The sequence below is a fragment of the Microcaecilia unicolor genome, unplaced genomic scaffold (genome assembly GCF_901765095.1).
Source record: "Microcaecilia unicolor unplaced genomic scaffold, aMicUni1.1, whole genome shotgun sequence".
In the NCBI taxonomy this organism is placed as follows: Eukaryota; Metazoa; Chordata; class Amphibia; order Gymnophiona; family Siphonopidae; genus Microcaecilia; species Microcaecilia unicolor.
The window spans coordinates 18,992-85,252 of NW_021963521.1; the positions used below are offsets into that span (position 1 = coordinate 18,992).

The 66,261-nt window shown below is 45.8% G+C and overlaps 2 protein-coding genes across 2 annotated transcripts; both read left to right on the top strand.

Moving 5' to 3' along the window:
* Positions 1-2,930: 2,930 nt before the first annotated feature.
* LOC115459391 (zinc finger protein 585B-like) lies at positions 2,931-4,244 on the top strand (the record flags this gene model as incomplete). Its single annotated transcript, XM_030189225.1, has 1 exon — positions 2,931-4,244. A coding segment is annotated over one exon (1,314 nt), but the record flags the coding sequence as incomplete, so codon positions are not given.
* Positions 4,245-19,492: 15,248 nt separating this feature from the next.
* On the top strand, positions 19,493-60,105 carry LOC115459392 (zinc finger protein 154-like; the record flags this gene model as incomplete). Its single annotated transcript, XM_030189226.1, has 4 exons — positions 19,493-19,548; positions 38,932-39,058; positions 56,660-57,988; positions 59,122-60,105. Coding segments are annotated over exons 1-4 (2,467 nt in total), but the record flags the coding sequence as incomplete, so codon positions are not given.
* Positions 60,106-66,261: the final 6,156 nt, after the last annotated feature.

The window sequence follows — 66,261 nt, forward strand, 5'->3', positions numbered from 1 at the left end:
GCGAGCGTAGGTTAGTGTTCAGTCCTGCAATTTAGTGGTGATTGGTTAGAATTTGCAGTCAGCAGGGCCGTGCCAACACGGTAAGCGGGGTAAGCACAGCAGGGGGGGCGCCGTCCTCTGGGGTGCGGCGCCGCCGCACCATGCTTACCTCGCTCGCCCTCCCGCTCCCATTGCTCAATTGCCCGCCCTCTTCTCCCCCCCAACATCCCTTTTCTTTTCTTTTCCTTTTAAATTTACCTCCGTCTGGCAGCACAGCGTCAGTGAAGGAGGCGGCGCTCCTGACATGTCTAGCGTTCCCTTCGCTCAGTGTTCCGCCTTCTTCTGACGTCAAGGAAATGACATCAGAAGAAGGCGGGGCACTAAGCGAAGAGAAGGCTAGACACGTCGGGAGCGCCGCCTCCTTCACTGACGCTGCGCCTGCGCTGCCGGACAGAGGTAAATTTAAAAGGAATAAAAAAGAAAAGGGATGTTGAGGGGGGAGAAGAGGGCGGGCAGTTGGGACATGGGAGCGGGAGGTCAGGGGAGAGAGGAGCATGGATGCGAGGGGGGGGAAGAGGGCGGGCAGTTGGGACATGGGAGCGGGAGGTATGATTGGCTAATGGTGAATCTTTTCCTGTGAACTTCAGGATCAGCTAACGCCCAACTTAGTTTATCTGGGGAACAAGCACCCTGAAGGTTTAGTCTTGCATCTTGCAGCCTGTCTGATAAAGAGCAGTTATAGGGCTAAACGATATCTATGTACAAAGACCAAAATGTGCTTTTAAATATCAACTTGAATATAATCATATATTCTGTATTCATCCCTGGTAGTGATTAGCTTGGAAATGTATTCCCAACAGGAGGGGGTGGAAAATTTACAATTAATTATACAGATTTTTTATTGAACTCGTTAAACTGCTGTTCTCCTACAGTACTATACAATGCTCTTTTTTTATTTATTTAGAAAAAGATGACCCTAAGAACAGTAATGCAGAGACACATAAATGGAAGCTCAGTGAGAAGCCTGAAGAGGAAAAGATGTTCTCAGAAAGAGAGAAAGAAGAGACTTCGTCCTGTTCTGACTGGGGAGAAAAGGGAAAAAATCAAAATAAACAAAAACCTTCAACAGGAAGCTCAGCTCTGTGTGAACATTGTACCAGTAATATCACACAAACAGTGGAAGAACAGACAAACCCAATGAGAGTTCAGAAATGTTTGTGTGATGGATGTGAGATATTCCTTAATGATCATTTAACTCTGAAATCACATCAGAGATCCGATACTGAAGAGAGACCATATACAGGTACGGACTGTGGGAAAACCTTCAGTCAAAAGAGAGAACTACAGCAGAAAACATGCATAAGAGAGACACACTGTATAGGTTCTGAGTGTGGGAAAGATTTCAGTAGGAAGAAAGAGAAACATGAGAACAATAATAAAGAAACTAGAGTGTGTACAACGACAGTAGATGAGAAAACCTTTATCAATAAAGGAAGCGTTACAAAATACCAGAAAAATGACACTGATGAGGGATTATCTGCATGTTCTAGTCATGACAAAAGCTTCAGACAGGAAGAAAATGTCATAAGAAATGCAAAATTCCAGCCAGAAGAGATACTAGTTTCAAGTGCTGAATGTAAGAAAAAATTCAGCCATAGAGAAGAATTAACAGATCATAAAACACCTCAGACTGGTGAAGAATCAATGACTACTACTAAACCTGAAAAAGTCTTTTGCAGAAAGACAGACCTCTCAAACTACCAGAAAATTCAGAAAAATGAAAACTTGTGTACTTCTGCTGACAGTGGTACAAGTGCTTGCTGGAAAAGAAACCTCCCAATGCACAAGAGAAACCACAAAGGAATGACACCATTCATCTGCAGTGAGTGTAATAAAAGCTTCAGTCGGAAGGGAAACCTCACCAGACACCAGAGAATTCACACAGGAATGAAACCATTCATCTGCAGTGAGTGTAATAAAAGCTTCAGTCAGAAGGAATACCTCACCAACCACCAGAGAATCCACACAGGAGTGAAACTGTTTATCTGCACTGAGTGTAATAAAAGCTTCACTCATAAAACAAGCCTCACAAAACACCGGAGATTCCACACAAGAGTGAAACCATTCATCTGCACTGAGTGTAATAAAAGCTTCATTCGGAAGGCAAACCTCACAGAACACCAGAGAATCCACACAGGAATGAAACAATTCATCTGCACTGAGTGTAATAAAAGCTTCACTCATAAAATAAGCCTCACACAACACCAGAGAATCCACACAGGAGTGAAACCATTCATCTGCAGTGAGTGCAACAGACGCTTCAGTCAGAAGGTACACCTCACAAAACACCAGAGAATCCACACAGGAATGAAACCATTCATCTGCACTGAGTGTAATAAAAGCTTCAGGGAGAAGGGAAACCTCACACAACACCAGAGAATCCACATAGGAGTGAAACCATTCATCTGCAGTGAGTGTAATAAAAGCTTCAGTCATAAAACAAACCTCACAGAACACCAGAGAATCCACACCGGAATGAAACCATTCATCTGCACTGAGTGTAATAAAAGCTTCAGTCGGAAAACAAGCCTCACAATACACCAGATAATCCATACAGGAGTGAAACCATTCATCTGTACTGAGTGTAATAAAAGCTTCAGTCGGAAAATAAGCCTCACAATACACCAGAGAATCCACACAGGAATGAACCATTCATCTGCACTGAGTGTAATAAAAGCTTCAGTCGGAAAACAAGTCTCACAATACATCAGATAATCCATACAGGAGTGAAACCATTCATCTGCACTGAGTGTAATAAAAGCTTCAGGGAGAAGGGAAAACTCACAATACACCAGAGAATCCACACAGGAATGAAACCATTCATCTGCACTGAGTGTAATAAAAGCTTCACTCACAAAATAAGCCTCACAATACACCAGAGAATCCACACAGGAATGAAACCATTCATCTGCACTGAGTGTAATAAAAGCTTCACTCACAAATCAAGCCTCACAATACACCAGAGAATCCACACAGGAATGAAACCATTCATCTGCACTGAGTGTAATAAAAGCTTCACTCACAAAATAAGCCTCACAATACACCAGAGAATCCACACAGGAATGAAACCATTCATCTGCACTGAGTGTAATAAAAGCTTCACTCACAAAATAAGCCTCACAATACACCAGAGAATCCACACAGGAATGAAACCATTCATCTGCACTGAGTGTAATAAAAGCTTCACTCACAAATCAAGCCTCACAATACACCAGAGAATCCACACAGGAATGAAACCATTCATCTGCACTGAGTGTAATAAAAGCTTCACTCACAAAATAAGCCTCACAATACACCAGAGAATCCACACAGGAATGAAACCATTCATCTGCACTGAGTGTAATAAAAGCTTCAGTCAGAAGGGAAACCTCACCACACACCAGAGAATCCACACAGGAATGAAACCATTCATCTGCACTGAGTGTAATAAAAGCTTCAGGGAGAAGGGAAACCTCACAATACACCAGAGAATCCACACAGGAGTGAAACCATTCATCTGCAGTGAGTGTAATAAAAGCTTCTGTCAGAAAACAAGCCTCACAATGCACCAGAGAATCCACACAGGAGTGAAACCATTCATCTGCAGTGAGTGTAATAAAAGCTTCACTCACAAAACAAGCCTCACAATACACCAGAGAATCCACACAGGAATGAAACCATTCATCTGCACTGAGTGTAATAAAAGCTTCAGTCGGAAGGGACACCTCACCACACACCAGAGAATCCACACAGGAATGAAACCATTCATCTGCACTGAGTGTAATAAAAGCTTCAGTCAGAAGGAATACCTCACCAACCACCAGAGAATCCACACAGGAGTGAAACTGTTTATCTGCACTGAGTGTAATAAAAGCTTCAGTCAGAAAATAAGCCTCACACGACACCAGAGAAGCCACACAGGAGTGAAACCATTCATCTGCACTGAGTGTAATAAAAGCTTCAATCGGAAGGGAAACCTCACAAAACACCAGAGAATCCACACAGGAGTGAAACCATTCATCTGCACTGAGTGCAACAGACGCTTCAGCCAGAAGGTACACTTCACAGAACACCAGAGAATCCACACAGGAGTGAAACCATTCATCTGCACTGAGTGTAATAAAAGCTTCAATCGGAAGGGAAACCTCACAAAACACCAGAGAATCCACACAGGAATGAAACCATTCATCTGCACTGAGTGTAATAAAAGCTTCAGGGAGAAGGGAAACCTCACAATACACCAGAGAAGCCACACAGGAATGAAACCATTCATCTGCACTGAGTGTAATAAAAGCTTCATTCAGAGGGTACACTTCACAGAACACCAGAGAATCCACACAGGAATGAACCATTCATCTCCACTGAGTGTAATAAAAGCTTCAGGCAGAAGGGAAACCTCACCAGACACCAGAGAATTCACACAGGAATGAAAATATTCATCTGCACTGAGTGTAATAAAAGCTTCATTCAGAGGGTACACTTCACAGAACACCAGAGAATCCACACACAGGAGTGAAACCATTCATCTGCATTGAGTGTAATAAAAGCTTCAGTCAGAAGCAATACCTCACAGAACACCAGAGAATCCACACAGGAATGAAACCATTCATCTGCAGTGAGTGTAATAAAAGCTTCAGTCAGAAGGAAAACCTCACAAAACACCAGAGAATCCATGCAGGAGTGAAGCCAGAAGCAATACCTCACAGAACACCAGTGGAGGAGTGGCCTAGTGGTTAGGGTGGTGGACTTTGGTCCTGGGGAACTGAGGAACTGAGTTCGATTCCCGGCACAGGCAGCTCCTTGTGACTCTGGGCAAGTCACTTAACCCTCCATTGCCTGCCGCATAGAGCCTGCCATGAGTGGGAAAGCGCGGGGTACAAATGTAATAAAAATAAATAAATAAATACATTTTAAAAAGCCATTTAGATGCTCTGAGTGTGGTAAAACATTCATTGACAAGGAAACACTTACTATGAACCAGAATAGCCATTGAGTAGTAAAACTATTTCCATGTACTGAGTGTGGCAAATGCTTCAGGTTGCCTAGTGTACAGCGCTGTGTATGCCTTGTAACACTATAGAAATGATAAATAGTAGTAGTAGTTGAAGAAATACGTGATACAGCACCAAAGAATCCACACAGGAGTGAAGCTATTTAAATGTACTGAGTGTGGTAAAAGCTTCAGTGAGAAGGGAAACCTGACAAGGCACCATAACTTTTACATGAGAGTGAAGTCATTTACATGTAGTGAGTGTGGGAAGAGCTTCATTGAGAGTGGAACACTCGCCATACACCAGAGAATACATTCACAAGGAAAACTATTTCTGGGCACTGAGTGTGGCAAAAGCTTCACAAAGAAATACATGACAATACACCAGAGAATCCACAGAGGAGTGAAGCCTTTTGCATGTACTGAGTGTGGTAAAAGCTTTACTGAAAAGGAACACTGAACAGACACTGGAGAATCCACACAGGAATTAAACCATTTATCTGCACCGAGGTTGAAGAAATACATGATAATGCACCAGAGAATTCACACAGGTGTTAATCCATTTACATGCACTGAGTGTAATAAAAGCTTCTGTTAGAAGGTAAACCTCAAGAACCTATAGAAATGATAAGTAGTAGTAGTAGAAACCACTGAATGATCCACACAGGAAGGTTCCTGCACTCTCATATTGTTTTGGTAATGAGACCTTCCTCTTAAACACCTGCAAAAACTTGGGGGCGCTTTTACTAAGCTGCGTAGACGCCTACGAGCACCCAGTGTGCGTCAATTTGGAGTCATCATGGCCTGGGTGGTCATTTTGATTTTTAAGTGTGTCCACTACGCACGTCAGAAAATTATTTCTATTTTTGGTGCATGGCAGAAACTGGGCGGTAATCGTCATTCTATGCACATAGACCATTACCACCCGGTTAACGCTTGAGACCCTACCACTAAGTCAATGGGTGGCGGTAAGGTGTCAGGCCCAAAATGGACGTGTGCCAATTTTTCTTTTGATGAAGTAAAGGAGCAGCTGGTTCAGGAACCTACATGAGGGGGAACAATTCTAGACCTAGTGCTTAATGGAGCATGATCTGGTTCAGGAGGTAATGGTGCTGGGTTCACTTGATAACAGCGATCATAACATGATCAGATTTGATATAAGCTCTGTAGTAAGTACACGCAGGAAATCCAATATGTTAGCATTTAACTTTCAAAAAGGAGACTATGATAAAATGAGAAGAAGGGCGAAAAAAAAACTTAGAGCAGCTGCAAAGGTCAAAAAATTACATGGGGGGGAGCAGAGCAATATGGCTGAGAGGACACACGAGAATCTGCTCTATCATGTGGTTTGAGAGGAGTCCGCTTCAAGGAGGGCGAAGGCAGAGGCAGAAGGAAGGTGTGCTCTTGAGGAAGATCAAATTTCGTTCACATTCCTTATAAACATGAGGAGTGTGGTAGCCGTGTTAGTCCACTCTTAAGGTTATCAATAGAAATCAAACAAAATAAAACATGGAAAAGAAAATAAGATGATACCTTTTTTATTGGACATAACTTAATACATTTCTTGATTAGCTTTCGAAGGTTGCCCTTCTTCCTCAGATCGGAAATAAGCAAATGTGCTAGCTGACAGTGTATATAAGTGAAAAACATTCAAGCATTGCTATGACAGTCTGATAGGGTGGGAGGATGGGGGTGGGAAGGAAGTATGCATGGGGACATCAAAGTATATCATTGGTATTCTAACAGGGTGGGTGTGGACAGGTGAGGGGAGGGTGAAGTCAGAATGATTGAATATTTTAACACCCAACAGAAAGGACTTAACAAGGATCTGGGGTTCCTAGCCCATTATAAACCATAAAGCTGTATGTCTCTGTTGATCACCCCACCCCTCACCTATCCACACCCACCCTGTTAGAATATCAATGATATGCTTTGATGTCCCCATGCATACCTCCGACCCACCCCCCTCCTCCCACCCTGTCAGACTGTCATAATAATGCTTGAATGTCTTCACTTATATACACGGTCAGCTAGCACATTTGCTTATTTCCGATCTGAGGAAGAAGGGCGACCTTCGAAAGCTAATCAAGAAATGTATTAAGTTATGTCCAATAAAAAAGGTATCATCTTATTTTCTTCTCCATGTTTTATTTTGTTTGATTTCTATTGATAACCTTATAAACATGGAATTCGCCCCCTAGTGGCCAAAAGACCAACCAGCATACTAACTAGCAGTAAGAACTACCATCCCCAGAACCCACCTGGCCTTAGGCAGGACTCTCAGGAGATAGAGGGGGAGGGGCAGGACTGGGAGATGAGGATCAGCTGCGAGAACTAGGTGGGGAGGAGGCAGTAGAGGAGATGGGGCTGGAGAAGCTTCAGGTGTGGAGCTGTCCTGTGATGATGAAGCTGGAACAAGAATAAGAATGTGTGATTTAACCTTTGTAAATAAAAACCTTTTCACTTATAAAAGTATTGGAGCTGCTGCCCGTTTTGTTCAACTACTACCATAAGGACAGCTGGTGCAGCGGTTTACTGAAAGGAGCTGCAGAAATTGAAGGTCTGGAGTAAGACCAAGATTGTAACCCGAGTGTCCTGGAGTGCATAGAATCCTTCAAGCTGAACAGGGTCGACCCTGGCTGTCAGTGGAAGGGAGACCAGGTGACACATGCCTTCTAAGCATAAGGGTAAGGTGAGGTTTTATCCCCCTGAAACCACCTCTACCCCTCTTGGTCAACTTAAGTTAGATTTGTTTGTGCGTCCGCAGTGGGCAGGAAATGAGGGTGAGATCCCAGCTCAGTACTAGACACGGGGAGAGTCCTAGCTTTTGGGAGAGACATCTTTGTCCCCTTCAGACCAGGTTTCTCCACCGCTCTGACAACACCATGGAGGAGGCTGTGAACACTCCGAAGAAAGATGTGACATCTTCAGCAGCCGCTGTGGGGGATTCTCCTGGGTCGTCACTGGTCCTTGTTTCTGACTATCCCTTTTTGCTGGATGGATATTTTGTACCCATTTGTTTTAGGATCGGCCGAGACAAACTGCGCGATATGCTTACCCCTAGAGATCTCGCTCTTTAATTTACGAAACTGTAGTAAGGGCAGTGCTAGAAAATAAACAAAATTCAGCAGGAATAAGTACATAAGTAATGTCATACTGGGAAAAGACCAAAGGTCCATCAAGCCCAGCATCCTGTCCCCGACAGCGGCCAATCCAGGTCAAGGGCACCTGGCAAGCTACCCAAACATACAAACATTTTATACATGTTATTCCCGAAATTGTGGATTTTTCCCAAGTAGTAGCAGTCTATGGACTTGCCCTTTAGGAAACCGTCGAACCCCTTTTTAAACTCTACCAAGCTAACCGCCTTCACTACATTCTCCATCAACGAATTCCAGAGTTTAATTACACGTTGGGTGAAGAAAACGTTTCTCCTATTTGTTTTAAATTTACTACACTGTAGTTTCATCGCATGCCCCCTAGTCCTAGTATTTTTGGAGAGCGTGAACAGACGCTTCACATCCACCTGTTCCACTCCACTCATTATTTTATATACCTCTATCATGTCTCCCCTCAGCCGTCTCTTCTCCAAGTTGAAAAGCCATAGCCTCCTTAGTCTTTCTTCATAGGGAAGTCGTCCCATCCCCGCTATCATTTTTGTCGCCCTTCGCTGCACCTTTTCCAGTTCTACTATATCTTTCTTGAGATGCAGCGACCAGAATTGAACTCAATACTCAAGGTGCGGTCGCACCATGGAGCGATACAACGGCATTATAACATCCTCACACCTGTTCTCCATACCTTTCCTAATAATACCCAACATTCTATTCGCTTTCCTAGCCACAGCAGCACACTGAGCAGAAGGTTTCAGTGTATTATCGACGACGACACCCAGATCCCTTTCTTGGTCTGTAACTCCTAACATCGAACCTTGCATGACGTAGCTAAAATTCGGGTTCTTTGATTCACTTCCATCCACTCCACACCACTCAGGATTTTGTAGACCTCAGTCATATTCCACCTCAGCCATCTCTTTTCCAATGTGAAGAGGCCTAACCTATTTAGCCTTTCTTCATACAGGAGCAGTTCCATCCTGTCTATCATTCTGGTCATTCTTCTTTGAACTATATATTTTTTGAGATACAGTGACCAGAATTGGACAAATACTCAAGGTGAGGTCGCACCATGGAGCGATACAGAGGCATTATAATATTTTTGGTCTTATTTTGCATCTGTCTCTCAATAATTCCTAGCATACTGTTTGTTTTTTTGGCTGCTACCGCACACTGGGCAAAATATTTCAGTGTATTGTCTACAATGACACCTAGATCTTTTTCTTGAGTGCTGACTCCTAAAGTGGACCCCAGCATCAGGTAACTATGATTCGGATTATTCTTCCCAATGTGCATCACTGCATTTGTCCATATTAAATTTCATCTGCCATTTGAATGCCCAGTCTTCCAGTTTCCTAAGGTCTTCCTGCAAATTTTCATAAACCACATGCAGTTTGCCAACTTTGAGTATTTTTGTGTCATCTGCAAATGTAATCACCTCACTCATTCCAATTTCCAGATCATTTATAAATATGTTATATAGCACCGGTCCCAGTACAGATCCCTGTGGCACTCCACTATTCACCCTCCTCCATTGAGAAAAATGTCCATTTAATCCTACCCAGTGTTTTATGTCCAATAACCAATTTTCAGTCCATAGAAGGACATTGCCCTCTATCCCATGACTTCTTAATTTTCTTATGAGTCTTTGAACATGAGCTATAAATCCTGTTTGGTTAGTGGGGCAGGGAAATTCTGTAGAGGAGAATCCTCTGCATCAGAAATAGTATGTGCTTATGCTCAAGGAGTGCATCTTTCCCTCCCAAGTCAGTCCTACCTCATATGTGGGTTCTTAAAATGTGGTATATATCATTCAGTGTAAAAAAATGCAACGAAGGCTGCTACACTGGAGAAACAAGTCAGATGCTAAAGAAGAGATTTAATTTACATAGACATCATATGAAAAATGTCAGTACAAACAAAGATGTCACGCCTGTGGGACAGCACTTTAGAAAACCAGAACACTATACCAGTGATTTCATGGTAAGGATCCTAAAAGGGAACTTTACAACAATACAGGAATGTAAGACCTTTGAAGTCAAAATGATTAAATATTTTGACACCCACCAGACAGGACTTAACAAAGATCTGGATTTTCTAGCGCATTATAAGCCATAAAATTGTACTGCTTTGTCACCCTCCTGTCTCCATGCATATCTCCCTGTCCCTCTTCCTGTCTCTCACGTATCCACCCCCATCCTGTTAGACTGTCACTGGAATGCTTTCATGTTTCACTTATATATACTGTTGTCTACCAACATTTGCTTATTTCCGATCTGACGAAGGGCTACCTTCGAAATCTAATCAAAAAATGTATTGTTATGTCCAATAAAAAAGGTATCATCTTATTTTCTTTTCCATGTTTTATTTCTATAGATTGCCTTTAAAAGTGGACTAACACGGCTACCCCACCTCTCTACTAAAACGACCCCTAAACTCTCCTTTCATTGGGGCACATGGAATCACATCTTCACTTCATCTGTTTTGTAGAAGTTTACATTTTAGATACACAAATGGATTCTGCTTTTGAACATGTTTCAGGAGCAAGTGCTTTTATAAGTCAAATATAAGAATAAATATTTTATTTCATGCAGATCTCTTTTGTTTAAACATAGCTCAATGAGTTTGTGGGGGATGTTACCGCTTACGTTGCACGGGCGGATACATTTGTTTTGAATGGTTGAATTCCCGAGGCGGCTATATACATTCCAGGTGCTACCCCTGTGGCTTCGGCGTAAAGACTTAGGTCAGCTTTATCACTATCTGAGGAGGTTTGTGTGGAGAGATACTAAACCGAAACTTCCATTGAGCTTACTCATGGGCTCATGGAGGGAGGGAGGTATGGGACTTCCTAATATCCGCAGATATAGCCAAGCTTGTCTGCTGCGCCATTTGGGGGACTGGCTAATGGGGAGGCAGGATTATACACCACGGGATATGGAATATGAGTTTTTTAAACCGTTCCATCCACATTACTTATTGCATTGTGAGAGGAGAGCAATTCCGATACACATACATAATAGCGTGCTGTTGGGCCCCTTGCGGGAGGTCTGGAGGGACTTGAATAGGATATGGGACTTGGAGGCAGATGTATCAGACTTACTGCCACTGCAGGACAACCCATAATTTGCCCCAGGGTCTGAAAATAAAATATTTCGCAGATGGGCGGACCTGGGGATCACGAGGGGGAGATCCTAACATTAGGAGCCTTAGGAGTTGGTATTTGTATGAATCACTTATTTGCATATCATCAATTGGCTCATTACGTATGCTCTCTGAACCAAAGTAAGCTGGAAAGTGGACATGGGCGTAGAACTAGGGCCTTTTTTGGGATGATCCCCGGAGATAGGTTGTCGGTATCGGGCCTGCAGAAAGCTTTAGGGGTGCAGGAGGGAAAGAGAGATACAGAGGCTATTCGCCAAAGATGGGGAGTAGATTTGGGACAACCAAATTTGCAGTTAGATTTTCCTAAACTGATATCACGTATTCCCCAGTTGTCGGTAAATGCAGGCCTCCGGGAGTGTCAATACCGTATAACGTACAGGGCGTATATGGCCAAAAGTCAATTGTTCAAATTTGGGGGGGTTGTGGATCCGCTTTGTGTGAAATGTGAGCAGGGTGCGGGTACGCTAATGCATTCCCTTTGGACATGCCATAAGATTCAGGCATTTTGGATGCAGATATTTCTCTATCTAGAGTCTTTGGTGAATCTTCGGATTCCATTCTCACCACCGGGGGTATTATTGGATAAGTATGAAGTATTTCGACTTCATGGTAAGGGGACCCAGCAGCTTATTCGTAAGGCAAGTCTGGTCGGGAAGAAGCTCATAATGGGCGCTTGGACGAGTGAGTCCCCACCAGATTTCTGGCATTGGAGGAACAAATTACATGAACTTCTCTTACTGGAACGCAGGGGAGTTGGGTCTTCCCCCAAAAGGAGGAAAGCATTTTTGGCAGTGTGGGAACCCTATATACAATCCTTGTCACATAAAGCTCGCAGTTTAATATTTAACAAGCTCTGAAAGGGAAGATGTGTGTTTTTTGTTTGTTTGTTTTTTAATTTAATGTTTTGGCCTTTTGATGGTAAGGTGAATAGTCAGGGAGGGTCAAGACACAGGGAATGGGAACATGCGTTACTAGTTAGGGATTGGACAGGGTCGGTTACATAATTAGGGTGGGGTGTCATCAGAGTAATTTCTAAATACTGCAGTGATAGTTGAAGGTTCCACTATTTATGGTTTTTGCAGTATTGCAATATAGTTTTTATTCTAGATGGTCATAAATGGATTTCAATACAATGAGTTGAGCGGTGTAAGAGGGACTTTTGGGAGGGGGGAGGAGAACGTTGGGAGAAATGTTTGATGGTAGATTCTACTATTCTGTTAGAGTTGCACACAAATTTGAGCTGTATATTTTATTTCCATCTGTTACTTGGAAATGTTCTTTCTGAATTACCATCAATAAAACTGTTGAAACCTTAAGGAGGAGGAGGGGGGAGGAAGGGGGGGAATGTAAAATGTTCTCGGAGAGCGAAGTTATTCTTTTTTCCATGTGTTACTTTGCAAAATGGAAGTTGTCTCTTCAATAAAATATATTTAAACATAAACATAGCTCAATGGGCTATAAGTCCATTGGTTTTCTTATATTTTGTTCTTGTGATGACTTATACTGTGCCCAAACTGAAAACTCTTATCTCTATCTGGTGGATAATAAAAGCAGTTAATTGTGAACCCTAACCACCCTAAAAGGTTGTTTTGTGGCTGTACACGAGGAGTTGTGATAGTGAATAAATAAGTGTATGTTTGTGTCTCTAGTCATGCATCCAAAGGTTATATAATCCTTTCAAGAAATCCAGTTAATCATTTAACTTATTAGTGGAACATAACCACAAAGGCATGTTATGGTTGCATTTTCAATATGGTAATACTAGGGCCCAGCTATTTGGAGTTAGTCTTCACTGGACCAAACTTCCTTTCCTGGTGCCGTCACCATCCAGCTGCATAGGCAGTGTCTTAAAAGGTGGAGGATAAAGGATTTTTTTTTTTACATTTAAATCCCACATTATTCCAAGCAAACGTTTCCTTGTCTGTGCTCACCTCGCCCTCTGGTGGCCAGACTTGGTGGCTGAAATGGACTGTCTGTTTACTGTCACCTGTTCCAGACTTCTGCCCAGTTTAGTCCAGATCTTCCGGGCTGCCAGAATTGCTTTCCCTGTTGAACCTGTTTGTACCTGTACCTGTACCATCTATCCCCCCTTCAATCTGTTCAGAACTCTGCTGCACGTTTTATATTCCGCCTGAACCGATATACTCATATCACCCCTCTTCTCAGGTCACTTCACCGGCTTCCAATCAGATACCGCATACAGTTCAAGCTTCTCCTTCTTACCTACAAATGCACTCAGTCTGCAGCCCCTCATTAACTCTCTACCCTCATTTCCCCTTACGTTCCCGCCCGTAACCTCCGCTCACAGGCCAAATCCCTCCTCTCAGTACCCTTCTCCACCACCGCCAACTCCAGGCTCCGCTCATTCTGCCTCGCCTCACCCTATGCTTGGAATAAACTTCCTGAGCCCTTACGCCAAGCCCCCTCCCTACCCATCTTCAAATCCTTGCTCAAAGCCCACCTCTTCAATGTTGCTTTCGGCACCTAACCTTTATACCTTTCGGGAAATCTAGACTGCCCCTATTTGACTGACTGTACATTTGTCCTTTAGATTGTAAGCTCCTTTGAGCAGGGACTGTCCTTCTATGTTAAATTGTACAGCGCTGCGTAACCCTAGTAGCGCTTTAGAAATGTCAAGTAGTAGTAGTAGTAACAGCACCCGTAGTTGCCTTGTGATTGCTGCAGCTGATGGGCTTTATTAATCACCTAGAAACTTCTATGTTTGCCTTTGCATTGTCTAAGGTCCCTGGTATGTGGGTGTGCTCTGTGCACTTCTGCCTAGTCCAGTTCTAGCCTGAGTTTCTTGCCTGATTCTAGTTTGTTTGTATGTAGTTAGCTTTCGTTTTATTGCTTAGTTCCTATTCTTGTTTCTGGTTTGCATTCCCTTGTCTTGTGCCTGTGTTTCTTTTTCATGGCTGCTTGGCAGCTTTCAGTCCTGACTCTCACCTGTCTGTGTTTCTGTCTTAGTGGCTGCCTGGCAGCTTTTAGTCCTGACTCTGTTGTGTGTTTCCTGCTGGTATCCAGTTCCTGCCCAGTCCGGTAAGTCCTGCCGGCCGCCTGCACCCAGGGGCTCAACTCCTGGAGAAGGGTGGTCAAGTGCAGGTGAAGCCTTGCTCCAGTCCTGTGTTCCAGTCCAAGTGTTCTTGTCCAGTGTGTTCCTGCTTTGCTTATCCCTGTCTGCAGTCCCTGCTTTATGTGTGTGTTAGCCCAGTGCTGGTTGGGGTGGTTTTGCCTGCCACTGCCGCAACTTGGCAGTGGCCCAAGGGCTCACAAACCTAGTTGCTGCTTTGAGACCTAACACAAACTCAGGTTCAATGTGGCTTACATTCGAAAATACAGTATGACAGAATAGAAATCAGGTATATTCTGGGACCAAGTGGATATGTCTGAAACATTTAACAAAGTTGAGATTAGCATATATATCCAACTGGGCATTTAAAAGTCTGTCCTTTAATGATGCCAAATGACGCAAAGAAAAGCGCCAGTGAACTAACCAACTACAGGCCAGTAGCATCCATTCCATTAATAACCAAAATAACGGAAAGGTTGGTGACCAAACAACTCACAAGCTAGCTAAACAAATTCTCAATACTCCATGACTCCCAATCAGGATTTCAGTCAAACCACAGTACTAGTCACCCTCATGACTAAATTAAAACAAACAATCGCAACAGGAAAGAACATACTACTTCTACAATTCGACATGTCAAGCGCTTTTGACATGGTTGATCATGGAATAATACTACATATCCTTGAATACTTCGGAATTGGAGGCAATGTTCTCAATTGGTTCAAGGGATTCCTAACCACACGATCATATCAAGTGACATCCAACTCGACTACTTCAGCCACATGGATACCTGAATGCAGAGTCCCACAGGGATCCCCCCTATTGCCGACCCTATTCAACTTAATGATGATACCTTTAGCCAAACTACTATCAAACCAAAACCTTAACCCATACATATTTGCAGACGACGTAACGATCTACATCCCATTTAAACAAGATTTAAAGGAAATTTCCAACGACATCAACCAAAGTCTCCATATCATGCATTCATGGGCGGATGCTTTTAGATTGAAACTTAATGCAGAAAAAACCCAATGCCTAATACTCACATCTCAACATAACAAGAACAAATTCACAGCCATTAACACACCAAATCTGAACCTTCCTATTTCAGACACCCTAAAAATTCTTGGAGTTACCATCGATAGACATCTAACACTCGAAAGCCATGCGAAAAACACAACCAAGAAGATGTTCCACTCGATGTGGAAATTAAAAAGAGTAAAACCTTTCTTCCCAAGGAATGTTTTCCGTAATCTGGTACAATCAATGGTGCTCAGTCATTTAGATTACTGCAACGCACTCTATGCCGGCTGTAAAGAGCAAATAATCAAGAAACTTCAGACAGCCCAGAGCACTGCAGCTAGACTCATATTCGGAAAAACAAAATATGAAAGTGCCAAGCCCCTACGAGAAAAACTACACTGGCTCCCACTAAAAGAACGCATCATGTTCAAAATTTGCTCCCTAGTTCACAAAATCATTCATGGAGATGCACCAGCCTACATGTCAGACCTGATAGACTTACCACCCAGGAATGCCAAAAAATCATCCCGCACATTCCTTGATCTGCACTTCCCTAACTGCAAAGGTTTAAAATACAAAGTAATGCACGTGTCAAATTTCACCTACTTAAGCACACAGTTATGGAACGCACTGCCGCGCAACTTAAAAATGACTTACAAACTAACGAACTTCCGCAAACTACTGAAGACCCATCTCTTCAGCAAGGCTTACCACAAAAATCAACCAGTGTGAATATACATAAATCCTCCACATGTAGTTAGAAATGTCTTATAATATCTGTTTGTCATACTACTATGTCTTATCATTATCATGTTGCCAAAATTTTTCTATAACACTAAATACCTATTTTTCTATTATATTTCCACTATCCATGATGTATTGTAAGCCACATTGAGCCTGCAAAGAGGTGGGAAAATGTGGGATACAAATGCAATAAAAGAATAAATAAAATAAATGCCAAATGTTCGTAAATCATAGCCATAAGTGTAGACAGTTATTCAAATATTATTACAAGCATACCCTAGAACAAGCATCCATACACACACTGTAAAAGTAAACAACTTGTACAGAGTATATGAAAAACTTAATTTTTATTTTCTCATTTCTATCTTCCCAAATTCCAGGCAGCAGATATACTACAAATCAGCAGAAACCAAAACAGTCCAAAACAAGTAAAGTCAGAAACAACACCTTTGGGTTTAAAAAGCAATACCATGTGCATGTAAGTCTGGATAAACAAATTAAAACAAAATTTAAGCAAATGCCCTTAATATGTAATACTTGGTAGCAATCATAAAACAGTGATGGAAAATTCACATAGGAAGCAGCCTGAGCCAACAGATTTATTTTCCATTGAACATAATTAACTTTGTATGAACTTGGCTGCTAATAGTGTGCTGAACTGGACAATGTTGGCACATTTAGACTGGCTCTGGACTTCTGCATGAAGGTAGCTCCGCCCTCATTATTCAATATCTGTCTTTTAATTAACAGTGCATTTTTATAATATACAACTGCAATCCACAAAACAAAAGAACAAGTTCCCACATGCCATCTTTTTCTTTTGATCTAAGCACAGGGGGAGAAAAAAAGATTTTAAATGCTCCCAAGTTTCAACCTAATTCGTGTTTAGTGTGGGTTATAAATGTAATAAATAAGTAAATAAATTGCTAGATAGAAACACTGAATATTGATTCTCATAACGATGTTTGTTTTAGTGGCTCTTTACCAGGAGAAAATAAATCTCTGTACAGGTATAGACTTATATTTGGAAAAACAAAATATGAAAGTGCAAAACCCCTAAGAAAGAAACGACACTGGCTCCCTCTTAAAGAACGTATCTTGTTCAAAATCTGTACGTTAGTCCATAAAATCATTTACGGAGATGCCCCGTCATACATGCTTGAGCTAGTGGATCTCCCATCCAGAAATGCCAAAAGATCTGCCCGTACCTTTCTTCATCTGCACTTCCCCAGCTGCAAAGGATTAAAATACAAACTGACACACGCGTCCAGCTTTTCCTACATGAGCACGCAGTTGTGGAATGCACGTCCAAAACACCTAAAAGCAATCAATGAAATCGTTGAAAACCTCTCTCTTCACCAAAGCTTACCAGGAAAATCCATAACTAAGTACAACACACCACCACGCGTTCCTGATTATGAATGTCTTGTTTTCTACAACTCTTTGATTACTATTCTTGTCATCTTTCTAACACCAATTGTATTTCTGTACCCTGAAATGGTGTTGCCATTACAGGCATTTGTAATAGAGAGCTGCACGGCTTCCGTCCCCGCGGGAATCCCGCGGAACCCGCGGGATTCCCGCGGGGACGGAGGTAGTTCCTGCGGGGTTCCCGCGGGGATGGAAGCAGTTCTGCGGGGTTCCCGCGGGGACGGAGGCAGTTCCTGCGGGGTTCCCGCGGGGATGGAACCAGTTCTGTGGGCTTCCCGTGGAAGTGTAAGCTGCACCTGCACCAGCCTCTCATCTACCGAATACCAATTTATTTGAGTGCTGTCTCCTCCTCCTCTTCTTCCTTGCTTTAACAGCATAAATGTGGAAAGTCTTCCATTAAGGAGGTGGTAGAGTCACAAATGATGACGGAATTCAAAAAGGCGTGGGATGAACACAGAGGATCTCTAATTAGAAAATGGAAGTTATATAAAAGCTAACCTTAAATGGCTGCATGTGTGTGGATGTGTCAAGTGACACTTAGATGGTGACTCTGGCTGTGATGAACTAGAGCTGATACCTGGCAGACTTGTATGGTCTGTGTCTCATACATGGCAATCTGGTGTAGGATGGGCTGGAAAGGGCTTAGACAGCAACTTCAGTGGCTGGAACATAAGGACAGTGCTGGACAGACTTTTACGGTCTGTGTCCCACAAATGAGAACATGAATAGGCTGGAGTGGGCTTCGATGGCAACTCCAGCAGTTGGAACATAAGGATGGGGCCAGATAGACTCCTGTGGTCTTTGTTCCAGAAACACGAAAGAAAGACCATAATCAAGTATATAATATCACACTCGTTGATTTAATGATGAATTGATCATGAGTGTGACTATTGGGCAGAGTGGATGGACCGTTCAGGTCTATTTGCTGTCACTTACTATGTTACTGTTAATCCTCTTTGCTCCCAGGCTGGTGCACAGACCTCAGCTCTGACACAGGCACGAGAATCAGATGTCACCTGACCTACTGGCGCGTGCATGTGGCGTGAATGGACTCATCCTCAGCACACACTGCCAGTGAATCAGAGACAAATCTTACATGTGCGCACCAGAGTGTTCCAAGTTCCAACTTCCATTCCTTCCTTGCCTACAGTGCTGTGGCTCAAATCCAGAAAGGGAGCTGACTGGAACTTTCTTTTATGTACTATTAAATTCTTACGGGGATGGATGGGGATGGGTTAAATTCTTGCGGGGACGGGTGGGGACGGGTTGGGATGGTTTTAATTTTTGCGGGGATGGGTGGGGACGGGTAAGATTCCAGCGGGGATGGGTGGGGATGGGTAAGATTCCAGCAGGGACGGGCGGGGATGGGTAGGATTTCTGTCCCCGTGCAACTCTCTAATTTGTAAGCCACATTGAGCCTGCAAATAGGTGAGAAAATGTGGGATACAAGTGCAATAAAGAAATAAATAAAAACACATAGTAGAGTGTGTGTAGAAGGAATGGATCCTAAGGAGCTTAGCCTAACCAGCCCCTCCTAATGTTTATCTCTATAAAGGTATTCCGTTATTATATTTCCTCTGTGTCCATCTGTATACTGCACAAGCCGGCAAGTTTGCAAATATGTGAGATGAACCAAATGGAGTGTTGCTTTGTTTTGAGTGTACTAGAGATGACGGATGTGCGGAAAAGGCGAAAGAGAGATTACCCTACGTGGCTTCAACGATATGATGTCACTTCAGTCCTTGTCCTAGACCCCGCTTCTTATTTCCCTGATTGGTCAGAAGACTCCCGAGGGCGGGATTGCTCTAATAGAGGACGTGCTAGAAGGAAAGATGCTCCCTCCCTATTTGTTGTTCATCAAGTGCAGGAAATGACGTTTTTTTAAAATAGCCCCTTCTTGATTAGGGGAGAATTTCCTAATCTGCCTCACAGGAGTCGTGGCCGGTGTGCAGAAGGGCAGGAGAATGGCTGCAGGGCTTTCTGCTCAGAAGGTAGGAGTTAGGCAGTAGGGAATGCAATGCCACACACACAGAAGGCTCTTCTTCCTGATTCTCCTTCCCTCACTGGCAGGAGGTGGGCAGCAGGGGATGCAGTGCCAGGCAATGCCACACACACACAAGAAGAAATGAGCCTGGCACTGCTCAATCCATTCCCTCCTGTAGCCCCTCAGGCTCTTCTTCCTCATTCTCCTCCCCACACACAGCAGCTGCTGCTCTTCTTCCTGATTCTCCTCCCCTCACTGGCAGGAGGTGGGCAGCAGGGGATGCAGTGCCAGGCAATGCCACACACACACAAGAAGAAATGAGCCTGGCACTGCTCAATCCATTCCCTCCTGTAGCCCCTCAGACTCTTCTTCCTCATTCTCCTCCCCACACACAGCAGCTGCTGCTCTTCTTCCTGATTCTCCTCCCCTCACTGGCAGGAGGTAGGCAGCAGGGGATGCAGTGCCAGGCAATGCCACACACACACAAGAAGAAATGAGCCTGGCACTGCTCAATCCATTCCCTGCAGCCACGCAGGCTCTTCTTCCTCATTCTCCTCCCCTCACTGGCAGGAGGTGGGCAGCAGGGGATGCAGTGCCAGGCAATGCCACACACACACAAGAAGAAATGAGCCTGGCACTGCTCAATCCATTCCCTGCAGCCACGCAGGCTCTTCTTCCTCATTCTCCTCCCCTCACTGGCAGGAGGTGGGCAGCAGGGGATGCAGTGCCAGGCAATGCCACACACACACAAGAAGAAATGAGCCTGGCACTGCTCAATCCATTCCCTGCTGTAGCCCCTCAGACTCTTCTTCCTCATTCTCCTCCCCTCACACAGCAGCTGCTGCTCTTCTTCCTGATTCTCCTCCCCTCACACAGCAGCTGCTGCTCTTCTTCCTGATTCTCCTCCCCTCACTGGCAGGAGGTGGGCAGCAGGGGATGCAGTGCCAGGCAATGCCACACACACACAAGAAGAAATGAGCCTGGCACTGCTCAATCCATTCCCTGCTGTAGCCCCTCAGACTCTTCTTCCTCATTCTCCTCCCCTCACACAGCAGCTGCTGCTCTTCTTCCTGATTCTCCTCCCCTCACTGGCAGGAGGTGGGCAGCAGGGGATGCAGTGCCAGGCAATGCCACACACACACAAGAAGAAATGAGCCTGGCACTGCTCAATCCATTCCCTGCTGTAGCCCCTCAGGCTCTTCTTCCTCATTCTCCTCCCCACACACAGCAGCTGCTGCTCTTCTTCCTGATTCTCCTCCCCTCACTGGCAGGAGGTGGGCAGCAGGGGATGCAGTGCCAGGCAATGCCACACACACACAAGAAGAAATGAGCCTGGCACTGCTCAATCCATTCCCTGCTGTAGCCCCTCAGGCTCTTCTTCCTCATTCTCCTCCCCACACACAGCAGCTGCTGCTCTTCTTCCTGATTCTCCTCCCCTCACTGGCAGGAGGTGGGCAGCAGGGGATGCAGTGCCAGGCAATGCCACACACACACAAGAAGAAATGAGCCTGGCACTGCTCAATCCATTCCCTCCTGTAGCCCCTCAGACTCTTCTTCCTCATTCTCCTCCCCACACACAGCAGCTGCTGCTCTTCTTCCTGATTCTCCTCCCCTCACTGGCAGGAGGTAGGCAGCAGGGGATGCAGTGCCAGGCAATGCCACACACACACAAGAAGAAATGAGCCTGGCACTGCTCAATCCATTCCCTGCAGCCACGCAGGCTCTTCTTCCTCATTCTCCTCCCCTCACTGGCAGGAGGTGGGCAGCAGGGGATGCAGTGCCAGGCAATGCCACACACACACAAGAAGAAATGAGCCTGGCACTGCTCAATCCATTCCCTGCAGCCACGCAGGCTCTTCTTCCTCATTCTCCTCCCCTCACTGGCAGGAGGTGGGCAGCAGGGGATGCAGTGCCAGGCAATGCCACACACACACAAGAAGAAATGAGCCTGGCACTGCTCAATCCATTCCCTGCTGTAGCCCCTCAGACTCTTCTTCCTCATTCTCCTCCCCTCACACAGCAGCTGCTGCTCTTCTTCCTGATTCTCCTCCCCTCACACAGCAGCTGCTGCTCTTCTTCCTGATTCTCCTCCCCTCACTGGCAGGAGGTGGGCAGCAGGGGATGCAGTGCCAGGCAATGCCACACACACACAAGAAGAAATGAGCCTGGCACTGCTCAATCCATTCCCTGCTGTAGCCCCTCAGACTCTTCTTCCTCATTCTCCTTCCCTCACACAGCAGCTGCTGCTCTTCTTCCTGATTCTCCTCCCTCACTGGCAGGAGGTGGGGGTGGGCAGCAGGGGATGCAGTGCCAGGCAATGCCACACACACACAAGAAGAAATGAGCCTGGCACTGCTCAATCCATTCCCTGCTGTAGCCCCTCAGACTCTTCTTCCTCATTCTCCTCCCCTCACACAGCAGCTGCTGCTCTTCTTCCTGATTCTCCTCCCTCACTGGCAGGAGGTGGGCAGCAGGGGATGCAGTGCCAGGCAATGCCACACACACAAGAAGAAATGAGCCTGGCACTGCTCAATCCATTCCCTGCAGCCACTCAGGCTCTTCTTCCTCATTCTCCTCCCCTCACTGGCAGGAGGTGGGCAGCAGGGGATGCAGTGCCAGGCAATGCCACACACACATACACACACACACAAGAAGAAATGAGCCTGGCACTGCTCAATCCATTCCCTGCTGTAGCCCCTCAGACTCTTCTTCCTCATTCTCCTCCCCTCACACAGCAGCTGCTGCTCTTCTTCCTGATTCTCCTCCCTCACTGGCAGGAGGTGGGCAGCAGGGGATGCAGTGCCAGGCAATGCCACACACACACAAGAAGAAATGAGCCTGGCACTGCTCAATCCATTCCCTGCAGCCACTCAGGCTCTTCTTCCTCATTCTCCTCCCCTCACTGGCAGGAGGTGGGCAGCAGGGGATGCAGTGCCAGGCAATGCCACACACACATACACACACACACAAGAAGAAATGAGCCTGGCACTGCTCAATCCATTCCTGGGGCTCTTTATTTCCTACAGCCCCTCAGGCTCATAGTAACATAGTAGATGACGGCAGAAAAAGACCTGCATGGTCCATCCAGTCTGCCCAAGACAAACTCATATGTGTATACCTTACCTTGAATTTGTACCTGTCTTTTTCAGGGCACAGACCGTATAAGTCTGCCCAGCAGTATTTCCCGCCTCCCAACCACCAGTCCCGCCTCCCATCACCGGCTCTGGTACAGACCGTATAAGTCTGCCCTCCCCTATCCTCGCCTCCCAACCACCACCCCCTCTTCCCCCCAACTGCTCCGCCACCCAATTTCAGCTAAGCTTCTGAGGATCCATTCCTTCTGCACAGGATTCCTCTATGCATATCCCACGCATGTTTGAACTCCGTTACCGTTTTCATCTCCACCATCTCCCGCGGGAGGGCATTCCAAGCATCCACCACTCTCTCCGTGAAGAAATACTTCCTGACATTTTTCTTGAGTCTGCCCCCCTTCAATCTCATTTCATGTCCTCTCGTTCTACCGCCTTCCCATCTCCGGAAAAGATTCGTTTGCGGATTAATACCTTTCAAATATTTGAACGTCTGTATCATATCACCCCTGTTCCTCCTTTCCTCCAGGGTGTACATGTTCAGGTCAGCAAGCCTCTCTTCATACGTCTTGGAACGTAAATCCCATACTGTATATGCTCTTATAAGAACATAAGTGTTGCCATACTGGGAGAGACCAAAGGTCCATCAAGCGCAGTATCCTGTTTGCAACAGTGGCCAATCCAGGTCACAAGTACCTGGCAAGATCCCAAAACAGTACAATTACATGTTATGCTACTTATGCTAGAAATACTAACTGTTAAATAATTTTAGACCGTCACTCTGTCCCATAAAGCAAAATATCAAAAAATATTCCCAGAATGTGTAAATGCAAATATGATAGTCTTAAGGGCTGTCATGTGTTTTGATCCTTGCTGTAGACGTGAATCGCTTGTTTACTCTTTCCAAAAATACTAGGACTAGGGGGAGCGCGATGAAGCTACAAAGTAGTACATTTAAAACAAATCAGAGAAAAGATTTCTTCACTCAACGTGTAAGGGAAAGAAAGAGAACAGAAAAAAAGAACTCAAGTCTCTTGCATATAAACCTTAACCCCATTATTTTAACTTCTCTAAATGGGGTTAAGGTTTATATGCAAGAGACTTGATTTCTTTTTTGCCTGTTCTCTTTCTTTCCCTTATTGACAGAATTGGTGTCACTCTCTCTTGATAAAGTCAATACAAAACGGGGACCTGTCAGGGTTTTAAGAGCGCACCAACCTGCCTAAGATAAGTGCAGTGAGCATTATTGAGAAGTACATTTAAAAAGTTGTGCAAGTCTTTTTTTGCTAGTATAATTGGGATGGTGGAGGCTGAGTCAATGATTAAGACATGAACACGTGCAATGGATTCACCTGTTGAGTGAAAGAAATATCATTGTGTATTACATATGAGACTCTTCCTCACTTTAGTCTAACAGCCCTTAAGACTTTTATATTTGCATTCATACATTATGCTAGAAATAAGCAGTGGATTTTCCCAAGTCCATCTTAATAATGGCTTATGGATTTTTCTTTTAGAACGTTATCCATGCCTTTTTAAAACCCCGCTAAGCTAACTGCTTTTACCACATTCTCTGGCAACAAGTTTCAGACTTTAATTACACGTTGAGTGAAGAAATCTTTTCTCTGATTTGTTTTAAATGTACTACTTTGTAGCTTCATCGCGCTCCCCCTAGTCCTAGTATTTTTGGAAAGAGTAAACAAGCGATTCACGTCTACAGCAAGGATCAAAACACATGAAGTCCATACACACTAATAGATACGCATCAACACACTCTCTTCTGAATTCTCTTCCCCCGTATCCTCAACTCTCTTAAAACTCTACCCACAGATAAAATTGTTAGACCTTTATGTTCCCTTAATACTGTTTTATCGCCCCTCAACTCCCCATTGTTCTATTCCCAAATGATATCCTGACTTTACTCTGTCTTCCCACAACTCTTCACAATGTAACCCATAAGCGTACTGTAACAAATTGTATTTCCATCACTCATAATGTATTGTAAGCCACACTGAGCCCGCAAATAGGTGGGAAAATGTGGGATACAAATGCTCATTATTTTATGTACCTCTGTCATATCTCCCTTCAGCCATCTTTTCGCCAAGCTGAAGTGCCCTCTTAGGGAAGTTGGCCCATCCCCTTTACATATTTATTTGTTGCATTTGTATCCCACATTTTCCCACCTATTTGCAGGCTCAATGTGGCTTACAATGTTCCATCATGGCAATCGCCATTCCAGAGTGAAATCATTTTCATCGCCCTTCTACTGTATCTTTTTTTGAGATGCGGTGACCAGAATTGCACAAAGTATTTGAGGTGCGGTCTTCCTGATCCTCTTCCTGATCCTCCTCCCCTCACACAGCAGCTGCTCCTCCTGCTTTAGGACCTCTCACTGTCTGTTTACATTCTCTTTCCTCTCTCCCTCTCTGACTGTGGATGGTCCTTGATTTGTCCTTGCTATCTTTAGGGTACATCTTTAGATGTCTGCCTGGCACTAGCTTTGTTCTCCAACTACTGAAGTCATCAAAACCCACTCCGGCCAATCCAAATAAGGGCACAGACCATAGAAATCTGCCTAGCTAGCACATGTCCATCTCAATAACAGACTGTGGACTTTTCCTCCAGGAACTTATCCAAACTAACTGCTGTTGACACATCCTCCGGCAGTGAGTTCCACAGCTATTCTTTGAGTGAAAAAAATATTTCCTTCTATTTGTTTTAAAAGTAGTTCTAGGCAGTTTCATTGAGTGTCCCCTAGTCTTTGTGGTTTTTGAAAGAGTGAAAAATCAATTCACCTCCACCCGCTCCACACTACTCAGGATTTTGTAGACCTCAATCGTATTCTATTTCGATGCTTCTATACTGCTTTTAACATTGTCTTCAAGGTATTTTAAAAGCAAGAGAATATGCTAGATGGACATAGAAACATGACGGTAGTTAAAGGCCGTATGACCCATCCAGTCTGCCCATCCTCTGTAACCCCTAATTCTTCCTGTTCCTAAGCGATCCCACATGCTTATCCCATGAACAGTCCTCGACTCCACCACCTCCACCGGGAGGCCATTCCATGCCTCCACCACCCTTTCTGTGAAATAATGCTTCCTTAGGTTACTCCTATTCCCATTATGACATCACAATATGAGCTCTGGTTACCAGAGACAAACTCTTCACACTAAGAGGGGAAAGTAAGCCAAGAATAGGACAATTGAGCCATTGTGACATCACTGATGAGGTTGGCTCTTAGGCATTGGTGGAATGAGGCATTATGACATCACAATCTCAGCTCTGGTTACCAGAGACTGAAACACACTAAGGGGGGAAAGTAAGGCAATAATAGGACAATTGAGCCATTGTGACATCACTGATGAGGTTGGCTCTTAGGCATTGGTGGAATAGAAACATAGAAACATGACAGCAGACAAAGGCCACATGACCCATCCAGTCTGCCCATCCTCTGTAACCCCTAATTCTTCCTGTTCCTAAGCGATCCCACATGCTTATCCCATGACACAGTCCTCGACTCCACCACCTCCACCGGGAGGCCATTCTACGCCTCCACCACCCTTTCTGTGAAATAATACTTCCTTAGGTTACTCCTAAGCCTATTCCCATTATGACATCACAATATGAGCTCTGGTTACCAGAGACTGAAACTCTTCACACTAAGTGGGGAAAGTAAGCCAAGAATAGGACAATTGAGCCATTGTGACATCACTGATGAGGTTGGCTCTTGGGCATTGGTGGAATGAGGCATTATGACATCACAATCTCAGCTCTGGTTACCAGAGACTGAAACACACTAAGGGGGGAAAGTAAGCCAAGAATAGGACAGTTGAGCCATTGTGACATCACTGATGAGGTTGGCTCTTAGGCATTGGTGGAATAGAAACATAGAAACATGACGGCAGATAAAGGCCATATGACCCATCCAGTCTGCCCATCCTCTGTAACCCCTAATTCTTCCTGTTCCTAAGCGGTCCCACATGCTTATCCCATGCCTTTTTAAACTCTGGAACAGTCCTGGACTCCACCACCTCCACCGGGAGGCCATTCCACGCCTCCACCACCCTTTCTGTGAAATAATACTTCCTTAGGTTATTCCTAAGCCTATTCCCATTATGACATCTGGTTACCAGAGACTGAAACTCTTCACACTAAGGGGGGAAAGTAAGCCAAGAATAGGACAGTTGAGCCATTGTGACATCACTGATGAGGTTGGCTCTTAGGCATTGTAGGAATAGAAACATAGAAACATGACGGCAGATAAAGGCCATATGACCCATCCAGTCTGCCCATCCTCTGTAACCCCTAATTCTTCCTGTTCCTAAGCGGTCCCACATGCTTATCCCATGCCTTTTTAAACTCTGGAACAGTCCTGGACTCCACCACCTCCACCGGGAGGCCATTCCACGCCTCCACCACCCTTTCTGTGAAATAATACTTCCTTAGGTTATTCCTAAGCCTATTCCCATTATGACATCTGGTTACCAGAGACTGAAACTCTTCACACTAAGGGGGGAAAGTAAGCCAAGAATAGGACAGTTGAGCCATTGTGACATCACTGATGAGGTTGGCTCTTAGGCATTGTAGGAATAGAAACATAGAAACATGACGGCAGATAAAGGCCATATGACCCATCCAGTCTGCCCATCCTCTGTAACCCCTAATTCTTCCTGTTCCTAAGCGGTCCCACATGCTTATCCCATGCCTTTTTAAACTCTGGAACAGTCCTGGACTCCACCACCTCCACCGGGAGGCCATTCCACGCCTCCACCACCCTTTCTGTGAAATAATACTTCCTTAGGTTATTCCTAAGCCTATTCCCATTATGACATCTGGTTACCAGAGACTGAAACTCTTCACACTAAGGGGGGAAAGTAAGCCAAGAATAGGACAGTTGAGCCATTGTGACATCACTGATGAGGTTGGCTCTTAGGCATTGTAGGAATAGAAACATAGAAACATGACGGCAGATAAAGGCCATATGACCCATCCAGTCTGCCCATCCTCTGTAACCCCTAATTCTTCCTGTTCCTAAGCGATCCCACATGCTTATCCCATGCCTTTTTAAATTCTGGAACAGTCCTGGACTCCACCACCTCCACCGGGAGGCCATTCCACACCTCCACCACCCTTTCTGTGAAATAATACTTCCTTAGGTTACTCCTAAGCCTATTCCCTCTTAACTTTGTCATATGTCCCCTCATTCCAGAGCTCTCCTTCATTTGAAAAAGGCTCTCTTCCTGTACATAAATTCCCTTGAGATACTTAAACGTTTCTATCGTGTCTCCTCTCTCCCTCCTCTCTTCCAGCGTATACATGTTGAGGTTCATAAGCCTGTCCCTATCATTTTTGCATTCAAGACCGCTTACTAATTTTGTAGCCGCCCTCTGGACCAACTCCATCCTGTTTATATCTTTCCGTGGGTGCGGTCTCCAGAACTGCACTAGAGACTTATACAACGGCACTATCACCTCCTTTTTCCTGCTGGTCATGCCTCTCTTTATGTACCTAAGCATCCTTCTGGCTTTGGCCGTCACTTTTTCTACCTGTTTGAAAGCTTTAAGGTCGTCAGACACAATCACCCCCAAGTCCCGCTCTTCCTTCGCACGCTGAAACACTTCACCCCCTATACTGTACCGTTCCCTCGGATTTTTGCAACATGACTGACAATATTATAATAGACTACTAATATACATTTAAACAGATTTTAAAGCTTTCTGAAATAGACTAGAATTAACTGTTGTCTGTATAGAAACTGGAATAATTGGACCTTGAAAGGAAAAAGAATGTTCCTAAATTGATTTCAACTTCAAATTCCATACAATAGGTATATCGTGTCAAGTTTTCCGAGCTTCTCAAGTGCTCTCTAGCACCTACACGTGGTAGCAATTGTCTCCCCATAATCAAATTCTTCCCATAAACACTTTTATGAACTTGGCATGCAATTGTAAATTTAATACGCGCTTCTATTTTTAGCCAGTGGAGTTGGTGTAATAAAGGGCTCACCTCGTTATAATTTGCCAAGCCAAATATCAAGTGAGCAGCAGTGTTTTGCAAAAGCTGTAAATAGGGCCCTTCAGATTGGAAAACCAATCTCGTTAGCCTTTCCTCATATGGGAGCAGTTCCATCCCCTCTATCATTTTGGTCGCTCTTCTTTGAACCTTTTCTAATTCCGCTATATATCTTTATTGAGATACGGTGACCAGAACTGAACACAATACTCAAGGTGAGGTCACAGCATGGAGTGATACAGAGGCATAATAATAATTCATTACGTCCCTCTAAACCTGCACAGATGGTTATTCACTCTTACCAAAAGATGGAGACTCGGAACAAACCTGAACTTCAAGTAAGCCTGTAAGTGGGTTTGCAGTCCCCAGAAAGCCAGCCAATCTGTTCTCAGTCTCAGCAGATGGTAACAGTGCTAAGCCTGTGCAGTCCAGTTAGTTTACCGGCCCTGGGATTTTGTTTTTGGTTAGTTCTTCTGGGGCTGGTGTTTGGTGCAAAGAGAAAATTCTCTCTCTTTTTTTCTGACTGCTGGATAGGGGCTGAGGCTCGCATGGCTCTATCTCACCCCCTGGGTGCCAAACCCGGGTGGCCAGGTCTTTGCCTCCACTTGGACCCTTCTTGGGTCCTCACTTTCATTGAACCTTGAATGTGTGGTTCTGTCTGTTGGCAGACCAACAGTTTTGAGTGCTGTTGGGTCTGCCTTATGTCTCTCTTCCACAACGTGGCAAGGTGGTTTTGCCTTTCCTTGCCTTTAGCAGTCTGCTTCTTGATGCCCTGGTGGTTCTCTTGCTGTGTGTAGCTCTGCAAGGTGTTGCGGGGTTACTGCGGATTCGGGCAGCAATGTCACAGCGGCTCAAGCACTGCGCCATTTGTCAGCACCAGGGGTGGATTCGGCAGGTCACTGTGGCCTCTGTGTGGCTCTGGAGTGGTCTGAGGCTTGAAGTGTGGAGTCAGGACAGGCGGCAGTACCAGCGTCCATCTCTGGGGCCTCGGTGGGACCGTTCACCTCGGGTGAGCTCGTGTGGGTGGCAGCCTCATAGCGCATCTGGTCCTGATCTTCCCCTGCGTTTTGGAGCTCGTCTCGTCCCTTGGGGTTCTGCCAATCTGGCCAGCCTTGCCGGGTCACTTGGGAGTTGATTTTCCTCCTGAATTTGTTCTGGCCATGTACAAGGCCTGTTGTTTGAAGCAAACGGGGGCTGTGCTGCAGGGAGAACCCTCTTCCTTGTCTCCATCTAAGTATTGTCAAGGGACTTGGGGGGACGAGGTTGACCTCATGGAGTGTGTGTCTCCTGTGTCTTAGGCTTTGCCAGCCTGTTCTGAGGATGAAGATCTCGGGGACTGGGAGCAATCAGTGGGGGATGAGACTTAGCAGGAGGAGCTGCCCCCCGGGAAGGACCCCTTGGTGGTGCATATTTTTCATCGTGAGGAGCTCCAGGAGCTCATTTCGTAGGTGTCTCCTCTGGAGGCCCCTAGAACAGTGGAACCGCTTCTTGAAAGTCCTCTCTGTCCTTTCCCATGCACCAGGATATTCAAGGTGTTATCCAGGCGCAATGGGTTTCTCCTGATCCTCACTTCCACGTTGCGATGTTGATGGTCCGTCTTTATCCCATTCTGGAGCAAAATCGGGACTCCTTGCAGCCACCCATGGTGGACACTGTAGTCTCTGCTGTCACCAAGAAGAATACGGTGCCCGAGGAAGGTGACACTGGCTAGAATCACTGCTTAAGCAGAGTTTTGATGTGGCTTCCTTGGCCATGAAGGCAGCTGTTTGTGGGGGGTTTAACAGCACGGGCTTCTTCTCGTTGGGCTGAGCGTATTTTGACAGATGATTGGACCTTGGTGGATCAGGAGGCTGCCAAGTTGGAGATGGGCACTTCTTTCTTGTCGGATGCCCTGTATGACCTGCTGTGCGCGTCTTCTAAGTCCATGGCCCTTGGTGTGGCAGCCCAGCTGTCGTCGTGGCTCTGTGGTTGGTCGGAAGATGTGGGTTCCAAGTCTAAGCTCAGCAAATTTTCTTTCCATTCCATGAAAAAACTAAAAACACAATCTAGGAAACTGGAACGCGCATGGAAAAAAATAAAAGACGAACAAACTCTCAACGCATGGAAACAACTACAAAAGAAATACAAATACGCAATAAGACAGACCAAAAGGTCATACTACAAAACTAAAATTGGGCCGGACTACAAAAACACGCAAAAACTATACCACCTCGTGAATAAACTACTAGACACAACATAAACAAATTCACTATAATACGTGAGTCACAATCAGGATTTCGACCCCTACACAGCACCGAAACTGTACCACTGCCCTAACCAAATTCAAGCAGGAAATAGCATTAGGCAAGAGTATTCTCCTCTTCCAATTTGACATGTCAAGTGCATTCGACATGGTTAACCATAACATACTGCTAAGACTCCTAGAATACTTCGGAATCAGTGGTGGCACTCTCAGTTGGATCAAGGGTTTTCTAACCACAAGAACATATCAAGTGAAATCAAAAACAACATAGTAACATAGTAGATGACGGCAGAAAAAGACCTACACGGACCATCCAGTCTGCCCAAGATAAACTCATATGTGTATACCTTACCTTGATTTGTACCTGTCTTTTTCAGGGCACAGACCGTATAAGTCTGCCCAGCAGTATTCCCCGCCTCCCAACCACCAGTCCCGTCTCCCATCACCGGCTCTGGCACAGACCGTATAAGTCTGCCCTCCACTATCCACACCTCCCAACCACCAACCCCTCTTCCCCCCACCTGCTCCGCCACCCAATTTTAGCTAAGGTTCTGAGGATCCATTCCTTCTGCACAGGATTCCTTTATGCATATCCCACGCATGTTTGAATTCTGTTACCGTTTTCATCTTCACCACCTCCCGCGGGAGGGCATTCCAAGCATCCACCACCCTCTCCGTGAAAAAATACTTCCTGACATCTTTCCTGAGTCTGCCCCCCTTCAGTCTCATATCGTCACCGTGGAAACCAGGCTGCGGAGTACCGCAAGGATCACCACTATCACTGATTCTTTTCAACCTCATGATGACTCCATTAGCCAAGATCTTATCCACCCAAGGCCTTAACCCATTTATCTACGCTGATGACGTTACATTATACATCCCCTACAAACATGATCTGGCAGAAATCACCAACGAAATCAAGCTTAGCCTAAACACCATGAACTCATGGGCAAATGCATTCCAATTAAAACTCAATACAGAAAAAACACACTGTCTCATCATCTCTTCCCAAAACAATACATACAAACCCACAAACATTAACACCCCAGGATACACCCTCCCTATCTCAGACAGCCTGAAAATTCTCAGAGTAACAATCAACCGTAGCCTATCACTAGAGACCCAAGCAAAATCCACCATAAAGAAAATGTTTTTCTCAGTGTGGAAACTGAAACGTGCGAAACCATTCTTCCCGACGGAAATATTTTGTAACCTGGTACAGTCAATGGTACTAAGCCACGCAGACTACTATAATGGAATCTATGCGGGATGCAAGGATCAAATCATAAAGAACCTTCAGACTGCCCAAAACACAGCAGCCAGACTTATATTTGGAAAAATGCGTTTTGACAGCGCCAAACCACTCCGAGAAAAACTGCATTGGCTACCAATGAAAGAACGGATCACTTTCAAAATTTGCACGACTGTTCATAAAATTATTTACGGCAAGGCGCCTGGATACATGACAGACCTCATCGACCTACCAAACAGAAACACCACAAAATCTACACGATCATACCTAAACCTCCACTACCGAAGCAGCAAAGGACTCAAATACAAATCCACCTATGCATCCAGCTTTTCCTACTTAAGCGCACAACTATGGAACGCACTGCCAAAAGCAGTAAAAACTAAGCTCGACCACCTAAATTTCCAGAAAGCACTAAAGACAGACCTGTTCAGAAGAGCATATCCCACCGACCCAACATAAAATACCTGAACGCATGCGTGGGATAAACATAAAGGAATCCTGCTCAGAAGGAAGGGATCCCCAGAAGCTTAGCCGGTGGTGGGAGGCAGGGCTGGTGGTTGGGAGGTGGGGATAGTGCTGGGCAGACTTATACGGTCTGTGCCAGAGCCGGTGGTGGGAGGCAGGGCTGGTGGTTGGGAGGCGGGGATAGTGCTGGGCAGACTTATACGGTCTGTGCCCTGAAAAAGACAGGTACAAATCAAGGTAAGGTATACACAAAAAATGGCACATGTGAGTTTATCTTGTTGGGCAGACTGGGTGGACCGTGCAGGTCTTTTTCTGCCGTCATCTACTATGTTACTATGACACAATGGAACCAAAGACTGTATTGGACATTACCTGACTCTTCCTCTCCTCTCTCTCTCTAAGTTCCCCCCAATTACCTACCATACATGTACCTTATTCTACCACAATATCACTTTGTATTCATTCATACCATGTATTTGTTCAGACCGGAATCGGCTAACACTGTTAACGGTAAAATGTTAGCCACATTGAGCCTACAAAAAGGTGGGAAAATGTGGGATACAATTGTAACAAATAAATAAATTCTGCAGCTCCTTGTTTGGAAAAGATCTGGATAAGCTGGTCAAGAGTTGGGGGAGATGAACATAGTAACATAGTAGATGACGGCAGAAAAAGGCCTGCACGGTCCACCCAGTCTGCCCAAGAAATGTGCCACTTTTTTGTGTATACCTTACCTTGATTTGTACCTGTCTTTTTCAGGGCACAGATCGTATAAGTCTGCCCAGCACTATCCCCGCCTCCCACTACCGGTTCTGTTATCCAATGTTCCTCATCTTCTGTAGGATAGGTCTATTGCAGTGGGCAGAGATGTGTACAGGAAATCTAGGTTTAGAGACTCGCGTTGCTACAAGCCTGGTAGAGGCGGTTATCCTCAGTGTAGTTGTTTCTTGAAGGGGCTGCCGGGGCAACTGGAATTCCAGGCCTTGGCAGCTGTCTCGGCAAGATCTGCCCAATGAAGGTATCGGGGGTGCAGTCCTTGGTTTCTGTGTAGGCGAGGCTGCAGGACTTGTACAAGGAGTGGACCCGGATTATCTCGGATCAGTGCGTGCTTGAGGTTGTTCGCAATGGCTATGCGCTGGAGTTTGCCTGTTCCTTGGTTAGTGCTTTCTTGGTGTCTCCTTGTCCGGCCTCTTGGAAAGTGCGGGCGGTTCGGCAGACTCTTTGTCTGCTGGTGGATTTACGGGCAGTGGTTCCCGTACCGAAGGTGGAACAGGGCAGTGCTTGCTATTCCATCTATATTGAGGTCTCAAAGAAAGAGGGTTTCTATTGGCCTATTCTGGATCTCAAGGGAGTGAATCGCTTGCTTCAGGTGCTCTCCTTTTGCTTTGTTATTCTAGCCGTGCAGCCCGGAGAATTCCTGTCTTCATTGGATCTGACAGAGGTGTACTTTCATATCCCTATTCGCCCAGCTCATAAATATGTAAGTACATAAGTATTGCCAAACTGGGAAAGACCAAAGGTCCATCAATCCCAGCATCCTGTTTCCAACAGTGGCCAATCCAGGTCACAAATACCTGGCAAGATCCCAAAAATGTACAAAACATTTTATACTGCTTATCCCAGAAATAGTGGATTTTCCCCAAGTCCATTTAATAATGGTCTATGGACTTTTCCTTTAGGAAGCCGTCCAAACCTTTTTTAAACTCCGCTAAGCTAACCGCCTTTACCACATTCTCTGGCAACGAATTCCAGAGTTTAATTACACGTTGAGTGAAAAAAAATTTTCTCAGATTCGTTTTAAATTTACTACATTGTAGCTTCATCACATGCCCCCTAGTCCTAGTATTTTTGGAAAGCGTAAACAGGCGCTTCACATATACCTGTTCCACTCCACTCATTATTTTATAGACCTCTATCATATCTCCCCTCAGCTGTCATTTCTCAAAGCTGAAGAGCCCTAGCCGCTTTAGCCTTTCCTCATAGGGAAGTCGACCCATCCTCTTTATCATTTTCGTTGCCCTTCTACTACTAATCACTTCTATAGCGCTACAAGGCATACGCAGCGCTGTACACCATACATGAAAACACAGTCCCTGCTCAAAGAGCTCACAGTCTAAATAGGACAGGCAAACAGAACAACTAAGAGGTAAGGGAATTGAAGAGGTGGGGGATAAGAGGGTACAGGGCAAGTGAGTAGTGGTTAGGAGTCAAAAGCAGCGTTAAAGAGGTGGGCTTTTAGCTTGGATTTGAAAACGGCCAAAGATGGGGCTAGACATACAGACTCAGGAAGTCTATTCCAGGCGTGAGGTGCAGCGAGATAAAAGGAACGGAGACTGGAATTAGCAGTAGAGGAGAAGGGGACAGACGAGAGATTTATCCACAGAACGGAGTACCCAAGGGGGGGGGGGCGTAGGGAGAGACAAGAGTGGAGAGGTACTGGGGAGCGGTAGAGTGAATGCACTTATAGGTCAGTAAGAGAAGTTTGAATTGAATGCGGAAACGGATAGGGAGCCAGTGAAGTGACTTGAGGAGAAGGCTAATGTGAGCATAGCGACTGGCGGAAAATGAGTCGCGCATCAGAGTTTTGGACTGATTGAAGAGGAGAGAGATGGCTAAGTGGGAGGCTGGTGAGAAGCAGGTTGCAATAATCTAGGCGAGAGGTGATAAGAGTGAGGATAAGGGTTCTGGTAGAGTGCTCAGAGAGGAAGGGACGGATTTTGCTGATGTTATAGAGAAAGAAACGACAGGTTTTGGCAATCTGCTGAACGTGAGCAGAGGAGGAGAGAGAGGAGTCGAAGATGACCCCAAGGTTACAAACTGATGAGATAGGGAGAATGAGAGTGCCATCCACAGAAATAGAGAAACGGGGGAGTGGAGAGGTAGGTTTAGGGGGAAAGATGAGAAGCGCTTTTGTGCTAACCAGAAGGCTCTTTACAGAGTTTCACCTTCGCGAGTACGACGAACTGCGATTATAACGATTGATTTTGGGGCATTGAATCTACACCACGTGTATGTCATAGAGTTTCTCTTTGATCCCTGAGGCAGACGTTGTTTAACACCGAAACACGGCCCGTGTCGGCTCACTCATTAATAAAGAACTTCAGCTGTCTCAGTCCTAAAGGCCCAATGTTGCTTTTTTTTGTTCGTAAGCTCGGTTTTGGCCATGCTAAGTTTCAGATAACGTTGAGACATCCAGGCAGGCTGATACATTGGTCTGGATGCTGGTTGAGATTTTGGGGGTAGAGAAGTAGATCTGAGAGTCGTCAGCGTAGAGATGGTATTGAAAGCCATGGGATGATATCAGAGAGCCAAGGGAAGAAGTGTAGATGGAGAACAGGAGAGGACCGAGAACAGAACCCTGAGGTACACTGATTGATAGCGGGATAGAAGTGGAAGAGGATCCACCAGAGTGTACACTAAAGGTGTGAAGCAAGAGGTAGGAGGAGAACCAGGAAAGAATAGAGCCCTGGAATCTAAGTGAAGACAACGTATCAAGGAGTAAGCTGTGATCAACAATGTCAAAAGCGGCGGATAGATCGAGAAGGAGGAGGATAGAATAGAGACCTTTGGATTTGGCCAGTGACAGGTCATTGGAAACTTTTGTAATTGCAGTTTCAGTTGAATGAAGAGGGCGAAAGCCAGATTGGAGTGGGTCAAGAACAGCTTGAGATGAAAGAAAGTCAAGACAGCGGCGGTGAACGGCACGCACGTTCAAGTATCTTGGAGAGGAAGGGGAGGAGGGAGATGGGTCGATAGTTGGAAGGACAGGTAGGGTCAAGTGAAGGCTTCTTAAGGAATGGAGTGACCACGGCATGTTTGAAGGCGTCAGGAACGGTCGCAGTGGAAAGTTGCTTTCGGACACTCATTCCGTTTGTCAGCAGAGTTTAAATATGTTTTCCTGCTGACCATTACTTCGAGTAGTGTTTAGTGCCACTTATCCAGGAGTAAGACAAGGAGAGTGGCTCCCAACGACAATACTTTATTTTATGTGCTAGGTTTCATTATGCGTTTCTAACATCAGAACAGTGCAGTTTGCCATCTTTAGTTAAAGCTCCCTTACTAAAACGTTAATGTTCATTGCATTAGACAACCCCTTCGAGATTTCATTTTTAATTTTATTTGGTAATAGAGTTCTTATATATATATACATATATCTACTATAATAAAACGCACCCTGAACGTTCTGAGGACAAAGGTAATGAAGTCACAGCAGAACGATAAGGGTTCGTAAGTTCGTGGTGGTGAAGGCAGCCATCCCACTGATAATGCCTCCAGCTCTGCTTCACACACTGCTTTTCTTTTCAAAGGAAAACCTACAGGAGCCCTAAAAGGCCAAAAAAAAAAACGATTGCAAAAATAACCTCCCTTCCGCCCACGTAAACAAACACTGCTGCCTCAGCACAACACCAAAGAAGCTTAAAAAAAAGAGAAACATCTATCCAGCACTCTGCAAACACTGACCCCCCTACAAACACCCTTACATTTCACCAAAACAAAGATCTACCTACACAAACCCCACAGACAAAGAAACAGCTTGCAAGCACAGCACATCCCCCAACCCCCTCCCCAAAAACAAAAGTAAAAAAAAAAAAAACCCCACCAACAACCTGCCCACACACACAAACTAACTCTGTCACACATGCACAGACAATGCACCACAAACACATACATTAACTAACAGAAACACCCCTCCCCCCCAAAAAACCACAGAATGTAAACAAAAATACATGCACACTCAATCTGAATCACTCTATATCATCTCTGCAGCCATAAACACCCTCAAAGCCACACTCTGCTCCATGACACTTTGCAAGCCTGGGGAGGGGGGAGGGGGAAATCCCTGCAACTGACATAAAGACCAGGGAACTGGGAGGGAGGGAGGGGGGACCCTGCCACATACTCTCATTCTCACACATGCTGGCAACCAGTCTCTGTCTCTCTCTGTGACACACAGACAAAACGCACATTCACTCTCTCTCACACAGACCATCTCAACACACACTCTCCAAAGGTTGTTTGAAACTATGTGACTGGTAAGGATTTTTACCTAAACCCGACAAACATGTTTTTATAGTAAAGCTCTTTTTTGAAAACACTTATATCCCTTAATATCAAACAGGAAAAACAAACAAAAAAAAACCCCCAAAACCACATGCTAGCGCCCGTTTCATTTGTTACGGAAACGGGCCTTTTTTACTAGTTTTATATATTTCATAGGTCTTAATGATATTTTTCCTTTATGTCATAATCTTTTGTAGACACACATAGAGGCATATTTTCAAAGCACTTTGGGAGGCTAAGTTCCATATGTTTCTATGGAACTTTGGGAGGCTAAGTGCTTTGAAAATAAGCCTCTTATTGTTTTTACATTTGGATAGAATTAATAATCAACAGACGGCAGAGAAGGTAACAAAATACATTCTTCTTTTTATATAGTTTATATGCCTATGTTTGATCTGAAACATTCATTATTTTTCAATATACAGTTTTGAATACTGCTCACGTGGATATTCTATTTTAAAATTAAAAATTCATGAACATTTTACTGCATTTTTGATTTTGCTTGTGTTTTTAATGTTTAACTATATAATTTATCTCTAATATATACATGATTAAATACTGCTCATATAAAGTCTCACTTTAAAAAGTTTGTGAATATCTTATTTAACCTTATGTTTTGAGATTGAATATTGATTTTACATTTATGAGTTTTCAATGATTGACAGGTGTAATTTTTATTGTCAGTGTGTTGGATAATTTTAAAGAGAGATATTCATATAATCCTGTGTATGTACACTGGAATTGAATGTAAAAATTTTAGGTTTATTATTTATACAATTATTACTGATCTTTATTTAGGTTTAGTTTATCACTGTGGTTGGTTTTATGTTTATTTGACTTTTATCTCATGTTTGAGATATTGTTTATATTTCTGTATTGTCTCTTTACGTGACCATACACCATTGTTTGTTTTACATTCTTTATGTTTTTTGATTTGTATAGACTCCTGACGCAGGCCAGTGCGGCCAAAACACAGCTGTGTCGAGTCCCCTTCTCCCTGCTACATTTTGGCTAATAAAGTTGATTCTTCGTTTTTACATCCAAAGTGTCGTCTTTTTTTATGTAATTTTTGATTTTGATGGACTTATCTTTTAAATACATATTTTATGATTAATTTTAAATTTTGTCGGTTTTGGTATATATTTTTTATTTTTATTTTTATGTTTTTGTTTTTGTTAGTCATCTTCGCTGTTCTGTTTCTTGTTGATTTTCTTGCGAAGACTGGTTTCTTCTGTTTTTTGTACTACTTTCTGGTTTGTATTTCAGATGCGGGTGACGTTTGAGGACATTGCTATCTCTTTCACCCAGGAGGAGTGGGAGTATTTAAATGAAGGACAGAAGGAGCTTTACAGGGAGGTGATGAAGGAGAATTATGAGACCCTGATGTTTCTAGGTAAGGATTTCATTTTCTATGGGTTTAACACACACAGGGACTGATTTACTAAAGGCCAATTGTGACTTTTCCTTTGACTCCAGCTCCTGCATTGCTCTTTGTCTGGGTTGGTACCTTTCTTGGGTCTTTTCTCCTGAGACCAGCCTCTGAGTATTAATCCTGTGTTTGTGATGAGTGACTGGCAGTGTGTGAGTCTCAGTACAGGAAGCCTGAGTGATGTCTACACCAGATAGAGTGATAGAGAGATGACCCACTCTAAACACTAACCACTAGGGGGTACACAAGACCCCAGATCCTCCTCCCTCTTCCTCTCCTCTCTTCTACCTGAGATTCTGTCTCCCTTCCCCAGTCTGAGATCCCCTCTCCTTCTCTATCCCCCTCTGCAAGTTCCTTCTTGTATGGATCCCCAGTTATCAATAACCACCTCTCCTCTCACCTTCTCTCTAAGATCTCTCTGTATATATTGAGTTTGCTGAATTGATTAACTGAACCTGGTACATAACAGACATTTGTTTTTCTGATTTGATTTTATTGTTTAAAATGTTTTGTCTTTAAAAAATAAAATAAAAAGTTGTAGTGTGATCGACCAAGTGAAAAGGTACCAAAAGTGGGGTATGTGACTTATTTATATCACAAGATGGAGGGATATTATATGAAAGTATTTAACCCCAGAAATCACATACCTCACTTTAGGTACCTACAGTTTTTAACATGAAACACTGACCATATAGTACTCAAAATTTTCACAAATGAAAGTTCCTTAGTGTCCCTCCGGATGAACCCAGAATGTGACTGATGGGTTGTGCACACTTTCCTGCAGAGAGTCAATAAGAGCCCTTGTTAACTAGAACTAGATTCAATATTCTCAGTCTCCAGCAGATGGAAGGTGTTGAGCCCTTTAGTCTCTTTTCTCTCTGCTCTCCTTTCTTTCTTTCTGGTTTAATAAAAGAAAAAAAAAAGAAAGGTTATTTAGGATGGAGAGTATTTCTATTGCAGACTAGGTTTTATTTTTAGGGTTTATTATTTCTGTGTACTGGTGTCTCTTGTTGTATCTGGAGGCTTGGGCCCACAAGGGTCTCTCTAAGCCTGGGGGTATCAAACTCGGGTGGTCGGGTCCCTCCCCACAATCCCTCAGGGCTGTGTGTGGCTGTGGGTTGGAAGCTTGCCTCAGCCTCTTCGAGGGAAGAATGTTTTGAGGCCTGGGAGAGACAGCCGCATTAAAAAAACAAACAAACCCGGAATCAGGTGCGAACGAGCAGGACAGCTCTGTTTCTGCCTGTGTTTGCGGTGGTATTGATTTTTCTTGTAGCTCTAGGCCTCGGTTTCGGATTACCGCTTGGAAAAAAAAAAGCCACTCCAGCGCTTCAGAGGACATCGTGATGGCAGAGAAACTCCGCCATTGTGCTGTTTGCCAGCGGCAGGGTATTGCAGCTAGCAGTGTCCATAAGTAGTACACCACCGTAGAGATTTTGGCAGAGGCTGGTCCCTCTTGCTTCGCTTCCTCTTCAGTGTCCACGGCGCAGGACTTGGGGGTTGGTAAAGATAAATCACCGGCTCCCGTTTTGGCAGGAAACACCGCCATTTTATCATCTCAGTCTGTGGTAGAGGAGCAGCCTGCTTCTCCGTAGCTTCATTCACCAGAGCACTCAGGATTAGCTCTTCCGGCGTAATCGTGGCTGCTGGAGGGGGATTTCACTCCAGAGTTTGTCCTGCAGATGTACAAGGTCTTCATGTTGTAGAAGTCAGGTCCTCCAGCCCCTTTAGGTGGGTGTTTAAAGAAGCAAGAATTCTCAGCAAAGCGTCCTAGGGGATCCTGGGATCTCGAGGAGGATCTAGTTTCGGAGCCAGATCAGGAGAATGCCCTCTCTGCAGGGCGCTGATTATTTAGGAGAAGGACTACTTTCTCAGGACTCCAGTCCAGTGGACTCAGGTACAGAGTCTTTACTCCCAGGTGAGGATCCATCGGTGTTCAGAATTTTTCACAAAGAATTACAGGAGCTTATTTCTTTGGTGGCTACTAATTTACATTTTGAGGAAGAGGAGCCCATGGCTGTGGAGGGCCATAAGGTGGATCTCCTAGTGAAGGGCATTAGAAGACCGGATAAGACCTTCCCTATGCACCAGGATATCAGAGATATTATTCAGGCTCAGTGGGATGTGCTAGATTCTCCTTTTTGGCTTGCTAGGTCTATGGTATGTCTCTGTCCAGTCCCTGATTCAGACAAGTCCCTTCTCAAGTCTCAAGTCTCCAGTAGTAGGTGTGGTGGTCTCAGCTGTTACTAAGAGAAATACTGTACCGGTGGATGGAGGCACGGCTCTTCAAGACATTCAGGATCGACGTATGGAGGCTTTGTTAAAGAGCAGTTTTGATGTCTCCGCTTTGGTGGTTCTGGCAGCTATCTGTGGTTCCTTGGTGGCTAGGGCTTGTTTCCGCTGGTCTGAGAGATTCTTGGATAGAACTTCAGATGATTTGGCTTTGATAGACTCCGAAGTGGCTAAGATTGAGATGGGTTCCACCTTTTTGGCAGATTCTTTGTACGATTTGCTGAGAGCTTCTTCTAAGTCCATGGCCTTGTGTAGCCACAAGGCGCTTGCTTTGGCTGTGGGGCGGATGCAGCTTCTAAATCTACTACTACTACTACTTAACATTTCTAGAGCACTACTAGGGTTACGCAGCGCTGTACAGTTTAACAATAAGGACAGTCCCTGCTCAAAGGAGCTTACAATCTAAAGGACGAAATGTCAATTTGGGGCAGTCTAGATATCTTGAATAGAGGTATAGTGGTTAGGTGCCGAAGGCGACATTGAAGAGGTGGGCTTTGAGCAAGGATTTGAAGATGGGCCGGGAGGGGGCCTGGCGTATGGGCTCAGGGAGTTTATTCCAAGCTTGGGGTGAGGCGATGCAGAAAGGGCGGAGCCTGGAGTTGGTGGTGGTGGAGAAGGGTACTGAAAGGAGGGATTTGTCTTGAGAGCGGAGGTTGGGGGTAGGAACGTAAGGGGAGATGAGGGTAGAGAGGTAAGGAGGGGCTGCAGATCGAGTGCATTTGTAGGTTAGTAGGAGAAGCTTGAACTGTATACAGTACCTGATCGGAAGCCAGTGAAGTGATTTGAGGAGAGGGGTGATATGAGTATACCGGTCCAGGCGGAAGATAAGACGTGCAGCAGAGTTCTGAACGGACTGAAAGGGGGGGATAGATGGCAAAGCGGGAGGCCAGTGAGGAGTAGGTTGCAGTAGTCAAGGCGAGAGGTGATGAGAGAGTGGATGAGAGTTCGGGTGGTGTGCTCAGAGAGAAAAGGGCGAATTTTGCTAATGTTATAGAGGAAGAAGCGACAGGTCTTGGCTATCTGCTGGATATGCGCGGAGAAGAAGAGGGAGGAGTTGAAGATGACTCCGAGGTTGCGGGCAGATGAGATGGGGATGATGAGTGTGCTATCAACTGAGATAGAGAGTGGAGGGAGAGGAGAAGTGGGTTTGGGTGTGTGTTGGAGTATAATACTTATGATATGATACTTATGCTGATCCAGAATATTTTGTTTTCTGACATGCAGAATGTTTATTTTGACCTGTTGCTACCAGAATATTTGTTTGACAGGTTGCTACCACAACGCTCCGTTGCGGTGGGTAACTCACTACAGGACTGTGCTGAGAAACAAGTCCAAAGGCTGGTATTTTCATCAGAGGGTACCTAGGAGAGAGGAATGCAGATTGGCCACTCATTGTTGTGTTCTAGGCACACTTGTTTGTGAGCTGTTATAAAAAGAGGTGAAGCCCTGGCTGAAACAGAAGCTCTGTACCTGGTTTGAGGGACGCCTCTATCCAGTGTGGAATTGTCCCGCAGAATCTCTGGGCAGTCATCGGTGCTTCCCCCATTGCTGTTACAGCTCAGATGAAGGCTACAATCCTGTGGTGATGTATGTATACTGCATAAGAGTGTTATGTAATATGTGGGTGCCTATTGATGTGTGAACTGCATAAGAGTGTTATGTAATATGTGTGTGTCTATTGATGTGTGAATAAAACAATCTTTAAAGCAATATCCAAACCCTGGATTTGCTACAGGGTGGGAAGACAATAAGCTCAGTCTTGGACAGGTTCAGTTTCAGGTTGCGGTTGAACATCCAGGCAGCAATGTCAGATAAGCAGGCCGATACTTTGGCCTGGGTTTCCGCAGTGATGTCTGGTGTGGAGAGATAAAGCTGGGTGTCGTCAACATAAAGATGATATTGGAAGTCATGTGCTGAGATCAGGAAGCCCAGGGAGGAGGTGTAGATCGAAAAAAGAAGGGGTCCAAGGACAGATCCCTGAGGAACTCCAACAGAGAGCGGGATGGGGGTGGAGGAAGAGCCATGCGAATGTACTCTGAAGGTGCGGGTGGGAGAGATAAGAGGAGAACCAGGAGAGGACAGAGCCCTGGAACCCAAATGAGGACAGTGTGGCAAGAATTAAATTATGATTGACAGTGTCAAAAGCGGCGGATAGGTCGAGGAGGATGAGGATGGAGTAGTGACCTTTGGATTTGGCAAGGAACAGGTCATTGCAGACTTTAGATAGTGCCGTTTCAGTCGAGTGTGGGGGGCGAAAGCCTGATTGAAGCCGATCGAGGATGGCATGAGAGGAGAGAAAGTCAAGGCAACGGCTGTGAACGGCGCGTTCAAGTATCTTGGAGAGGAAGGGTAGGAGGGAAATGGGGCGGTAGTTGGAGGGAGAGGTAGGGTCAAGTGATGGTTTTTTGAGGAGTGGTGTGACTACAGCATGCTTGAAGGTGTCTGGGACAGTTGCAGTGGAGAGAGAGAGGTTGAGGATATGACAGATGGGAGGGGTGACAGTAGGAGAGATGGTGTTAAGTAAGTTGGTGGGGATGGAGTCTGAGGAACAGGTGGTGCATTTCGAGGAGGAAAGAAAATGGGCGGTTTCCTCTTCAGTGATATCAGGAAAAGAGGAGAAAGAGGCCTGGGTTGTTTGGTTGAGGGAGTGGGTTATAGGGTGAAGAGGAGGAGATAGTTTGGTAGTGAATTCAAGGTTGATCTTCTGCACCTTGTCGCGGAAGTAGCCAATGATTGAGGAGAGAGTGAGGGGGGGGGGTGGGAGCGGAGGGCACTTTGAGGAGGGAGTTAAGGGTGGCGAAGAGGCGATGAGGGTTAGAGCTGAGGGAATTAGTCAGTTGGGTGTAATAGTCCTGTTTGGCGAGGAATAGGGAGGACTGGAAGGAGGAAAGCATTAATTTGTAGTGAATGAAATCATTGTGGGTGCGAGATTTCCTCCAGAGGCGTTCAGCCGATTGGGCGCAGGAGCGAAGGTATTGGGTGCAAGGGGTCAGCCAAGGCTGGGGATTAGTACACCTTGTGGGACGGGAGATGGATGGTGCAAGGGCGTCCAGAGCAGAGGAGAGAGTGGCATTGTAAGTGGAGATAGCCTTGTCAACAGACTCGGAGGACATGATGGAAGGGAGGAGATCAGAGATACTAGAGGATAAGGTGGGAGGGTCGACAGCCTGGAGATGCCTGGAAGTAGTGGTTACTGTTGGGCGGGACTGAGGGGGAGGGTGATGAAGTGTGAAGGTGATCAGCTGATGGTCAGAGAGAGGAAGAGCTGAGGCACATTGGAGGGTGAGCAGGTAGAGGAGAGGACGAGGTCAAGACCGTGGCCCGATTGGTGAGTAGGGGTAGTGGAGCTCAGTTGGAGGTTGAAGGAGGAGGTTAGAGAGAGGAACTGAGAAGCGTATGAGTCGGATGGGTTATCAGTGTGTATGTTAGTCTCCAAGAATGAGGGATGGGGATGAGGGCTCAAGAAAAATGGAGAGCCAAGCATCGAAGTAGGTTTGGAAGGAAGAGAGGGACTTATCAGGGGGGCGGTAAATGACTGCAATTCTGAGTGGCAGCGGGATGGAGTGAACTTCGAAGGATGAGAAGCAGTGAGACTGCGGTAGGAGGAGAGGTTGAAAACTGCAGGAGGGCGAAAGTAGTAACCCGACGACGCCACCGCGGCCAACTGGGCGGGGAGAGTGGGAGAAAAGATAACCTCCATGGCATAGGGCTGCGACTGAGGCAGAGTCGTCAGGGGTGAGCCAGGTTTCAGTTAGGGCGAGCAGTTGAAGGGAACGTGAGATGAAGAGATCTTGGGTGAAGGAAAGCTTGTTGCAGACCGAGCAGGCATTCCACAGGGCACACGAGAAGGGGAGGGAGAAGGGGGGGGGGGGGAAGAGGGGAATAGCGATGAGATTGGAGACATCGTGCAAGCGTTTGCATGGATGAGACGAGGACAGGTATGGGGGACCTGGGTTGGGATTCATCTCGGAACTCCCACTCCCGTATTATCACATCACTCATACCTTTACTCACAGAAAGTTATATACCATATGACTTCATGTCTTTTTATCGCCCCTAAGCTACCATTGTTTCCTTCCAAAGTTGCAATGCCTATGTTCCATTATTACATCCCTTAACGACACCTCAATTGTTTCGCTTAACCCTGCATAATATAATCCCTAACTATCTGTAACAAATTGTGTTTCCAACATTCAACTCATATTGTAAGCCACACTGAACCCGCAAAAAGGTGGGAAAATGTGGGATACAAATGCAATAAATAAAATAAAATAAATTGATGTCTCCCGCGGATAGCAGGAGAAGGAGCAGGAGAGTGCGGAGGAGGGTGGGGGAGGTAGGGCGACGAAGGCGACGAAGACGGGATGCGCATAAGAGGAATGGGGAAGGGTTCATGGCAGGAAGGAGCTTCTAAATCAAAGTTGAGTAAATTCCCGTTTCAGGGATCCTTTCTCTCTGGAGAAGAGAGACAAGTTAGCCCACAGTCTGGGTGATACTAAGGTGCCTCGACTTCCTGAAGACAGGCCTAGGGCATTGAGTCGTGCCCGGCTTCCTGGATGAGGTTGGGGACGAGATTTTCATTGGTATAGGGCAGGTAGAGTGGCTCTGGTTCAGTGATCCCACTTCTTTCAGAGAAATGTCCTTTCGAGGGGCTTGCAGGGTAGGCAGAGAATCAGGAGCTTCTCTCCCATTCACAGCCCGTCCTGCCCAATGAAGGTTTCCGGGTCCAGCCTCTGATTCCTGTGGGAGCACGGTTAATACAGTTCTATTGGAGGTGGGCCCAGATTATCTCCAATCAGTGGGTGCTGTGGAGGTTAGTCGAGATGGGTACACCTTAGTTTGCGTGGCATCTTCCAGATGTCTTCCTGGAGTCTCCCTGTCATTCTTGTCTGAAGGTGGGCGCGGTCTGGGATACTCTGAAAAGACATCCATCTTTGGGCTATTTGGCCAGTTCCCTCCTCAGAGATAAGACAGGGTTGTCGTTCCATTTACTTTTGTCATCCCAAAAAAAGAAAGAAGGATCTTTCCGACCGATTCTGGATCTCAAGGCTGTCAATCGGGCCCTCAAGGTCACCAGTTTTCGTATGGAGACTCTTTTTGTTCAGTCATAGTGACGGTCATGTCTGGGGAGATTTTAACTGCACTGGACTTAACAAAGGCCTATCTGCACATTCCGATTCAGCCCATGCACCAGCGTTTTCTTTGCTTTGCAGTTTTGGGCAAGCATCAGTTTTGGGCTCTACCTTTCGGACTCACTGTGGCCCTTCGCACATTCACAAAAGTTATGGTGGTGGTAGCTGCAGCTCTCAGGAAAGACGGTATTCTAGTTCGTCCCTACCTGGATAATTGGCTAATCTGGGCAAAGGCATATCAGGAAAGACTACAGGTAACAGCTTGAGTCGTTCAGTTCCTTCAATCCCTCGGTTGGGTGGTCAACTCTCTCAAGAATCGTCTGGTTCCATCTCAGTCCGTTGACTACGTAGGGGTCTCCATCGATACAATTCAGGGTTGAGTGTTTCTTCCCCAGACCAGGATTCACAAGTTGTAGGCTCAAATTCAAGCATTTCTGCACAGGTTGGTACCATGTTCAAGGGATTATCTTCAAGTTTTAGGCTCCGTGGCGGCGACGATAGAAGCAGTGCCGTGGGCCAGGGCACACATGAGATCTCTGCAGAAGTCCCTTCTGTCCAGATGGTCTCCGCAGAGAGATTCCCTACAGGTGAAATTGGCATTGTGAGCTCGGGAGTGCAGCAGCCTCCATTGGTGGCTTCGGACAACCAACCTGACCAAGGGGGATGCCTCTGGATCTGCCAAGGTGGATTGTAATCACAACGAATGCCAGCCTCAGGGGCTGGTGAGCTCACTGTCAAGGACGGTATGCAAAGAGTCTGCGGTCTCAGCTGGAGACTTCCTGCATGATCAACCTCTTGGAGACCAAAGCAGTTCGGTTGGCGCTGGAAACCTTTGTTAGTCGGTGAATCGGTACACATCCTTTTAGACAATGCCACAGCGGTAACTTATGTCAGTCAGCAAGGAGAGACGAGGAGTCACCTGTTGGAACAGGAAGTGGCACACACACTCTAGACCCAGGAGAATGGGCTGTTGGTGCAACAGCATTTCAAGCAGTTGTAGATCACTGGGGGGGCTTCCGGTCATGGATCTATTGGCCTCAAATCTCAATGCAATAGTACCTCAATAATTCAGTCAAAGAAGAGATCTTAAAGCGAAGGGCGTCGATGCTCTTCTCCAGCCTTGACCGTCTGGGCTTCTGTATGTTTTTTCTCCTTGGCCTCTTCTGGGGTGCCTAATTCAAAGGATTGCAGCGCATAAGGGTCTTGTAATCTTGGTAGCACCGGAATGGTCCCGCAGGCCTTGGTTTGCTGATCTCATGGTCTCCTAGTGCAGGGCCCTGGGTTCACTCAGACCCGGCTTGATTTTATCTTATGGCTTTGCTCTTGAGCAGGCTCGGTTGACGAAGAAGGGTTACTCTGCTAATGTGATTGCCATGATGCTTCAGTCGCATCGTCGTTCCACTTCTCTGAATTATATCAGGACTTGGTGAGTTTTTTTGAGGCATGGTGTACAGATCTGGACATTTCTCCATTTCGTGCTTCAGTGGCTGAGGTCTTGGATTTTTTACAGTGGGGTTTTGATAATGACATGGTACTAACTTCTCTTAGTGCCACTTGTGGCCCTGTCTTGTTTTCGGGGCCGCATTCAAGGAAAGGCCTTGGCTAGCCATCCGGATGTTTCTTTGTTCCTTTGCAGAGCGGGTCTCATTTGTCCTCCTTCTAGTGCCATCTTTCCGGCTTAGGACCTGAATCTGGTTCTCTCGGTTCTTACTAGGTCTCCCTTTGAGCTCTTGGCGTCCTGTTCTCTGAAGGATTTGATGCTCATGACAGTATTTTTGGTAGCCATTGCTTCATCAAGGAGAGTATTGGAGTTGCAAGCATTTTCTTGTTGGTCTCTGTTTTTAGAATTCTGTAAGGATGGGTAGTTCTACTCCCTGCCCCTTCCTTTCTCCCTAAGGTCTTGTCGCGGTTTCATTTGTCCCAATCAGTAGTTTTGCCTGTTTTTAGGTTGTTCCTCCAGATCGAAGGATCAGTGATGTTTTCAGTACCTAGATGTCAGGAGAATTCTTAATCACTATTTGAAGACTATGGAGGAATTTAGACGACACATCGTCTGTTCCTGCTGATTCGAGGTTCCCGGAAAGGCTTGGCGGCTTCTAAATCCACTATTTCTAGGTGGCTTAAAGAGATTATTACTTCTGCTTACCCACTTTCCGGGAAACCTATACCAGAAGGACTGAAAGCCCATTCTACCAGAGGCCAAGCTGCATCATGGTCGGAGTGCTTTTTGGTACCTCCTTTAGAAACCTGTAAAAGCAGCAACATGGTCCTCCTTGCATTTGTTTATTAAACATTACAGATTGGATGTTCAGTGTCGTTTTTGGTGCGAACTTAGATACTGCTTTGTTACTTCCCATCAGTCACATTCTGGGCCAGTCCGGAGGGACGCTAAGGAAGGAGAAGTTAGTTCTTACCTGCTAATTTGCTTTCTTTTAGTCCCTCCAGACTGGGCCAGATCCCTCCCTGTTATTTGAAGTGATGAAGTTTGATTTTTTTTTTTCTTTTGGGTTTTTGGATATCGGATAGAGCTGCTTTATTTATTTATTTATTGCATTTGTATCCCACCTTTTCCCACGCATTTGTAGGCTCAAAGTGGCTTACAGAGTGTGGTTATGACATAATCATTTCGTATTAACAGGTACATTTCTTATAGTTTGAATGTTGTTAAGAGAAGATACGCATAATCGTTTCCTGATGACAAGTACAATTATTGCTGTTTAAAATTGGGTAATGGAGGATAGACAGGGAAGTGTTAGGTCAGTTAGAGGTGAGCTGTGGTGATTGTGTGAACTGTTGAAGTGGTTTGTAGGCTATGTATTTTCCTTGTATGCCTTTTGGAAGAGATGAGTTTTCAGAGATTTGCAGAAGTTAGTTACTTCGTCACTAGCTTTCATGTCTGTAGGAAGATCATTCCACAGCTCAAGTAGGAAAAGGTGGTGGCGTGTGTCAGTTTGTATTTCAGTCCTTTGCAACTGGGGAAGTGCAGGTTGAGATATTTACGGGAGAATCTTTGTGCATTTGTAGGTTTGTTGTTGTTAACAACAACAACAACAAAAAAAAAATGTTCAGCAAGTATATTTACTTTTGCAACAGGCACATTAGGCAAGAGGCACACGCTCGTTGATATGTCTTTGGTGGCTGCTCAAGTTTCCCGGTTGCACAGAGCACAACCCATCAGTCATGTTCTGGGCCAGTCTGGAGGGGCTAAAAGGAAAGCAAATTAGCAGGTAAGAATTAATTTCTCCTTGCCCCTCCAAACTTGTCTATTCTTAATCTGTCATTTGCAACTCCACTTTTGGTACCTTTTCACTCAGCAGGTCAGATATAGAAATAGTTTAAAAACTAATAACATAAAACAAATGTAAGGCGGTGTGCTTTTTTTGCCTTGTTTTCTAGGGTGTTGTTTTTATAGCTGTACTTTACACGAGAATTTGTTCTCAAGTTGTGGCACTTTGTGTTTGAATTTGTATCTCTCTGCTTTTATCGTGAAAGACCTTGTTTTGAAGTAATAAATAAATAAATAACCTTAGTTTTAAAAGAGAAAAAAAAAGGATTCGATCCAGTGCTACAACTTATATCAAGTCCATGCTACAAGGGGAGAAACAAAAAAATAGAAACCCTTTGAAATAGCTAATTGCACCTGATAACCCTGTGAGCCCCGTCACAGTGCGAGCATTTCTATAAAGATGGAGCCAACATTTAGGGCTCCTTTTACAAAGCTGTGGTATTGATTTCTCCCCCTGCCCCCCCCCCCCCCCCCCCCCCAGTTAATGAACATCCAGTTCTACTAGCTCTACTTACAGACTTTGCTCCGCAGTACACTTACTATTACGGATTCTCTCTCTCAGGAGCAGGCGGTAGAGCTTCGCTAGTTGGCCAATAAGCAGCTGGAGTGTAGGAAATATCCGGCCAGGGGCGCATATGATTTTTTTGATATGGCATCCAGGCTCTCCACCATGGGTGTGGGGATGTGCGGACTCTTAATGGCTATGTTTCTCTGACCTGGAACCAGTGGTTCAGGCGAGGCTATTGGACATTCATTGCCGAGGTGACAATTTGTTTTGAGATAAGGTGGAGGAGGTCACTGACCACATCAAAAAGCATACAGACACCCTCCAAACTCTCTCTCGGCACTCTCCAGCTGCAACCTTCTCCTCCCAGAGGTTTATGAGTGGGCCTAGGTGGCGGCCCTATTATTCATACAGGTGTAGGTACCCTTCCTCCGCTTTGGTCTACCCAGAACTCTCAGGCACAGCGTTCTAGGCCTCTCCAGCCACATCCAGCAGGGGATGAGCTTTTGACTGGCTCTAGGAGAGCATATTCACATTCAAAGTAGCCCTTCCAGACAGCTTACTACTACTACTAATCATTTCTATAGTGCTACTAGACGTATGCAGCGCTGTACACATTATATGCAGGTAGTTTCTCTGTCCCTAGAGGGCTCACAATCTAATTTTTTTTGTACTTGGGGCAATGGAGGTTCAAGTGACTTGCCCAAGTTCACAAGGAGCTGCAGTGGGAACCGAACCCAGGTTGCTAGGATCAAAGCCTGCTGCACTAACCATTAGGCCACTCCTCCACTCCTTCTAACCGGTGGGTTCTTCAGATAGCCCGTCTCAGTTATTCCTTGCATTGGCGTCGGAGACCACCAAATTGTCCACCGAAACCATCGTTCATCAGCTCTCAGCACAAGCAGGTACTTGTAGTGGAAATCTCCATTCTTCTAAAGACAAGCGTGGTCGAGCCTGTGCCACCAGGCGAAGAAGGAAAGGGATTCTATTCCAGGTACTTCCTTGTGTCCAAGAAGATGGGAAGATTCCTGGTCAAAGCAAAGTTCATATGATTTCCCTGGGCACCCTTCTGCCCATGATCAGGAAAATGATTGGCTATGCTCTCTGAATTTAAAGGATGCCTTTACTCACATCTCGATACTTTCTTGTCACAGGAGGTATCTCAGATTCCAGATAGGGAAACACCACTACCAGTACCGCATTCTGCCGTTTGGCCTCACGTCAGCTCCCAGGGTGTTTACCAAATGTCTAGTGGTAGTAGCAGTGTACTTATGCAGGCTGGGAGTGTATGTGTTTCCCTATCTGGATGATTGACTCATCAAGATCACATCACAGGAGGGGGATGATGACAAAAGTCGATGAGCCTGTTTGGGTGTTGACTAGGTTTCATCGTAAACTACCCAAGTTCCTCTTTCTCCCAGTCCAGCGGTTGGAATACATAGGAGCCCTGCTAGATACGTTGCAGCTTCAAGCTTTCCTTCCTTAGGCAAGAGTAGAGACCTTAATGACACTCGCCTCGCAGGTCCAGGTCAGCATGCAGGTAACAGCTTGGCCAATGTTGAGATTAAAGGACCACATAGCCTCCACGGTGCACTCCCTTGACACATCTCCATTTTGAGAGAGGCTCAGTGGACCCTAGCTTCCCAGTAGTCTCAGGCAGCTGAGAATCTGGCGGATGTAATCCGGATTCCTCCAGAGTTAGGCTCATGCCCTTCTCTGGTGGACACTACAAACCAATTTGACAGAGGGACTACTGTTCCAAATTCCAACTGTTCTTCAAAAGGTTTTGACCATGGATGCACCCCACCTGGGATGGGGAACTTATGAGGATGGGCTTCACACCCAGGGGACTTGGTCTGCTTGGGAAACAGATGTCTGCATCAACCTCCTCGGGCTCTGGGCCATTTGGAACATTCTAAGGACTTTCAACGATCAGCTACAGAACCAAATTGTTCTCATTCACTCTGACAATCAGGTTGCAATGTTCTGTGTGAACAGGCAGTGGGGTACAGGATCCTACCCCTTGTGTCAGGAAGCAGTGGGGATGTGGCATTTTTACCCCCTCAAACCTTCTTCAAAGATATGCACCTTTTCCGTACCTCAAAAAAGACATAGTGGAATTGGAAAAGGTGCAGAGAAGGGCGACAAAGATGATACAGGGGATGGGACGGCTTCCCTATCAGGATGAGCTGAAGAGGCTGGGGCTCTTCAGCTTGGAGAAAAGGCGGCTGAGGGGAGATACCGTATGATAGAGGTCTATAAGATAATGAGTGGAATGGAACAGGTCGATGTGGAGTGTCTGTTTACGCTTTCCAAAAATACTAGGACAAGGGGGAATGCGATGAAGCTGCAGTGTGGTAAATTTAAAACGAATCGGAGGAAATTTTTCTTCACTCAACGCGTAGTTAACCACCTTTTCCGGCAGCGAATTCCAGCGTTTAAGGCGGTTAACTAGCGGACTTCAAAAAAGGGTTGGATGGCTTCCTGGAGGAAAAAGCCATAGAATGTTATTAAATGGACGAGGGAATGCAGTATTTCTAGGATGGGTGGGACAGATTGCTTGTTCTTCTGGCCGCTGTCGGTGACAGGGTGCTGGGCTCGATGGACCCTTGGTCTGTCCCAGCATGGCGATGCTTATGTACTTATGTATATCGCCATCATCCCCTTTCTTCTTCTGCTCTAGCATCCAGTGATCATGCCCCAGCTCTTCCCTTATACCCCCTTCCATGGCATCTACACGTCTCCTTCCTCCCCAAATATTCATTTTCTCTTCCTTTCCCCATTGCCCTAGCATCCATCCCTCTTCTTCATTTCCATCGTTGTTGTTGTTATTACATTTGTACCCCGCGTTTTCCCACTCATGGCAGGCTCAATGTGGCTTACATGGGGCAATGGAGGGTTAAGTGACTTGCCCAGAGTCACAAGGAGCTGCCTGTGCCTGAAGTGGGAATTGAACTCAGTTCCTCAGGACCAAAGTCCACCACCCTAACCACCAGGCCACTCCTCCATTGTTGCTACTATTTGAGATTCTACATGGAATGTTGCTATTCCACTAGGTCGGCCCTTGCAGATCACCAATGTGGCCGCGCAGGCTTCTGCTTCTGTGAGTCTGACGTCCTGCACGTACGTGCAGGACGTCAGACTCACAGAAACAGAAGCCTGCTCAGCCTTCTACATGGAATGTTGCTAGTGGAATAGCAACATTCCATGTAGAATCTCCAATAGTAGCAACAGAATCTCCAATAGTAGCAACATTCCACGTAGAATCTCCAATAGTAGCAACATTCCATGTAGAATCTCCAACAGTATCTATTTTCTTTTTGTTACATTTGTACCCTGCGCTTTCCCACTCATGGCAGGCTCAATGCGGCTTACATGGGGCAATGGAGGGTTAAGTGACTTGCCCAGAGTCACAAGGAGCTGCCTGTGCCTGAAGTGGGAATCCAACTCAGTTCCTCAGTTCCCCAGGACCAAAGTCCACCACCCTAACTACTAGGCCACTCCTCCACTCATCGTCCCCTCCATATGCCCTTGCTTGCAACGCCTCTTCTTTCTCAGTCCCTGTTGCGTCATTACCACTCTTCTCCCACTGCCACTTGCCAGCATCATGCCCCAGCGTCATCCCCAAGCCCCAGTTTCAAACCCAGTGAAATGAAAATAAGATTACACCTTTTTTATTGGACATAACTTAATACATTTCTTGATTAGCTTTCGAAGGTTGCCCTTCTTCGTCAGATCGGAAACCCAGTGAAAGAATGTACTAGTCATTCGGCCTCAGCCCCCTCAGCATTCTATATGTGGAAATGATCCTATTATGGACGCCTTTCACGTCTGCCTTCAGCTGGACTTGTTTTTTGCTATTTTTAATTTACTTATGTACTCCAGGGAGCAGAGAGAGGTTGATTTTTACATCGTAACTACAAGTTCAACCCTGCTCTTCAAAAACAATGCAGCCGGTCTCTACGTGGACACTTCTGGATCCCAGCACATAAACAAAGTATCTAAAATGTGCCTTTTTCTGTGTATTTGCAAATGATGATTTCAAATAATTGTATTTATTATCATACTAACCAGAACAATGATAATGCAGCAAATAAAGAAAAAATTGTACAAGTGTTTTCAGGAAGGCTGCAAGATGGAACCAATAACCAATTCTGTATGTCTAGAAATTAGAGACATGTGAAAATGGAAGGACTAGAGAGGAGTGGGAGGGAGTGAGGACTAATCTTTCCATTCCAGCAATTCTCCAAACTTTAACCAAAAACGTTTGGAAGGTAAAAACCGGGTCTTTCCGTTTCTGTGCAGTGCAAACTTTGGCTGATAAGCGAAATGCTATGGAGGCATTCCAAGGAGGATTAGACCTGGGTCTAGTGTCTGAATAACTGGGTAATGGAGAACTTTTCTTCTTCATACGTGCAGTTTTTCACGATCTTTAAGAAGCCAGTTTACCGTTACATAAAAGTACTTTTCAGTATCAATTTTAATTACCTGTAATATTTTTTTTTTTTACTTATCTTTTCTCTCATTAATTTATAATTGATTGCCACTCCTGTCTCCTGTATAGAAAAGGTGGTTGGGAGGCGGGGCTGGTGGTTGGGAGGCGGGGATAGTGCTGGGCAGACTTATACGGTCTGTGCCAGAGCCGGTGGTGGGAGGCGGGGATAGTGCTGGGCAGACTTATACGGTCTGTGCCAGAGCCGGTGGTTGGGAAGCGGGGCTGGTGGTTGGGAGGCGGGGCTAGTGCTGGGCAGACTTATACAGTCTGTGCTAGAGCCGCTGGTGGGAAGTGGAATTGGTGGTTGGGAGGCGGGGCTAGTGCTGGGCAGACTTATACGGTCTGTGCCAGTGCCGGTGGTTGGGAGGTGGGGCTGGTGGTTGGAGGCAGTGATAGTGCTGGGCAGACTTATACAGTCTGTGCTAGAGCCGCTGGTGGGAAGTGGAATTGGTGGTTGGGAGGCGGGGATAGTGCTGGGCAGACTAGTACGGTCTGTGCCAGAGCTGGTGGTTGGGAGGCGGGGCTGGTGGTTGGGAGGCGAGGATAGAGCTGGGCAGACTTATACGGTCTGTGCCAGAGCCGGTGGTGGGAGGCGGGGATAGTGCTGGGCAGACTTATACGGTCTGTGCCAGGGCCGGTGGATGGGAGGCGGGGCTGGTGGTTGGGAGGCGGGGCTAGTGCTGGGCAGACTTATATGGTCTGTGCCAGAGCCGGTGGTGGGAGACGGGGCTGGTGGTTGGGAGGCGGGGATAGTGCTGGGCAGACTTATACGGTCTGTGCCAGAGTCGGTGGTGGGAAGCGGGGCTGGTGGTTGGGAGGCGGGGATAGTGCTGGGCAGACTTATACGGTCTGTGCCAGAGTCGGTGGTGGGAGGCGGGGCTGGTGGTTGGGAGACGGGGATAGTGCTGGGCAGACTTATACGGTCTGTGCCAGAGCCAGTGGTGGGAGACAGGGATAGTGCTGGGCAGACTTATACGGTCTGTGCCAGAGTCGGTGGTGGGAGGCGGGGCTGGTGGTTGGGAGGCGGGGATAGTGCTGGGCAGACTTATACAGTCTGTGCCAGAGCCGGTGGTGGGAGACAGGGATAGTGCTGGTCAGACTTATACGGTCTGTGTCAGAGCCGGTGGTTGGGAGGCGGGGATAGTGCTGGGCAGACTTATACGGTCTGTGCCAGAGCCAGTGGTGGGAGGCAGGGATAGTGTTGGGCAGACTTATACAGTCTGTGCCAGAGCCGGTGGTGGGAGACAGGGATAGTGCTGGGCAGACTTATACGGTCTGTGTCAGAGCCGGTGGTTGGGAGGCGGGGATAGTGCTGGGCAGACTTATAGGGTCTGTGCCCTGAAGAGCATAGGTACACATCAAAGTAGGGTATGCACAAAAAGTAGTACACATGAGTTGTCTTGTTGGGCAGACTGGATGGACCATGCAGGTCTTTTTCTGCCGTCATCTACTATGTTACTATGTTTTGTCTGGCTTTATATATGGGAAGATATTTGTTCTTTTTTTTTTTTGTCTGGTTGTTGGGAAACGATTTAGAAGTTGTGTTTTATGTTTTTATCTTAGCTGTGCTCAAGGGTGCTGTCAAGTGTTTTGTATATTGAAACTACATTGGAAATGTTTTTCAAGAAGCAAGATATAAACATCATATTAAATTAAACATGAAGCTGACAGAGGAGGGTAAAAGAAGTAGAAATGGAAGGGTGGGGGCGAGTTGATATGGTAGAAGAGGCTGAAAACAGGAGTTAGGAAACTCAGGCCGGCACTGAAAGCAGGAAAGCTTGGGGGGAGTCAGGCTGGCACTGGATAAAGTCTGATTTATGGTTACTAAAAATTATTTAATGTCTGTTTTCATATCCAGCAGAAAATGAAGTGACAGAGGAAGAAGTGAAGGAGACAAATAGAGAAGGACGTCCTTTAAAATGGAAACTGCGCCCAAGACGTGTCAGTATTTCCCAAGGGACAGAGAGGGGAGAATCTGGCAGAAGTCGGCAGGAATCACAGAGGAAGCAGAGAGACCGTGCAGGAGACTCGCCAGATGGAGTCACTGAGTGTGAAAGAAGTGACAGAGAGCTCACAAACATCCCTGAGCGTCAGAGACACCCGAGAGCAGACATACCCTCCCGAAATAATAACAGTGAGCAAACGACCTCTAACTTCCATCACAGAGAGGGGAAACGGAGGGAATGTCTTGGAACAGAGAGGACAGACCCCTTAGAAGGGTTTTCTAGGTCTCATGAATGCACTGAATGTGGAAGAGGCTTCCTGTCTAAGGATTCACTCACAGGTCACCTGAAAACACACACAGCAGCAGCAACAACAACAACATCTGGAGACGTTACCCCTGAAAGCTCTTTGGTCTCTCTTTCATGTGCTGAATGTGGTAAATGTTTCAATAATAACCTTTCCCTAAGAACACATCTGAAAATCCACACAGGTGAGAGAGCATTTAAATGCACTGAATGTGGAAAAGGCTTTCTTGGGAAATCAAACCTAGTGAAACATTTTAGAATCCATACTGGTGAAAAACGCTTTCCATGTACTGAATGTGGGAAATGTTTCAGTCGGAAGCATTCCCTGAGAACTCACCAGAAAATCCACACAGGTGACAGATCATTTCAATGCACTGAATGTGGAAAAGGCTTTCTTTGGAAATCAAACCTAGTGAAACATTTTAGAATCCACACTGGAGAAAAACGCTTTTCGTGTACTGAATGTGGGAAACGTTTCACTCACAAGTCTTCTCTGAGAAATCACCAAAAAATCCACACAGGTGAGAGACCATTTCAGTGTACTAAATGTAAAAAAGGCTTTGCTTCGAAATCGAGACTGGTTCAGCATTTTAGAATCCACACTGGAGAGAAACGCTTTTCATGTGCTGATTGTGGGAAATGTTTCAGTCAGAAGCATTCCCTGATAACTCACCAGAAAATCCACACAGGCGAGAGAAAATTTCAATGCACTGAATGTGAAAAATGCTTTGCTTTGAAATCAAGACTGGTGGAACATTTTAGAATCCACACTGGAGAACGTTTTCCATGTGTTGAGTGTGGGAAACATTTCAGTCAGAAGCATTCCCTGAGAACCCACCAGAAGATCCACACTGGAGAAAAACCCTTTCGATGTACTGAATGTGGACAACGTTTCAGTCGGAAGGATTATTTGAGAAATCACCAGAAAAAACACACGGGTGAGATGATGTTTCAATGCACTGAATGTGAGAAATGAGATTAAAAAAAAAACTATTTGGAGATATAACCTTGTATGAGAAACCCTTTCAGTGTACTTTGGTTGGACACAATGAATTTGTTAGACATCAAAGAACCCACATTGGAGAAAGAGAGTTTCCATGCGCAGAATGTCATTAAAAATTTGCAAGAAAAGAAGGCCTTGAAAATCACCAGAGAAGTCACAAGGGAGAGAAACCTTTTCTTTGCCTCTGTCTCTGACACAGATCTTTCTGTTGGTTTTTCCTCCGTTTCTCTTGTCTACCTTTTCATCACCCTATAGCTAGAATTTATTTCTCCTTCTTCCAACAGTCCTCACTCCCTCCACTTCTGCTTACCTTCCTAGTCGTCTCATTTTCACATGCAGATAACATGAGGAAGGACTTAGCGAAGCTAGAGGAATGATCTGGAATTTTAGATTTAATGCTAAAAAAAGTGCAGGGTCATGCATCTGGGCTGCAGAAACCTGAGGGAAAGGTACAGTTTAGGGGGTGAAGAACGTTTGTGTACGAAAGAGGACTTGGTTGTGATCGTATGTGATGAATCTTAAGGTGACCAAACAGGTAGAAAGGCCAGCGCTGAAAGCAGGGAAGCTTGGGGAGAGAGTCAGGCTAGCACTGGATAAAGTCTGATTTCTGGTTACTAAATAATCCTATATAATAAAACTCACCCTCAACGTTCTGAGGACACTGACGTCACTGTCAGGTCCTCCGGGCACTTCCTTCCGGTTCGAAGCCTTCGTGGTGGTGAAGCCACCGAAAACGCTGTATTGGGGGGGCCCCGCCCTCGCGTCAAACGTGATGACGTCGAGGGCGGAGCAATGTCAACAGATTGACGGTGGCGACGTGCCGAGGTCCGCAACAACGGCGGACGAAAGCCGACGGGGTGAGTAGGGAGAGGGGGGAGGTCCGGGCGCAACAATGTCAGCAGATTCACGGTGGCATGCCGAGGTCCGCAACAATGGCGGACGAAAGCCGACGGGGTGAGTACGGGGGGGGGGGGAGGAGGTCCGGACGGAAACCGTGCTAGCGCCCGTTTCATTGCCGCAAGAAACGGGCATGTTTTACTAGTAATTAATATTTGTTTTCATATCCAGCAGAAAATGAGGTGACAGAAGAAGAGGCGAAGGAGACAAATAGAGAAGAGCATCCTTTAAAATGGAAACTGCACCCAAGACAAGTCTGTGATTCCCAAGGGACAGAGAGGGGAGAATCTGGCAGAAGTCGGCAGGAATCACAGAGCGACCCTGCAGGAGACACGCTGAATGGAGTCACCGAGTGTGAGAGAAATGACGGGGAGCTCACAAACATCCCTGAGCACCAGAGACACCTGAGAGCAGAGATACACTCCCAAAATAATAACAGTGAGCAAACAACCTCTGTCCTCCATCACAGAGTGGGGAAACTGAGGAAATCTCTTGGACCTGAGAGGACCGACCCCTTAGAAGGGCTTTCTAGGTCTTTTCAATGCACTGAATGTGGCAGACATTTTTCTTATAAGCATTCACTAATGGCACACCTGAAAGGACACACTGCAGCAGCAGCACTGGCATCTGGAGACATCACCCCAGAAACATCTTTGATCTCTTGTCTGTGTACTGAATGTGGTCGATCTTTCAGTCATATTAGTAACCTGAGAAGACACCAGAAAATCCACACAAGAGAGAGAGCATTTCAATCCACTAAATGTGGGAAAGACTTTCTTTCAAAATCAAAAGTGGTGCAACATTTTAGAATCCACACTGGAGAAAAACGTTTTCCGTGTACTGAATGTGGGAAATGTTTCAGTCAGAAGCATTACCTGAAAACTCACCAGAAAATTCACACTGGTGAGAGACCATTTCAGTGCACTGAATGCGGAAAAGGCTTTCTTTCAAAATCAAAACTAATAGAACATTTTAGAATCCACACTGGAGAAAAACGTTTTCCATGTACTGAATGTGGGAAATGTTTCACTCATAAGCATTCCCTGCAAAATCATCAAACAATTCACACTGGAGAAAAACCCTTTCGATGTACTGAATGTGGAAAATGTTTCAGTCGGAAGAATTATCTGAGATACCACCAGAAAACCCACACAGGTGAGATTCCATTTCAATGTAGTGAAAGTGAGTTTTTGGTTGTTTTTTTTTTTTTTTTTTTTGAAATCTCAACTAGTGATACATCAGAGAACACCTGTGGTATAGCCAATCGGGGGGGGAGGGGGGGACCTTGGATTTGGGTCCCCCCAAGGTCTGCTAGTTTGGCTGATGGAGGTCCCCAAGTCCCACCAGCAGAAGACTACCTCCAGCGCTGTTCGTGGGCGCACTGCCTGCCCTGATTCCCCACCCCACGCCCGCATGCTTGGATTTAGTGAAATTGAGCATGCGTAAGTCTTCATGCATGCTATTTTATTAAACCTGAGCATTCACTCATAGGTTGGGGAAGCAGGGCAGGCGCCGTAGCATCAAACAGCGCTGGTGGGTCCTGGGGGTTTGCGGTGGGGGGTGGAACAAAATGTGCCTTTCAAAATACTGAATGTGGGAAACAGTTGGTTGGACACAAAGAATTAGATAGGCTTCAAAGAACCCACAGTGGAGAGAGAAAGTTTCCATGCACAGAATACCATAAAAATTTGCAAGAACAGAAGGCTTAGAAAATCACTGGTGAAGTCACACGGCCTGATCGTGACTGAATAGATATGGATGGGCTGGAGTGTAAATTTTAAGGGGCTTCAACGTTAGCTTCAGAACATTTAGTACAGGAACAGTGCTGGGCAGACTTTTACGGTCTATGCCCCGAGAAAGGCAGGGACAAATGAAACTCGGGTATACGTATAAAGTATTACATACCATGTAAAATGAGTTTATCTTGTTGGGCAGACTGGATGGACCGTTCAGTTCTTTATCTGCCGTTATTTACTATGTTACTATGTAAAAAGGAGAGAGCAGCTTTTAAACTAGAAACGGGGGGAAGGCCGACAGTCGCTCAAAAGCGCATGGTTCAGGATAAGGTATCTTTCAAAGATATCACCAAAACAGGGAAGTTAGGGTATCCTGATAGGTTGCAAAAGAGAACGTAGTAGATCGGGTGTCCTTAAATAAAAATAATAATCAGACAAAAGATTGCAAATTAATACTGTCAAGTACTACGCATCATGTAAAAACGAACAACAAACATACTTTGAAATGTTTATATGCGAATGCCAGGAGCCTAAGAAATAAGATGGGAGAGTTAGAATATATTGCACTAAATGAAAAATGAGATATAATAGGCATCTCTGAGACCTGGTGGAAGGAGGATAACCAGTGGGACACTGTCGTACCGGGGTACAAATTATATCGTAGTGATAGGGTGGATCGAATTGGTGGAGGGGTAGCATTGTATATTAACGAGAGCCTTGAATCAAATAGATTGAAAATTCTGCAGGAAACAAAACACTTCTTGGAATCACTGTGGATTGAAATTCCATGTGTAAAGGGGAAAAGGATAGTGACAGGAGTGTACTACCGTCCGCCTGGCCAGGATGAACAGACGGATGCAGAAATGTTAAAGCAAATTAGGGACGCAAACAAACTGGGCAACATAATAATGGGTGATTTCAATTACCCCGATATTGACTGGGTAAATGTAACATCGGGACACGATTGGGAGGTAAAATTCCTTGATGAAAAACAAGATCTAAAGGAAATTTCCAATGACATCAACCAAAGTTTCCAGATCATGCATTCATGGGCGGATGCATTTCGGCTGAAACTCAATGCCTAATACTCACCTCTCAACATAAGAACAAATTCACTGCCGTTAACACACCAAACCTGAACCTTCCAATTTCAGACACTCTAAAAATTCTTGGGGTTACCATCGACCGACACCTAACACTCGAGAACCACGCGAGAAACACAACCAAGAATTAAAAAGAGTAAGACCTTTTTTCCCCAAGGACTGTTTTCCGTAACCTGGTACAATCAATGGTGCTCAGTCATCTAGACTATTGCAACGCACTCTACGCTGGTTGTAAAGAGCAAATAATCAAGAAACTTCAGACAGCCCAGAACACTGCAGCTAGACTCATATTCAGTAAAACAAAATATGAAAGTGCTAAACCCCTACAAGAAAAACTACACTGGCTCCCACTTAAAGAACGCATCATGTTCAAAATATTCTCCCTAGTTCACAAAACTCGGTAGTAGAATAAAGGATGTGTTTTACAAGGTAAAAAAATAAAAAAACACAATGAAAATAGGAAAGAAAAAAACCTGAAAGGCACTAAAAGTTCTTTGATCCGGGTGAGTGAGGAGAGGACCAAAAAGACACAGTTTTCACCTCACATGGAAAAAAGAGAACTGAGATCGCGTTCACGCGACGGACGGGAAGGCACTCGCCCATGAGTGGTGGAGGACACCTCATGCTTCACAAAGTTCTGCTTTTTACTTTGGCATAAATGCCGGACTGGGTGACGTAGATCGACGTCTACCCACTTGTGAGAATAATGGAGCCTGCTTGTCCTTGGAAAACGATAATTACAAAAGAATGTAACACCTTCTAACTGATAATTGTAAGCCACCTTGAACTGAAACTTGTTTTTGGATAATGTGGGATACAAGAATGCATGAATAAGCAAATAAATAAATAAATAAATAAAATACTGTAATGGTATTCTCCGGATTTCGAGAAGCCATCTGTTCCGAAGCTCCATTCCCTGATGTAAAAAGGACAACTGTAACATGGATTTCTTTCAAACACCCTTAAAAGAAGGATAATTTAATTTCAAACTACGTTCTGACCTAGCAAAGAAAAAGATGATGGAAAATCCAAATAATCAATTACCAGAACCATCACCATGGGAAAATTAGGTTCTTACCTTGGTAATTTTGTTTCCTTTAGTCACAGCAGATGAATCCATTAACTGATGGGTTGTATCCGCCTACCAGCAGGTGGAGATAGAGAACACTGACGAACCACAGTGACCCCCTTGGACGGCTAGCCCCATCTGCCTTCAGTATTTGAAATTTCCAAAGCAGAGTGAAGAAGATAGGTAACATAACATAAACTTTTCTCATAGCGACAACGCCCCAGAACCAGAGCAATAACCACACAAAGGAGGGACGAACTCAACCTCCTGCAATAGAACAGCATGTAGAAGCTCTGAGAGCTGGTCTTCAACTCCTCCTGATGAGATACAATATGTGCATGAAAGATCTGAACAACAAAACAAGTCAGACAGGGAGGGATCATGGATTCATCTTCTGTGACTAAAGGAAAGAAAATTACCAAGGTAAGACCTAATTTTCCCTTCCTTGTCTTCAGCAGCAGATGAATCCATTACTGATGGGATGTACAAAAGCAATCCCTACATAGGGTGGGAACAGCCCACGCCGCGCGCCAGCACGTGCGCGTTTTGCTCGTTTCAACATCCAGCCTGTAATGTCGCACAAACGAGAGCTGAGAAGCCCAAGTGCCGCACAACAGATCTCTTGAAGAGAAAGGACACAACCGTTTCAGCCCACGAGGAGGAAATCGCTCTCGTGGAATGCGCCTTAAACGCTTCAGGCGGAGACCGTCCTGACAGCAAATACGCAGAAAAAATGACTTCCCTGAGCCAACGGGCTATAGTGGCCTTAGACGCCAGGCACCCGCGTCGAGGACCTGTCAACAATACAAAAAGGTGATCAGAAGTCCTGAAGTAATTTGACATCTGCAGACACTGCAACAGAGCCCTGCGGACATCCAAAAGACGCAATTGCCCAAAGGAATCTGGATTATCCTCCCTAGAAAAGGAGGGCAGAAAAATGGGCTGGTTCAGGTGAAACGCTGACACCACCTTGGGCAGGAAGGAAGGCACTGTACGTACCGTTACTCTGTACTCCGAAAACTGTAGAAAAGGATCCCGACAGGAAAGCGCCTGAAGCTCAGATACGCGTGTAGCCGATGTAATGGCCACCAAGAAGACTGTCTTGAGAGTCACATCCTTCTCAGAAGCTCGCCAAAGCGGCTCAAACGGCGAACGCTGGAGAGCCTTCAATACCAGCCCCAGGTTCCAGGCCGGACAAGGCAACCGCACGGGAGGATGGAGCCGAAGCGCCCCTCTGAGAAATCAGGCAATGTCCGGATGAGCAGCAAGGGACAAGCCAGAGACTTTCCCTCGGTAGCATGCCAACATTGCCACTTGCACCCGAAGGGAATTGTAAGCCAGGCCTTTTTGTAAACCATCCTGCAAAAAGTCCAGGACCAGCGAGACCGTAGCCCGCGCGGGTGTGACCTCTTTTGGGACATACCACTCCTCAAACTTACGCCATATCCGAGCATAGGCTACGGACGTAGACCGCTTGCGGGCCTGCAAGAGAGTGGAGATGACCTTGTTAGAGTAGCCCTTATCTCTCAATTGCGCCCTCTCAAGTGCCAGGGATCCTCCATAGTCTCACCGGGCCTTGAACCAACAGGTTTGGCACCAGAGGCAAAGGAAGTGGAGCCTCCACCAGCATCTGACGGAGATTCGCATACCATGGACACCTTGGCCAATCTGGAGTGATGAGAATCACCAATCCTCGATGCAGTCGAATCCGCAGGAGGACTCGCCCTATCAAGGGCCAAGGAGGGAACATATACAGGAGGTCCGAGGACCAGGGTTGAGCCAGAGCATCCAACCCCGCCGAGCGAGGATCTCTCCGTCTGTTGAAAAAGCGAGGGACTTTGGCGTTTGCACTTGACGCCATTAGATCCATTCCGGGAGTCCCCCATTTGGCACAAATCTGAAGAAAAACTTCTTCTGCCAGTTCCCATTCCACTGGGTCGATTTGATGCCTGCTGAGAAAATCGGCTTGCACGTTGCTCTGACCTGCTATGCGAGCTGCTGACAGAAGCTGCAGGTGGAGCTCGGCCCAGTGGCAAATCTGAGCGGCCTCCGTGGCCAGGGCCCTGCACTGAGTGCCGCCCTGATGATTTATGTAGGCCACCGCTATCGTGTTGTCTGACAGAACCCGGACAGCAAGCCCCTTCAGAGACTTGTGGAAAGCCATAAGAGCCTGGAATATCACTCTCAGTTCCACGGGTGTCCACTGACCCTGAGCATAGCTTCTCTGACAATGCGCTCCCCAGCCCAAAAGGCTGGCATCCGTTATCACCAGACACCAAGAAGGAAGCGCGAGCAGTATGGATTGGTGGCTCTCCAACAGGATGCTGCAACAAGGAATGCTGGGCCGCAGGGAGCCACATTAGTCTGCATTAATATTCCTGGGAAATCAGAGACCATTGATGGAGCAGTGCAATCTGCAGTGGCCTCATATGCGCTCTCTCCCAGGGAACCACCTCCAAGGTAGCCGTCATCGACCCCAGCAGCTGGACCAAGTCCCAAGCTCGAGGGCGAGGCATCCGCAGGAGCAGACGGACCTGATTCTGAAGCTTGCACCGCCTGTGGTCGGGGAGAAAGACAAACCCCGAGGCTGTGTCAAACCAGACCCCCAAATACTCGAGAGACTGAGAGGGGGTCAGGTGACTTTTGGGTATATTGACCACCCAGCCTAGCGTCTGTAGGACTGTAACCACTCTGGCTGTGACAAGATGATTTTCATCTGCCGAATCCGCTCTGATGAGCCAGTCGTCGAGATAAGGGTGAACTCTGATACCCTCTCGCCTGAGATAGGCAGCTACCACTACCATTACCTTGGAAAAGGTACGGGGAGTTGTGGCTAGGCTGAAAGGCAAGGCCTGAAACTGGAATTGTTGACCCAACACCGCAAACCGGAGAAACTGCTGATGCGGGGGCCAAATAGGAATGTGCAAATACTCTTCTTTTAGGTCCAGAGACATGAGAAACTCTCCTGGCTGTACTGCCGCAATGACAGAGCGCAGGGTTTCCATGCGAAAATGACGCGCTCTTAGAGCCTCGTTGACTCTCCGTAAGTCGAGGATCGGTCTGAAAGACCCGCCTTTTCGAGGCACCACAAAATAAATGGAGTAGCAGCTGCAGCCGCGTTTGGCGGGAGGCATTGGATCACCACTCCGAGGTGCAGCAAGACTTGCAAGATCTCCTCCTCCGCTGCCGTTGACGGCAGTGCCGCATCGGGACTCCAAAAACACGTCTCTCACCGGGGCACCGAATTCCAATTGGTAACCTTCTCTGATCAGGTCCAGGACCCACCGATCTGAAGTAATCTTGGTCCACTCCTCAGAAAGAGGGAAAGACGTCCTCCTACGCAGGAATTGAGGAGTGGACCGGTGTCCCATCATTGTGGAGGACGCCCATGAACTCCTGGCCG